The sequence below is a fragment of the Symsagittifera roscoffensis genome, chromosome 1, assembly GCF_963678635.1.
Source record: "Symsagittifera roscoffensis chromosome 1, txSymRosc1.1, whole genome shotgun sequence".
Lineage (NCBI taxonomy): Eukaryota > Metazoa > Xenacoelomorpha > Acoela > Convolutidae > Symsagittifera > Symsagittifera roscoffensis.
The window spans coordinates 61,355,262-61,426,447 of NC_087062.1; the positions used below are offsets into that span (position 1 = coordinate 61,355,262).

The 71,186-nt window shown below is 37.9% G+C and overlaps 4 protein-coding genes across 6 annotated transcripts in view; all 4 read left to right on the forward strand.

Annotated features, from left to right (window-relative positions):
• The first annotated feature begins 18,090 nt into the window (after positions 1-18,090).
• On the forward strand, positions 18,091-33,096 carry LOC134846812 (uncharacterized). 2 transcript variants are annotated; one of them, XM_063864209.1, is made up of 11 exons: positions 18,091-18,948; positions 19,014-19,265; positions 19,338-19,466; positions 20,227-20,591; positions 20,671-20,735; positions 20,827-20,949; positions 29,154-29,301; positions 29,671-29,975; positions 30,550-30,786; positions 30,998-31,149; positions 32,736-33,096. In XM_063864209.1, the coding sequence occupies exons 1-11, from the start codon at positions 18,111-18,113 to the stop codon at positions 32,846-32,848; spliced, it is 2,727 nt and encodes a 908-aa protein (XP_063720279.1). In that variant the 5' UTR covers positions 18,091-18,110; the 3' UTR covers positions 32,849-33,096. The 2 variants fall into 2 exon arrangements, with proteins under 2 accessions (XP_063720279.1, XP_063720283.1); XM_063864213.1 differs by lacking the exons at positions 19,014-19,265; positions 19,338-19,466.
• A 107-nt stretch (positions 33,097-33,203) lies between these two features.
• LOC134846823 (ankyrin repeat domain-containing protein 60-like) lies at positions 33,204-37,696 on the forward strand. Its single transcript, XM_063864222.1, has 5 exons — positions 33,204-33,440; positions 34,184-34,456; positions 35,285-35,503; positions 36,740-36,952; positions 37,163-37,696. The coding sequence occupies exons 1-5, from the start codon at positions 33,256-33,258 to the stop codon at positions 37,491-37,493; spliced, it is 1,221 nt and encodes a 406-aa protein (XP_063720292.1). The 5' UTR covers positions 33,204-33,255; the 3' UTR covers positions 37,494-37,696.
• A 98-nt stretch (positions 37,697-37,794) lies between these two features.
• LOC134846833 (centrosomal protein of 104 kDa-like) lies at positions 37,795-56,006 on the forward strand. 2 transcript variants are annotated; one of them, XM_063864230.1, is made up of 18 exons: positions 37,795-38,031; positions 38,727-38,818; positions 38,989-39,209; positions 44,123-44,194; positions 44,435-44,544; positions 45,251-45,360; positions 45,636-45,853; positions 46,109-46,331; positions 46,585-46,736; positions 46,990-47,261; positions 47,420-47,623; positions 47,807-47,882; positions 48,024-48,263; positions 48,380-48,437; positions 48,572-48,653; positions 51,348-51,595; positions 54,973-55,113; positions 55,373-56,006. In XM_063864230.1, exons 1-18 carry the CDS (start codon positions 37,919-37,921, stop codon positions 55,519-55,521), a joined length of 2,781 nt encoding a protein of 926 aa, XP_063720300.1. In that variant the 5' UTR covers positions 37,795-37,918; the 3' UTR covers positions 55,522-56,006. The 2 variants fall into 2 exon arrangements, with proteins under 2 accessions (XP_063720300.1, XP_063720307.1); XM_063864237.1 differs by lacking the exons at positions 37,795-38,031; positions 38,727-38,818; positions 38,989-39,209; positions 44,123-44,194; positions 44,435-44,544 and adding an exon at positions 44,577-44,910.
• Positions 56,007-70,785: 14,779 nt separating this feature from the next.
• LOC134839059 (myosin-2-like) overlaps positions 70,786-71,186 on the forward strand; it is a 16,572-nt gene continuing 16,171 nt past the window's right edge. Inside the window, exon 1 of the mRNA XM_063854470.1 lies at positions 70,786-71,186. This exon is cut by the window's right edge and continues 490 nt beyond it. The gene's annotated coding sequence lies outside the window, so the exon portion shown is untranslated.

Below are 71,186 nucleotides of genomic sequence, written 5' to 3' on the forward strand. Positions count from 1 at the left end.
TGTGGATTGAAACAGAATACGTTTTTGGGAAAAGTGACTGCCCTGAGGATTTTAGTAGGTCTAGCTCGGGCAGTCCGAAGGCAGATAGGTAACACAGTACTCGGTGGGTGCAATAGACGCCCACTTGAGAAAATTACTGCCTTCAAAGTTTTGTCTGTTTGGTGCAGCACCAAGCAGGGAAAGCTTTTTCTTTAAAAGACAGGTTCGACTATTGTACTGCGACCGACTAAGAGTACTAGACACATACGTTTTTTTTTATATATACATTCATATTGTGTCAATATATATATTTTTTTGTTTTTTGATTTTAAATCAACCTAAACTGTGCTTGATTGGGTAGTGAGTACACTATCTTTTAAATTGACTGATAACATCATATTGTGCTAGTTTCCAGATCTTTGGACCGATAATCGGCTAGTGTGAATAAATTTTATACAAACTGTACTCTGACAACATACAGGGATTCGTGGTCACTATTTAATAGAATCTGGTGAAATTTATCGTGTTGTGTCATTATTATTGTTAATAAAACTATAAGGTCTCTAGCAATTGAGTCAAGAGTAGGCATAGGAAAGTGACAAATAAAGAATGAGTTTAGACAAGTCAAGGATACCAAAACGAGGTAATAGCTCTAGGAAATTCATACCTGAAAAGCAAAGAAAAACGATGACCGATCTTTTTGTGGATTGGATCAAGCGAACCCGGTCCGATAAAGAGGGGACGGTTTCAGGCAGAATGGTTGAAACGAGAAGTCAAAAGACCTCAGAAGAGCGAAGAGAACTGTTAGAAGTGGAGGTCAATGCGGACCATACCATGAACGACAACCAGGGAGTAAATGGACTGGAAGGGAGAGGCAGAAGGCTGGCGAGTGAATCTACTCCGGTAGAACAAGGCCATGATTTTGCCACTTCCACCGGGACGTTGGATCGAGAGGAGATGTCGGAACTGTCCGACATCTCAACTGAAGTAACGGCGACTAGAAGATCTCCGACAGACAACACTATGATGGCAGGCGGAACGGGGAAACAAACAACGTCATCATCATTCTCAGAAAGAATGAAGAACACCTTCGGAAACATCTTTCCATTCAGCATGGGAGGAGGAGCAGGAAACGATGGGGAGTCCCAGGAGGAAGAGGATGAAGAGGAGCAAGGGGACTTTGGATCTCAAGTCAGTCTCAATAGTTCGATCCAGGAGAGTGAGGCACACGTCGGAAGAGAGACTGGAACTATGGATAAATTTGGTGTAGTGACAACGATAAGCAAAGAGGCAAACACACCAGGCCAGTCAAAAGACTTCGCGATTAGGACAAGTTCAGAGCCACAAACTGGAGAGAGTAGAACCAGAGGGCTAGGCAACGCGTTAGCGGATCCTGAAATAGATAATGATAAAACGTCAAGACAGAGAGTCAAGGCCCGGATCTCTACCAGCACGAAGCTACCTGGGACCGACAGAGTTACACCACCACATGTGACGCCACTCATGGATAACGGGGCGGCACTAGAGGAAGCCTTAAACAACATAGTGGGCAGTTTAGGAGAACAAAATGAACAGATGTCGATAAGGATGAGTGAACTGGAAAGAGCAGTTCACATTGAAAGAGAAAGTCTGCGGGAAGAAATAAACCGCAACAGACAAGAAGTTGACAGAAGCGAAAAACGCTTGAAAGAAAGAACAGACGAACATATGACGAGGAACTTGTCGCGAATGACAAGAGAGGCGGAACAGAGGGAGTTACGCTTAAGAGCCGACATGGAGAAGTTAAGAATTCAGCAAGAGCAGTCTCTTGGGTCTCTTGACACAAAGATAGACGCGATGATGGAGAGGCGAACGCAGGCTATCATGGATAGGTTGGACGGGCTACTAAGCAGCAAGAGTGGACCAAAAGAAGGAGAGCCGAACTCGGGAGGTCCCAGCAGGGAACCGAGGGTGAACTTCAATGAACATCAAAGGAGGAAGACAAATGGATCCACTAGAGGCAGGGGCAGTTCATCAGGCTATGCCACAAGGGGTAATACAGCATGGGGCCCGAACAGTAGAGCAAGTTCAACGGGGAACAGACAAACCTCGAACGAACGACCAACGCAAAGCACACATGCGACCGGGAGAAGCGATTCTGGCAACATGGGGCATACAAGCCCGAGGAGGAGTCACATGGGCCAAGCGGGAAACGCGCATGGTGATTCGGATTGTAGGGATGCACCGCACACAGAGCCTTCGACAAGGTGTGAGGACACTCAGGCGGGACACTCAAGGGATGCTACTGCAATGGCCACAGCATTTGAACCCCTGAACAGGTCTTTGGAGACATTCCTGACGCGGTTATCTAGAACCAATGAACGCAGTGAAAAGTCCAGAAGAGTCTTTAAGAAACCAAGATGCTACAAAGACGAATCTGATGGCTGTATTGATACAGGAATGCAGCGCGCTCACCAGCAACTTAGAAGGGACAGCCCTGAACAGTGTCATGGCCAAGAAACAGTATCAACGTGACACTGCTGAGAAAATCTTCGAAATCTTATTAAACCGTTTCGGATCAGGGGTGCAGGGGCACCAGGCGATGATGCGCTTCGAGAAACGGAGGCAGCGGGAAGATGAAACTATAGACAAGTTTCTCGATGATTTGGAAATGCTGAGAAGACGCAGCCAACCGGATGAGTCAAACCGAAGGATGAACCTGGCCGTAGCCTCAAAATTCATTGATGGTGTGAAAAACGATGAACTTCGTACGATGCTAGCAACGCATTACACACCACTATCAACTAATGCGCCAACACCGGAGGAGTTGAGACTCAAATCGAAAGAGTATCTATTGCTGAAACCTCCTTCGAGATCTGGATATTACAAGAACAATTATGGCAATTTTAACAACGGACCAGCGAACCAAGGGAACAATTGGTATAAACCGAGGGACGATATGGACAAGAGACGCTCTTGTGCTAATTGTAGTTCAACAGACCATCATGTGTCAGCATGCCCAGCTTATAAACAAGGCATGAAAGCAATAGGCTTTAGCCTCGAGGACGAAGATGCGTCAGAGTTGGAACATGAGGATTTCATGAGAGGAGTAATTGCGAAATTCGGCCCGAGGTGTTTCTTTTGCAACTTGGAAGGTCATTTTAAATCAGACTGTCCGCAATTCTGGGATGCAGTGGCAGACATCAAGCATCCAAGGCATGAAGAAGCTTTATCGGGAGTGAAAGCAAGCAAGGCTCGACTTTTAAACGAAGCAGAGGCACGCAGGAAGGACAAACCTCAAGAGCTGGCGGCAAAGAAAATGCAAGCGGTAACAGGAGAAGCATGTGAACCGGAACCAGCAACTGCGGCCGATGACTTCAAGATCGATTACAAGGCAGCCGCAAAGGATGCTCTAAATAGAGTACAACAGGAACTGGTGACGAAAGAAATCGAACAAAAAGTGAAACTTGAACTGGAAAATGAAAAGCTTCAGGAGCAACTGAATACCTTCGAAGCAACGGAGTTCGAGGAGACGAAAACACCAAGCAGTTTAGATATGAAACTTAAAGTGATCTCCGGTAAGAGGTTCGGCATGGCGCCGCAAGGAAAGAAGATACAGTCGATAATCTCAGTGGCTGGACACCAGGTAATAAGGAATTTGAGTGAACCATCAGAGTTCACTTTAATGCATTTGGACACATATGCAGATTATCTGAGGCAGGTGGAGCCACGCACTGAGTCGAGAGCTGTGCGAGCACTACTAACGACGGGTGGCCCTCGCATGAAGAAACTTCATGGACGCTACTTGGAGGTCTATGGGCCGTATCAAATAATGCTGAACGTGGATGGAATCAGCATCTACACCAGGACTTACATAACAACAGATGATGACCAAATGGGGCAGATCTATTTGGGTGAAGAGGAACTCAAAGTCCGCAGGATAGGCCATGACGCCATGATGGAACAAGACGCGGTACATATTGGATATGAAGCAGATGTGACAGCACACCTGCTTGACACCAACGGAACAAAAATCGGAGTCACAGGGCTTCTGGACACAGGCGCGGTGGTGAGTGTGATGCCGATAAAAACCTGGGAGAGAATGGGCTTCACGCGGGAAGATTTGATTCCTACGAATCTCCGACTAGCCGCTGCAAATCGAGGAGCTATCTACGTAGCCGGAAGAACACCGGTGACGGTCCTTCACATGGGAGGACGGAACCTTTGGATGAGCTTCTTGGTGGTAGAGAATCTGGACGACGCCGACCAATTCATCTTGGGCAGAGATTTTGTCAGGAACTTTGACGTGATGATTGACTTGAACAACGGTCTAATACGGATTAGAAACCCGGACCGAAAGTATGTTAAGAGACCAGTTAATAGGATAATAACAGATGAAAATAAGGTACCAGTTTTTTTGGATAGAAAAGAAAAGTTACAACCAGGACAAGCTGTAGTAGCGATTTTTAGAATGAGAAATTTAAATTCGTTAAGTGATAGTAAACAGGTTTGCTTAGTACCGAATCCAAATAGTCAGAGTTCGGTGATTTTAGGCCGGAGCTTCTCGGTAACGCGAAACGGACTGTGTGTCAGTGTGTTGTTGAACACACTGGACACCACGGTTTCAATCCAGCGTGGAAAGAAGCTTGGCTACGCCTTGCCGATGAGGACCGACTATGAAGAGACACAAAACTTGAAGAAATATAGTGTGAAAGACTGTCCTTATCATGCAAATAAGGATAAAATCTTAAAGAGAATTAATGAATTAAAATCTATTCATAAATTGTTTTCAATGAAATCCGAAACGGACGACGGCTTATCAAGCTGCTCGAATTTTCCGGAACGCCCCTCGTCATATGAACTAGATTCTGACAAACCGGTTTTGCCAGAAATAGAACATTTAAAAGGAAAAATAGGTGAGGGAGATTTTGAAAAATTGCGGGACCTCCTAAATCGGAACGCCGAGGTATTTTCAAAACATAAGGCGGACATCGGTTGCTGTAATTTCGTCGAACACGAAATCGAACTAGAAGAGGGTGCCGTTCCCCATAGGGAAGGCGCAAGGCGAATGACGCCACATAAATCGGAAGCGTGCCGAGCGGAAATAGAAATGTTGCTTGAATACGACATGATAGAACTCTCGAAATCACCATGGGCTTGCGGAGTAGTAATGGCGAAAAAGAAAGGGGGGCAGCTTAGATTTTGTTGCGACTTTCGTTACTTGAACGCGGTAACGATTAAAGATGCGTACCCGATACCGCGAATAGACGAGAGCCTATCTAAACTTGGTGATGCCAAGTTCTTCACCACACTGGACTTGGGTTCTGCCTTCTGGCAGGTCCCTCTGCGAAAGAAGGACAGAGAGAAAACCGGATTCGCGTGCGAATTGGGATTGTACCAGTGGAAGAGGATGCCCTTCGGCTTGTGCAATGCGACAGCAACTTTTCAAAGGCTGATGGCTCAGGCTTTGACAGGAGTGACCAAAAAGTACGGGAACCTCTTGATGTGCTACGTGGATGACGTAGTCATAGCGACACCGAGCCTAGAGGATCACATTGATCGGCTCGATGAGGTCTTCGGATGTATGAAAAGAGCAGGCTTGAAATGCAAACCATCGAAATGTGAAATCCTTAGGGATTCGATCAAGTACCTGGGAAGAATGGTGGACAGGCATGGTGTGAGGCCAGATCCGGACGCAGTGGAAGCAGTGTTGACATGGAAAGCTCCGAGAACGGACACACAGCTCATGAGCTTCCTAGGGTTTGCCAATTACTACCGAGAATTCATTAAGGGATATGCGGACAAAGTGTATCCGATGCAGAAGCTGATGCGCAACAAAGGGCAGAAGTTCGAATGGAACGATGAAGCACAAGTTGCTTTCGAGAACATAAAGCGGGAACTGTGCGAAGCGCCAGTGCTAGGCATGCCTACAGAAAAGGGCATGTATGTTCTTGACACGGACGCATCGGTGGTGGCCATCTCAGGAATCTTGCATCAAGAGCAAGAATGGAACGGAAGAACAGTTCTCCGTCCCATTGCATACGGCAGCAAGGTCCTGAGTGACACAGAGATGAAATATGGCGCACCAAAAGCAGAAATGTTTGCAGTAGTTACCTTCGTGGAGAAGTACCGTGCATACTTGGGGAGCGCTCCCTTCAAGTTACGCGTGGACAACAGAGCGTTATCCTGGTTGAAGACCTACTCGATGGATCAGAGTTATATTGGTAGATGGATAGTCAGATTGGATGGCTACCATATGATAATCGAACATAGGATGCGTGATAAACATCAGAATGCTGACAGTCTCAGCAAGAAAACTGAGTTCTATGAAAGATTGGAGCAGAAGCAGGCCAATCAGGCGGAAGTAAAGGAGGGATTCTCGTTTCTGGACAAAGAAACTTATGAAGCGCTTCCCTTAACGAGATGGTTGGATAATTCTGGACATCCAATTCCAGGGCATCCTGAGTTACCTGTAGAGAAAGCAGCTGAGATAAAGATCCTGTCCAAGGAGGATCCAGTCCCCTTAGATTTGTTGCTGCGCTCGAACCTGGTCCAGCAAGAACTCTCTCGCATGAATATAAACAGCCTCTCATTATTGGATAAAACGGTGCAAGTCACACCACAAGTAATGCGGATGCTGGGTGGATTGTTAGAAAGAGAAGTGACCAGAGATGACCCCGAGTGGACAGCAGCAGTGGCATCGCTAACAGTCAGTGAGAAAGTGAAGATCATGCCGTCCAGACAACAGCACGAGGAGAACAAGAGGGATTGTAGGACAAAAGTTCAGCAACTAGTATCCTCAATACCCCAAGAGATTTTAACCAGTACTTCTTACGGACGGAAAGAACAGGGGAGCAGCAAGCGAAAGAAAACCGTCACCTTTGTAGACCGGGAAAAAGAGGGTGAAGAGGTAGAACAAAATCTGCTGCAAGACTATTTGTCCGGGGAGAAGGATGAGGAGAGAAACCAGCAATCACAAGATCAACACCCGGGACAAGTGAATTTGTCCGGGGAGTCCGAGATAGACGAGAAAATTCCTGATGAGAAACAGGACCTAGAGAACAAAGTTTTGTACGGGGAGTTCAGATGGATGCGAAGGAAATACGGACATGATCTGGAGGAGCGTGCAGTCTCCAGCACAACACCTTCGACGGATGATAAGTCAGAAAGCTCGAGAATGGAAACCTATTCAGACAGGGATTCGACCTCGGGATCGGAACTGTCAGAATTGGCGATACACACGCTACTAGTGGAAACTCGGGCGAGAAACCTGGACAGAGAGGTGTACCAGGATCCTGACAGTGATCGCTACCTAATACCAAGCGAAAGAGTCTTTGACAACGCAGCGGATGACTTAGAAACGATAGCGGTATCGAAACGTTCGATAAGCCTGTTGCCGCAGAAAGAGGTAGTCAGGACTGATCTTCAGCCGTTTCAACAAGAAACACAACCGTTGGCGAAGATATGGTGCGTTAAGATGGAAGAAGACACACATCAGCCCAACGAGCTGAACAGTCAGATGAGAGTCATGAAGACGTACTTGAAGGCGAGATACAGACTCTCGGACCTTCTAAGGGCGCAGAGAAATGATCGCATGACAAGCAACCTAAAAAGGTGGATAGAAAACGGTGCACCTGACAAAGTTGACCTGGAAGAAGACAGCTATAGGATCCTGAGACAATACTTCATGCAGAAGGAGGGGAGATTATATCTGAACAAGGACGGGATCATGGCTTGCAGGAGAAGAGAAGAAGACAAGGTCTTATACAAATATAACGCGATAGTGTTGCCGCAACTCTATCAGACAGAACTATTATTCAGGTCGCATGATCAGATGGGCCATCAAGGGATCGACAAAGTGTATCAGAGGATCCTGAAGCGCTTTGAGTGGCCTGGGATGAAAAAGGCATGGGAGAAATGGGTGACAGCATGTCTGTCATGCCAACAGGTCAAGGATCCTAGGAAGTTGCGATTTCCTTTACAATCAATTGAATCGTCTGAATTCAACGAGGTGGTGCAGATAGATCACCAGAAGATATGCATGACAGACAGCGGTTACAACCAAGTCTTGGTCATGATAGATCACTTCACGAAGTATGCAGAGGCCGTGCCCTGCATAACTGCCTCAGCGGAAGAGACATGCGACCACCTGATCAATACGTGGATAGCAAGACACGGATGTCCAATGACGTTTCAATCGGACAATGGAACGGCTTTCGTAGGCGAGCTTACGAAAGAGCTTATGAGACGGTCACAGGTCGCTCAGGCTCACTCCACGACATACCACCCTCAGACGAATGGCTTAGTGGAAAGACAGAATAGGACGTTAGTATCGATGCTGAGAGTATACTGTTCCAGGTATATGACCGATTGGGACAGATACCTTCCACAGGTGATGGGAGCTTATAATAGCACGCAACACTCCACCACTGGAGTCAGTCCACACATGATGCTGACGGGACACGAGAAATCTTTACCCTTGACATTCTTCTACCCAGAGTATGAGGGAAAGAAAACATCCCCACAGGTCTACGTAAGGGATGTGATCAGACGCCAACAGGAGTTGAACGACTTGTGTAGACGAAACACTCAGCAGGCACAGGCAAGGCAGAGGAAAAGATTCGACAAGAAAGCAGCTGGTGCAAAGGCTTACTCGGTGGGAGACTACGTATGGGTATTTCAGAACGTTATACCACCGAAAGGGACAAAAAAGCTTCTGAAGAAGTGGAGGGGACCCTTCATGATTACAGAGGTGCACCAAGAGGGACGCTTTTATAGACTGAGTACTGGCCGAGCCGCCCACTACGAGAACATCAAGCCACACAATCCATCGACAGAAGACTGGTGTATACCTGCAGACATGGAAGAAGGGGATTATCTAATGATGGATCCTGCTTGTGAGGTCAATGAAAAAGGCACCAGGGAGAAGAACGATGGAAACGAAGTCGTAGAGGAAGGTACGGATACACCATTGGACCTGGATCCAAACGAACAGATCGAAGCGGACAATGAAACCTTGCCCTACGCAGAGGAAGATTGGCAGGATTCCGAACAGACAGAGGTTCCCAAGAACATGGAACCAGATCTTCCGTTCACGATGCAGACTCGTCAGAAAGACGGGACGAGACTAAGAAAGAAACACAATCCTTACGGTGACGACTTTGTAGTGGATAGGATAGATCTAAAGAAAATAGTGGAGGAAGTAGTGGGTTTAGAGGAAATAACAGTGTCACAGGACATTGGCATAGTCGATGACCACAACGATGAGTGGGTTGACGACTGGTCGAAACCCGAGGTGGAGTTCGACGATGAGCAACAGCAGTCAAATGAACAAGACCTGACGAACCTGCGTGTCTTAGAGTGGCTGAACGAAATGACATCAGACCCTGAAAAGACCAGCGTTACGATTCAAGACGTAGATCGCGAAAGCGCTAAATACATTAAGACCGAACGAGATGATCCTTCCTGGGCTGCCCAGGAAGGACAACTTCCCATTCCAGCTTCTAATCTTGACTTAATAACCGGTATGCGATCGACGGGGACGCCGATGGATATTTTTGTCCGGGGAGTGGGGGTAGGACTTACCCACACTGAAAACTTGATAATAAAAAAATTGAGAATAGCAAGAGAAACAGGAAACTTAGAAGCAGAAACAGGTGAAGAACCTAAGAAACCTGACATAGGCAGGGTAGTTGAGTCATATTTTAATTTACCAAATGAATATTCTAGTAACATAATACTAACAGACAGTGATTTCATACTCACAAACAGAACATGTGCGGTAGCTATCACCGCAGACATGAGTTTTAGGACGGCGTTAGCGGCAGATTTTAAGAGGGAATATAAAAACGTGGAATTCCTTTGGAAGCAAAGACCAGGGATAGGGGGCGTAGCAGCCTTAACCCCGGCGGTGTCGCAAATACCGGGAAAGTACTTATGCTTCCTGGTAACGAGGGCGACAGAGAAGCAACACGTGGACCCAGAAAATCTAGTCTTGTCTTTGACGAGGCTGAGGGACTTCCTTGTGGAAATGGACGTGAAGGAGCTTTCGCTTCCAGTGTACGATCCAAATAGAGGAAGACTGCATCCTCGGGAATTGTACGCGCTTGTACACGTGATATTCTCTGATACGAACATACAAGTATATCTACATAAGAAATATTACTTAAGTATAGGCTGAATGATGTGCGAGAGGGTGTTAGGCCAAAGGACCAAGTTGCATGTAATAGGTGATATGTGTGTTATGTTAGGTTATGTTATGTGTTAGGTTATTAAGATCATGGGTAAGTAGGGGTTAGTGACCATGAACAACTAGATGACGATCTTGGGAATAGATCCAAAGTTTGGACTGTCCAATCTTAGGTCGAATTCCAAAATTTTAGAAACCAATTGATTTTAATAAATTTTAGGATAAATATCTTTTTATCTGAACTGTCTTTAAGCAGATTTTAACGATGTATGTTAAGGTGAAATTGACAAGTGTGACATTCGTGATTTCTTTTCTAGATCCTGATTGATCATTTAATTGCTAACTTGAGTCAAAACTTGAAATCGAAATCAAATCAAACTTGGAAAGAACAGTATGGACAATTTCAACCTGGATGAATTGATGGACCTGGCAGAGGCATATGTAGGACCGATGGTAGATGCGATCTATCGTCGGCTGATCGAACGAGACTTCGCTCTGGAGGACCCAGAGGTGGTCATGTTGCTGACCGCCCTGATTAACATCTTGGGGCACGACAACCGTGGGGACCGCCCCACGGAAGTCCTGTTGATGGCAGCATATGGAGAGAGAGGAGTACTAGACCGCCCGAACATGAGAGTGATGAGGTGGAGAAACGGGGCTCTCTCAGGGAGTGACTTGGCGAATGAGCCTGGGTTGGGAAGTTCTAGGACTTACCAACCAGGTGAGATGCCAATGCCCTCTAAGCCCAAACCTGGGCTGACGAGAATGCATCGGGAGATGAACAGCGAGGCGACCTCGTCTGGTTCATCACTGAGAGTAGCTGTGCCACCAAAAGGGGCGAAAGTAACACAGAAGGTTCAGACGAACCAAACCATACAAGATCTGGACGAGATGAACGATCAGTTGAGAAGTACGAAGAAGGAGTTAGACGATATGACAAAGACCATGCTGGCGATGGAGGAAGACCGGGACATGTGGAGAAAGTTGTTTGAAGACTGCAACAAAAAGCAGGGTCAAGAGATCGAACGCTTAAGGCAGGAATACAAAGAGCGATCGGAGCAGGTGGCGTTGACGACGTCCATTGAGAAAGTGATACCTGCAAGGGATATTCCTCGTGGGCAGTCCCCGATGGAGCTCTTGACACCTCGAGAAATGAGTCAAACAACGGAGACACGGCTTCCAGCAGAGACGAACCGAGTAACAATCCCGGATCCTAGTGACACCTTGGGTGATCCCGTCGTAGAACAGACAGTGAGAAAACTGATAGAGACCGCTGGACGATTGGTCGCTAACAAGAATGCACCAGGTTCCGGGGTGACTGCACCCTATGACAAAACGAATGGTGAAATGACCAGAGTGCCTCGTCTCACAGCAGCGTATCACAAGGTGAGAGAAGAGACGAAGGATTGGGGCGATTACAAGAAGCTACCCGAAGCAATCCCTGAATTCCCTCTGATAAGAAGGATGTTGCTCGGAGCAGTCTCCGTAGTACAAACTCCTAGGTTGAGAGCATTCGAAACCAATGAAAGGAGAGTAGGGAATTTCTCGGCGACGATGGATCCATACTTCGTGGGGAGAAATGCCGCCGTGTTACAGTACACACAATTTGCGTACACGGATCAAGCGACGAGAAGGCGAATAAGCAACGCCGCTACTCCCAAGCCTGAAGGATTTGATGAGGAATGGAGACGACTAGGCTCAGCTCCAATGAGGATGAGAGGCAGGACTGAATTGCCTGAAGCCTCAGTAATCCTGACCAGTGTGAGAAAAGAGATGAAAGTTGCGGGAATATTGCAGACGAGAATTTTCCTAGCACCCTTCGGCTGCGAAGAAACCAAAGTGGTCCATGGAGAAGAGGAAGATAAATCAGCCGGTACATTGCTCATACCGAGATTCCAGGAAGAAGCTGATGATGACAAACAAGGACCATCGAACTCGAATGGGGACAAGTCAGAAGGAGATGACGGACAGGGTGGAAACCGTCAGACGGAAGAACCCATGCAACAAGATCAAGCTGGTGGGGAAGACGACAGGGCATCGACAGGAGGAACATCCAGCCTGGATTTCAATATCTTCAGTGATCTTGAGAATAATGCAGACACGTTGGAAACGACTGAGCCAGCGGATGAAGGCATCTCGACACTGGAACCTCCGTCAGCCTTTGAGGAAATGAAACGGAATTTGCCGGAGAGCAGCTCTCCTGGCAATACAAGAAATAACGATCAGAGAATCCTCATGGAATCACCTCGGAGGAGAAGAATAGAGGCCTCAGCCAGAGTACCTTTCTTGGGAACGCTACCCGAAGAAGAATGGGAAGTACATCACCGAGACCACGAGAGTAGGACGGGATGTAAGCTGGACAGAGTGGCGTTCATGGAAGAAGTCTGGACTGTGATTCAGAGCTATGGGACCCAGTCCATTCTCAAAACAGGTCTCAATCAACCCTTGATGAGAGAAGTACTTGACAAGCTTGATGAGTGTGAAGGGAGACTGAGTTATGAGTTATTGATCGACTCAGCCACTGATGAGAGTGAAGCGAATTCTCCCATCAAGATAACACCGCAGAACAATGAAGGAGAGGTGGTGTACCTGTCAAGGACCAGGAGAGGAACGATGCGATCGAAAATGGTGATTGATAAAATCAATGCGATGAAAATGAAGTTAGGCAGCAGAGTGATGCCGAAGAGGATTGGAAAGACGAAAGTGGATTCGGAAATATCGATGAAAGCTGGTAACTCAGCGAAAAGAAAACGAGTTGAGGAAGTCATGGATTTGGGGCAAGGTGATTACCAATTGTCTGGCACAGATAGATTATTAACTGATATAGCGATGGTGCCACCCATTCTCATGGCGGGGTTAAAGTCAACTGGTTATAAATCCAAAAGGAGTGACCGCACTCTGACTGGAGCGACTTTAGAAATGGAAATACTCAGTCAATGTGGAGAGAGTAAAATGAGGGACTTCAAGCCATCTCCCATGAATCATGGAAAGGGAAGTGTTGCAGGACAACTAACACCAGTGGAATACAACAGACTGACAGTGTCTGAGACAGTGTCGATAGATGAACCCACCGGTGGATACATGGAGATGTTGGAATACCGAAACTCGGCTAGAGGGCATGTAATGGCCCTGGAAGAGGAAAAAGCCATGGAGGGTTATCTGGAAACAATGTTGCAAGGCACCACCCTCAAGCAGAAGGCGTACGGAACTTTGGCGTCGTCTGACATACAGGCGGAGACGATCGAGCAGTTGGTGAGCCTTCCATGGAAAGCAGTAGTATTGAGGTATTTCGAAGAGGAAATGAGGACTACGCCAAGAATACATGCTCTCGTGGCAGTACCTTACGTAAGGACGGAATTACAACTCAGGCTCGCCTGGTGCATGATGGGACTGACTCGCGAAGAATATGATTCAGAAGAAAGGAAGAGATCAAAAGAGGAAAAAGTTTTCCTTATGACGAATCTGAGGGATCTGATAGTCCAGGAGGGAGCAGCAGTAGCGTGTGCAAAGCGGAGAGACGCTCTCTGTTTCATTCGATTCCTGATAGAGCAGATTTCAGTACCTGCATTAAGCACTTGTGTTAAAATATTGAAGGAAGGCGATGAGCGAACGAAAGCCATGTTCTTGCTAGCAATGCTGGATATGCAGCAAAGTAAACCGATGAGGGTGAACATGAAAGAACCTGAAGAATTGGAACCCATGAAAAAGATAGACGAGATCAGGAGATTCTCAAACAAGGAGTTGAGGCTCACTAAAGAGTCTATGGGAGCATTGTCGAAATCCAGTGAATACTGTGGACCGATCAAGAAGAAGTCATATAGCTATGTATCCGGGATTATAGGGATGGCATACAATCCTTTCCTGAGTGAAGACATACGTGATTGCTTCTTTGATTATGAGCAGGCGGTGTTACTAAGATTCTGGACGTCCAGAATTGTGACGACTAAGAGCGTTAACAATCCACAGGCCAAATTGGGATTGGTCTTGGAAGAAGAGGTGACTGCACCTTCAGTACCAAAATCCGACAAGAGAGTGGAATTTGGGTTGGGATTCTCAGATGAATTACTGAGAACGAGCTTGATGGCAGTGTGGGAATTGATGAAGCCATCGTGGTGTCCTAGTCCCAACGCTGACTCAATATTACGGGCGACACAGGACATACAGAGGGAACTGAATGTGGACTGTAACCTGCGTGACCTCAACATCATATATAATGTGATGATAACAGCCTCTAAGAGCAACGGAGAAGATAGAGTGGAGTTGCCTGGCTGGGGACCAGAAGACTGGGTCAAACCTGGTAGCTGTCTGGCGGAAGTCTGTGGACTAGAGGGTCACGTTTGTGGAAGTCTAGACTGTGTGAAAACCCTGGAGAAACAACACAAGCAGTTGACGGTATTGTTTGGAAATGTAGTGATGAAAGCAAGAACGGAAACGGAACTGATAGCAGATTGCCATGGAGGAACCGATGTGAATCTAGTGACAGCACTAGGATTCTACAGCATGTTTGGTTCTTTAGAGTCACTATTGAATCTAGAACAGAAACATGAGATGGTCACAGCCATCAGCGTAGAAGTATTCCCAGGAGTTCTGCAGACTGAGCAGAAGTATATAGGAAAATGGAGGGAAGCAATCGAAACGGAGATGAACATCAGACACAGCGAAACTTATTGTAGACCATCAGGAGCACGATATTTGGTGGGTTCAATGTTGGCTCCAATGTGCAAGAGCAAGTATCCTGTACATTTCGTAGCTGTGGATGTGAAGAGTACAAGAACGATTGTGGATCAAGCCTTTTCAGTGCCGAAGTGCGTGAGGTTGGCAAGAATGTCTGAAAAGTCTTACGAGTTACTGTGTAAGATTTTCTCAGCAGTTCCAGAAAGAACCAAAGAGGAGTTGGAGTCAATACTAGGAAGGAAGTTCATGGGATATGTGAGCGGGAACTTCAGTGACTTTGAAAAACAGAAACAGAGAGGATCAACTGTCACAGATTACAATGCAGTAGATGAGAATGATGAGATCCACCGAGTGATGATGGAAGTGGAGCCATTGCTGGAAGCTTCGGGAAAACGGAATTGGAGGAGCATCATGTTGACACATGACGAGTTTCCTTGCCACTGCTTGCTGCAGACCTGGTGGTATCCCAAGCGTAGTAATCTGGTGTTGATCTGGGACTCTGGAGAGCTGCTCTCCATGGGTTTACCAGATTCATCACAGCCCATAACAATAGTGATAGTGGGAGTTATGATGGCGATACGATGGCTGGAAGCTCATGTGAGAGAAAATAATAGACAGGAGGCACCGACGAGAGAACAATTGCAGAAATTAGATTGTCTAAAAGATTTAGATCTTTTTGAGACAATGTGCAAAGTTCTAAACATTCCGATGGAAGTGAAGAAGATATGGGCAAGAAAACGATTGATGCCATGGTTCAGAGCTAACATGACTGCATGGTTGTACGAGTATGCGAAAAAGCATATGTCGAAACATGGCAGAGTGTACAGTGAATATCAGCTGGACATTGGGGCAGGAGCTTTCAAGCGAGCTTTCGTGACCCATCGGAATGCAGTGACCACCGCTGTGAAAAGAATTTCCAGGACGAGCGAGCGTAGTGGAAGTGAGAGGGCAGAGATGCTGAAAGAAGATTTGGAAAGAAACGTGGCGTTGTGTCTCCACAAGAGCTTCTGTAGAAACAGAGAATCAAACGTGGATCCCCTACCTTGCTGTAAACAGAGGGTGGAAGAGCAGAAGTGTTGGAGGACGGCTTCCAACAGCGTCAGGATAGTCAATGACGTGCTACAAGACACGGAGACCGAGAGTGCAGAGTCAGCGTCACAGGAGGAGGAAATGGAGCATTGATGAATGGTCGAGAAAACAAGAGGCAACAAGAAAGAAAATTAGAAGAATTTAGAAGTTTTAGAACTTCTAAACGACGAAAAAAGAAGAGAACAAAGGGATGATGAAGAAAAGTTAAAACTCAGAATTGTTTTATGTGTGTGAAAAACTCAAGTGAGAAACCAAGCAACCAAGTTGTAATTGAAAACTGAAACATTTAAGTTGAGTTTGGAAATTGTTGCATTTATAAATTTGCATTTTGGTTTTAGTTGAAGTGGCTTTAGAGACAGTCACTTATTATTTATTTAGAGAGGCTTGAGGGAAGAGTATATTTAAATATTCCAGCCTGCATGATTGTTTTTAATCACTTAGGAAGACTGATAACTTTGTGGTGACATGAAAAACTTGAGTAACTTCTTGAGGAGGGAGGTTGTTGCATTGTTCTTTCTAACCACAAAGTTTCTTAGTTTTAATATTCAGGACAATAAACAAGCAAGATTTCCGAAGGGAAGGAGCATAGTAGGATAATTTTAGCTTGTTGGTTGGCAGGACTGTCCTGCAAGCCAACACCTTTTAAATCTAGGAGAAAAAGTTTCAATCGGGATATTGACACTGGAAGTCAGAAAATATGTTTTATCTTGAGTCATATCCTCAATGTGCAGATTAATGAAAGAATTTGAAGGCTATAGTGATGTAGTATGATGCCATTTGTATTCTGCAGTGAGTCGATGTGACGTAGGTAAAAGTAATTTCGTGCATTTTGTAAATTCTGTTCGATGACACTGTAACCACTTAGAACATTGCGCGATTCAATGAGGACATTGACCGGACTGTCCGGGGAGTATGTGACATTCGACCAGAATGGCCAAAATGCAGTCTCTGCAGAATTCGGTATTTTAGCAGCAAGCCTTCCGAATTGGCGATTTAGAACGGATAAGGACGTTATTTGAACGATTAGCCAAACGGTGAAGGCTGGAAGATTCTGGAATTCTAATTTTTAAAAATTCGAATTATGACGTCATATTTCTGAGAAACGTCAGAGACGGCCATTTTAGCTAAAATAGCAAAAAGAAACAGAACAACTTTATCTGCGATTACGAACAGTACGAAATCGAGACTAAAAGAACAACAACGAACTATCGAACAGCAGAGGACGTTCCGAGTTGCAACTATTGTGCTGTTACAATAGTTGCAAGGCCGTTGCGAGCAACGGTGAAGGGTAAAACCCAGCCTTCCGAGTTATTGTGAACTGGATATTAAGAAGCTTGATTCACCGGATTCAAGAATCCGGAAGGGTCTCGGGACGTGGACTTTTATGAACTTATATTGAATTTTAGCATCCGTCATGTCCTGACTTGAATTCAATTAAGATCTTAATTCGTTTTGACAAGAATGAGGAGCTAGAAGTAGGGGGGAAAGGGTTGATCCATCTTCGATGGAGATGATGATTTTTATCTACTGAACAAAAACAATAGTAATATGATAAGTAGTAGCCCTGTTTTTAGGAGTGACCTCGTGGTCTGGGGATACTGAGACCCAGCCATGAGCTCACTATTTTTGCATGTAATTCAGTTAATTTGAGCGTTCTGGTCGAAGCCGGAGAGCAGTAACGTTTTTGTCGACCCGATGTTAGAAAGGACCACCGAAAAGTACTGGCTTGGTAGAGACGGTGAAAAACATGCGAAGCTTTGTTTAGACGCTAGCCAGTCGTCTTAAGACTTAGTTTTGTTATCCGTCGATATGTATCTTCCGGGCGAATGTTACATTAATTTAAAAATGTTTAATTAATTTTAGAGGTTAAAAGTATTTTAATCTTAATAGTAATTTCGAGGTCAACTGTGATTGGCTAATTTTTTATCATGATGGTTTAGAACCAAATTGTATGTGATTTATTGTAAATAACATTTGTAAATTGATGTTTTATCGTCATTTAGAGTAGTTTATTGTAAAAATCCTGACGATGCACATAGTTGCGAAAACGTTTGAAATTTACTTTTTAGCAAAAATTTCTTCGAAGAAAAGTAAATTTGTGTGACTTACATTTGCCTAATAATATTAATTATCATTTCACAATTAAAATCCTCGTTTTTCAATGAATAAAATGTTTTTTATTCAGATGATGGTTTGTTGAATGATGGCATCAGATGTAGATCAAAACGAATCAAGACAGGGAAATGTTGATTCGCAAAGCGAACACGAGAAACTTAATGACGTTGCTGCCCCAATTGCCAGTCTGCCAGTTTCTTCACAATCTGGTCGAAGTATATCGTTCCTTCTTCCTGCGACTCATTTAAATCAAGGAGAAATTCCTTCTGCAGCTCATCCTTCTTTTCAAAGGATGTCACAAATGGTTATTTTGAACGACGTTGAGTCATATACAAAGCTCGGTAATACTGAGCTTGAAAAGGGGCACGTAGAAAGTGCGCTCAATGCGTTCTCGACCGCTTTCCAACGATCGGCCATGCTTGATGACAAAAGAATTCTCAAAATTTGCTGCCTCAATCTTGGTGCTCTCTACATTTCACTTCAGAAACCACAAAAAGGATTGAGTTATTTGCTGCAGGCCAGTACAATGGGCGCCTCCTCAGATCTGGAATTCGATCTTAATTTCAATTTTGGATTGGCATACGAAGCTTTAGGTCATGCACATGCAGCCATTCATCACTTTAAGATAGCAGCAAAGTTTCTTGAACAGCAAGGCTTAAAGGAAACCGAACAGCACGCTGAGATATGCTTGAAGTTGTCAAACATATTCAAAATATTATCTTCCACAGATACGGCTATCAAGTATTGCAAAAAAAGTGTTGTGGCTTATGAAAAACTGCAAAATCTAGAAAAACTTTTATTGAGTCACTTTTCACTTGCTGATTATTTAATTGAAAAACAAGACTTAAATGAAGCTCTCATGTCCTTAGATTCATGCTACCAGATATTAACAAACCAGACTCCAAAATCGATCACCCCTAGAGGTTAGAAAAGTCTACATAGACGTTTGTTTTTTTAAGGGCAATATTTATCATCATCTTTGTTATAGCCTTGTTGACGATGGTTTTGAAACTGGCAGAAAAATATATGAAAGCTAACGATGTCATCAACGCTAAACAAGTCGCTGAGCTTGGGTTGAAATTGGTGCTCTCTTCCTTAAGGAATCCTTCTCTTAGCATAGCTGCATACAAACAGTTGGCGGAGTTTCATGGCGATTCATACCTTACGCTCGCGCAATTAAATCATAAATCGCAAACAGAACAAGCGCTTCTTGATTACGATCTTGCAGCAGAAATTTTTGGTAATACTTTCGCTTTTTGCACCCAAATAAGGCATGAGTTCAGGTTTTTTAATCGATTGAAATGGTTTACAGAGCAAATTGGTTTGTCCAAAAGAGCCGCCAGTTGCTACACGAAAATGGGCGAAGTGTATTTGGAATTAAATCAAGTTCAGACTAGCTTAGCCTTCCTTGGAAAGTCTCTCGCTATTGTGCAAGGATCGGGTAAGCAATCAATTACTCATCAAAAAATATAATTTCAGCAGAGAAAGCCGGTTGCCGCGCAAGTAACAAAGAATGTTTTAAAATTTTTTTGTTGGTTAGTAGACTAGCGTCAGCTTAGTGTATTGCTACGAACCTTCTTTTTTTTCTAGCCTTACTCGCAAATAAAAGTGTTCACTTATTTGGAAATTGCATAGCATCTGTTCTCTGCTTTTTTGTGACTTGTGTTTGGCTATTGCCCATTCAGCTTCCGTGGCTGAGTTCTTAGGGTGTGAGACTCTTAATCTCTAGGTCCTCTGTTCTACTTTTTTATTGCTGCTTTTTTGTCATGTTCTGGCTAAAGTTTGCCTGCGAAGCTTCGCCTCTTTATTTTCGGATCACGAAAAAAAACCACCCTAGTGATATTTTTCCCCACTTTGTGACGATTGCTGTGATGGTGTTACGCTGGTGTATAAACTCTGTCTAGACATAATCAATCGCAATGCAGATTTCTCTGAATGGAAAAACTGTTGGTAAATAAGAAGAAAATATTGAAAAAAACCTGAACTAGTTGACTGAAATGTCTTTTTTTTGTATTACAGTTACGAGCGAATCTATATAACAGCTGTACTTATTGGCAGGTACATGATTCTATCATAATCTATCTACTGATGTGCTCAAAAACGTTGGAGCACACAAAAATATCGATTTGATTATCAATATCATAATTTTTGTTTTGTTGGGTTAATAAATCAAGAGGTTTGACTGATGACGTTGAGTTTAGTGTCTGAATGTGAGCAGCAAACGTTGGAGTTATTACACCGGGCATATCTAATGAAAGGTGACAATGATGGCAAAGCAGCGTCTGCGCTCACTTCCTGTCTAGTGGTAGCCGTAAAGAGAAGCTCCCAGCATAGACACCAGAATACACAGATCAGTGATCCTGCTGATGGGGCTAACCTGAATGAATTAGTTGAGCAGTTGAAGAGAGAAGTTGTGCGTATGGGGGCTATAAGTGAAGGAGGGAGTGTGAATCAGATGGTAAAGGAATGGACAGAGAAAGAAGGCGAAGACGAAGGGACGGCGTCAACATCACTAATTGATGATACTACAACTACGCCACTTTCTCCAGTTCTAACCCATTCTTCTGTAAGTAACATGAAAATTCAAATGAGTAATTACGAGATTCATTTGATGTTGGAACCAAAATAACTTTTCGATGTTGCAGAATGTGGACGAAAAAAGCAAAGAGCAGAAAGGGAGTAACCATAGAATGCGAGGACAACAAACCAGGTAATTGTTTGTTACTTTTTTAATACATGCTAGTGTAAATCACGAAGATCAACAAAAAACGTGACTAGTCAAAAATACATATGTTTACCAGCGGATCTACGGACCAGAAACAAAGAAGGTCAAATGTTCGACAACAGACTAGTAAGGGCAATGAGGAAAAGAAAAGTTTGGCAAACATCGCCAGCGAAGATAACAGCAGTTCCGATCCTCTTGAGTGAGTTCGGCTTTGCTTGAAAATTGATATTTTTTAAACATTAAGTCGCACATGTTTGTTCATTTTGTGGGACACGGGCAATACATTCTTTATTGGAATCTTACATTTACTTCCCACCAGTGAACAGATGCAGAAAAACTTTTCCGCAACCTGCTATAGCTCACCGAATGAAATGAACTCTTGATTTAGCGAAATTTGTGATGTCTAGGCTTTTAAGGTTCTGGGTTTTGTTTATCCCGACGTTTCTGGTTGATAAAGTGACGTTTATTCACTTGCGAGAGCGAGTGACTTGTAATGAGGTACTAGACTTTTTTTAACCCAAAAACAAATTATCTTTCAAGTCTCTAGGAAACTTTATGAATTTTTTAAAATTTTACTCAATCGAATTTGAGATGAATATTTCAATAGAAAGAGTTGGGTGCGATAATTGTTCCTGCAGAAGCAACGACGCCTCAATTTTTTTATCAGAGAAACAATAAAGGTTTTAGGCGAAGTGCAATTTTTGAAATTACATTTTCCGTGCCGCATCAGTATAGCAAATTCATTCAAAATCAAAAACTTACCGCCAGCTTTAGCTGGGTCTCTAATTGTTTTTAATCGCGGCATACGAAAATTTAGGTTCACCTATTTTTTTCAACTTATGTTTTTTCATGTTTTATCGCAAGTGGTGCGAAGCTCCGCTTCGTCTCTGTATCTTATTATTTAAGTGGTGGACGCAGTGTTTAACTGAACGGGTCGTTTTATTTTTGCCGAGCGCAATGTACAACTCTCTTGGCTCAACGGTTAAGAGAATGCCAAGAATGTTTCAATGTTTTCATCGTTTCAATAGCTTGCTTTGAACAACTTGCTTGAGAACTTCAAACTATGAAAAGAATTTAGAAATAGTGTTCATTGCTTTAATGGCTTGCTTAGAAAAACTTCTATTTTTCGCGATCCAGTTTGCTCTATGGAGCAACTTAAATTGATTCAAAGTTTCATCATTTGGATAGCTTACCTGGAGAAGGTTTTCGCGGACCGACTTGCTCTATGCAATAACTTATATCTTCTGAAGCATCATTGATTCAATATCTTGCTGCGAACAAAATGGCTTTTAGTTAACCGGTTCTCTATGGAATATTTTAACATATATTTTAAATGTTCTCGCTTGATTAGCTTTCTTAGAAAACCTTCATTTATATCGAAAGGATTATCTCCCACAATTTGCATCTTCTCCTTAATTGCCTACTGAGAAAAATTTGCAAATCGACTCGTTCTTTGAAGCAAATTTGCATATTGCGAAGTTTCTTCGCCTCAATAGCTCGCTTGAACTTTAATTTTGCGAAGAAATGCAAGCTATGAAAACTAATTTTGATGTTTTTTCAAGTTTCATTGCTTCAATAGCGTGTTTGAGTAAATTTAGCTTTGTCGCATTGCAATAAGCTTTGAGGACAAATAGAGAATAACTCAATTTGTCAATGCTCCAATAGCTTGCTTAGAAAAGTTTCTACTTTTCGCGAGCCGATTTTTTCCATGAAATAACTGAAATGTTCCAAACGTTTATCGCTCAAACTCCTTGCTTATATAGGCTTTAAACTTTACGCCAACCGTTTCTCTATAAATTAACTTAAAATTTTTCGGAGCTTTATCGATTTGATACCTTGCATCTTATTAATAGCAGCATCGACTTCTATCAATTTGAAAAAGACATTCGTAGACAATTCGGTGGTAATGTTGCTGGCATAAAGAATTTAAGCCGACAAAGTACAACTCATCACTAGTTTTGAAATGTCGCAAAAGTTGACTCTACAGGCTAAAATGACATTAGTAAATTAAGTCACTTTCCCAATGAAATAAAACAAACAGAACCTATTGATTCCGTTTTTGTTTATTGAGTTAGCTTGATAATAAATTTTTGCATTTTATCGACTAGTTTTCACAACAATGACTTGAATGATTTCACTAAATTTTACTAACTAAGAACGAATGATTAAATTGGTCCGGTCAATCGCAAATAAATAATTGAATATTTGACCGTTAGTTGTTATTTGGAATGAGACTCGGGAGGACAGACAACGGGGCCATATGCCTCACAAAACGCCTAACCTAGCTATGTGTGTGTGTTTTTTTACACGAAGAGTAAGATCGTGTATATGTTTTGTGAGTTGTTAAAAACATCAAGTTATTATCGTGCGCCCGTGATCAAAGTTTTACTTGCTAAGATAAACTAAGCGTACTCCAGCAAAATGCATGTTCACGGTCTGTTTTTTCAAGTAATTTTTTCCGAAATTTTTGGAATGTCAACTTTTGGAATGTCACTTTTTGGTATTAGAATCGTTACCTCAGATCATACACCCGTCAGCATGCAACCAACAGTTCATTTTTTAAAGTTATTTTTTAAAAATCGAACCGATTAGCTCGTCATTTTGCGTCAAAAAAAACATGTTTAAATGTATGATGAAAAGCTGTTGTTTCTGTTTTTGAGTATCTTTCAATATCCTCTGGGATCAATTTTTGATCAGATAAAAGGCTAGAAAACTTGGTTGCGCGATATAGATTTGAGAACCGATTAATTTTTTTGTACATATGGGTTCTGACAATAATTTTGTTTTCGACAGTCTCGTGGCCCTTGTCTTTTATTTACACAAGCTAAATTGTCCCGTTAAATTATGCTTCGTGGTGGTCACCAAGCGTATCATGCAGCGATTCTTCTCATTTGACAGAAATGGTCGACCTGAGAACCCACCTCTTGATGAGTAGTTATAATTACACAAGCAAAACTTGTGTGTTAGTATGAACTCTCTTTTTTATTATTTAAGTCGCAAATATTTGTGTTCATTTTGCGTAAACAGCTATTAAATGCAGCCAATGCTAAGGATAGTCACATACACTATTATATTACAAATAACACTTAAGCTTCAAGGTGTCATGGATCTGTAGCGTAGAGGTTGGTAAGGAGACCCGCAACAGAGCAAAGAAGGTTTGATTCTGCGCAGGGTCGGATGTTTTTATTGATTTTTTTGTATACTAGTTAAATTGCGTCCGCTCTTTTAATTGAGGCATGTTAGTTGGTAAATTATTTTTTTATTGCCTGCTAATGTGTCAGAAAAGGCTTGCGTCACTTAGCAATTATTAGATTCATAATTGGCGTGCATCACTTAATTACTTATCGGTCATATTTTTGCTTGGTGTATGCAAAGTGCAACTTCGCCTCTGTGTCGAACGAATGTGAATAGTTTAAAAAAGATTGAGAGAGAGATGCTGTAACTGCGCAAAGCACGATTTTAAGTAGCTCATAAAGAACGAATCTTAAGCACCTATTTTCTTTTGCAGAAGAAACAAAAATTCAAGCGAACTGTAACTACAGCAGCTTGTAGCATTCTTGGCGCAATATATCTAAGTTTTGATACAATCCTGAATTGTTTGCCGAGTCTCAGTTTCAGCGAATATTTATGCCTTCGAAAAGATAATTTTGAGTAAACTTAGATGTCAATGGAATTTTTTGAGTTGGAACACTCAAAAGTTTGTATGTATTGTCTTATTGGTGCTTACAGTTAGCCCATTTTCATGCAACCAATGGTCAATTTCATGTAACTTTTCTCTTATATCTGCCAACTGGCAACCTAAAGCATTTATGTTGGGGTCATTTGTAAATAATTTTTTTTCGGCTGTTTATGTCATGGTTAAGTCATTAATATTTATAAGGAACATCAAGGGAACTAGAATTGATCCTTGTGGGACGCCACATTTGATTGTTTTTTTTTCGGATCCGAAGAGACACCAGTAACTTCAACACGTTGACGGTCGTTGATCTTATTTTATCAGTTAGTTCAACAAATGGTTCTATTATACTTTGTTTTGATCTAAATCCAATCTTTTTTCTATACATCAAAGGGAAATTTGATTATACATTGCTCTTTTGTGTACCTTGCTCCATACAATAAGTAAAGAGATTGGCCTGTATTTGTTTTCATCCAATAGAAAATTTTGTTTATGAATGGGAATTGTTTTCGCTTGACGAAAAGTGGAAAGAATAATACTTTCAAATGAACGATTCATTAGAAACGATAGAAATAAGGCAGCAACGTTTTTGGATGCTTTCACAATTTGATTGCGAAAATTGTTGATTTCAATTTGTTTTTCTATAAAAAACATGGACCAATTTAATTCAGGTACAGAAGGCGGATATAATTTGAAATATCTGTTTTCAGGTTTTAACATTGTTGATGAAAAAATTACTGAATCCCTTTGCAAGAGTATATCCTTTTGTTTTATCCATGAGTTTTCGGCATGATTCAAGATAGGGCACTTTTGAACGAGATACAAATGCAATTTAGTAATTTATCTTGAGACACCAAAGCAATTTTCAATATATTTCAGTACAGTTTTTTTTATAATCTTTTTGACCGCTTGCACACGCTTGCGTCTACTAAGCGTTAATAAACTGAATATAGATTTTTTTAAATTAACAACTAGTTAAACAAAATCAATGAATCATTTCTGCAGCATTCAATTTTGCAGCAGCCAAACATGCTCAATTTCTTGAAATTTTAATTTTAAATTCTGGCTACGAAAGGTATCCGTGGACGGCTAAGGGACTACGCTCGAATCCGATCAGCACCTGTTTTTAATGAACCTAAAGTATTTAATATGAAAAACCGATCGGCGTATGGGTTGTCTGCTTATGGTTTGTTGGCTTTTTCTTGTGTACGGTGTTTTTGTATCTGGAAGTGATTTGTGATTTTTAATGTAGTTTGTTATTTTTACACTTGCGAATGTCTTGTCATCGGGAACCACACTTTTTTCCCTAAACAAAATTCTTTATACATTTGAATTGAAATTGATGCTGCTTTATTAGCGAACCGTTGCAACTACAAGACCTCATCGCACGTGGTCTGGAGGTTATACAGTTTCGTTTGAAACCGAAAGGTCAGGGGTTTTTTCGGGAATTCTTGATTAGTCGGGTTTTAGTTTGTCGGCTTATGTTTTGTCAGGTTAGTTGCCAGCCCTTTTTTTTGCGCTGTAGCCATTTTTCAATATAATCTTAAGCGTCATTAATTAACTCCTGTAGTTTTAATCGGCCTAAATGATATCGGCTCATGTTTTGTCGGTTTTAAATGATTTCGGCTCTTAATTTGTCCGTTTAGTGAACTTATTTTGCATCGTTATAAGAATCAAAAATGATTGTTCATGTTTTTAATAAATCAGCTCGGCTCGTAGTATAAAGGTTAAAAGTTCAAACTTTTTAGTCGCTTCAAAACTTTAGCCATGGATCTATGAGACACGTGTTTTGGCTTAGTGGACGCTCGAAAATTACCAAATGTGCTTATTACTAGCGGTTGTGTTTGTGTTTCTCTGAGATTGAATTTTTCGTATTATCAAAATAATTGTTAATTTTTCATATAAATTTCCTTTGCCATTTTTGTCTTAGGATCCATTGGCGTCTAAGCATGTGTTTTGGCTGATTGGATCGGAAAATACTGAAAGCGTGTTTTTTGCTAGTGGTTGTGCTTGTCGTCTGTTTTTTTTCTTAGATAGAATTTTTCGTATTACCAAAATAATGTCAATTTTTATGACCATTTACTTTATCATTTTTGTTTTTGGATGGATTGGCGTTTAAACACGTGTTGTTGGCTGAGTAGACGCGCGGAAGTTAGTAAAAGCGTTCTTTTGGCTTGTAGTTGTGTTTTTGTCTGTTTTTCTAAGATCGAGTTTCTGGTTTTTATAGTTTTTTCTCTTAGTTATTTCCATCTCACTGACCATCTTGTATTGTGGAATGGTACGCTTTTGTTGTATCGTTTCACCTGTCGCTTTTTTCTCAATTGGCTGAAAATGTTCAATATTTTCGATGTTTCAAGTTTACTAGTTTTTTTTTTTCGAGTATCTGTGGGCTTCATTTCTCTTTGTTCTGAGATTCTTTAATGCATTATTGAACCATCGTGGATATGGTTTCCTGCTAGGTCTTATTTTCTTGATTGGTTTAGATCTCCTAATCACCTTTTTAAAGATAGGTTGAAAACTGTCAAAGGCTTGCTCGGGATCTTTCATTTGAAGAGTATCGTTTTCATTTGCATCGAAAGATTGTTGCAATTCTTTGAAAATTACTGAGCTTTTATTTGTGTTTTCGAAAGTAGAATCCCTTAAATTATATATAAAATCTGAATGTAATTTTATTTACTATTTGATTAGGATCTGATAATGATCAGCAGTGTTTTCATGCTACATGACTTTCGTTACAGCATTCGGTCAGTTATGATGTATAAAGTGATCAACATTCGATGATGATGGTGATACTTGAGTCGGCTCAATACCAAAAACCTCAAGTCCATTGGAAACGATTCTATTTAAGTAGCTAGTAGAAAGCTGAGCTTCCTGTTGCATATTGTTATCAAAATCCCCTCGTATAGGACCTCCTCCGATGTTGAATTATTTAATGCTAAGATTTCGTCAAGCTGATAAGGAACTACAATTTTTTAGTTCTTGGTGGGTTATATAACTTTTTTTCGATGTCAGCAAAATTTAATTGTTCAAACAGAGTTTCAAGTTGCCTGAGTAATTTAACGTTTTCTTTAGCTCATATCATGACCCTCCCCTTACACTAGTTCGATTTCTTTTTAAATAATCATTAGATCCATTAATAAGATGACCATTGAAGCTATCATTATAATTTAGTTTCTTTTGAGCAAATTATATCTGGTGGTGACTCATTGCTTAGTAGAAATGCTTTCAATTTCTCCAAATGCGTCTTGTAACATGGTGTTCGAATGCGGAACTGAAAAATCTTTGAAAGCATCTGATAAGTTGGATGATATAGAGCTATCGATAGGTGCCATTTGACTTTTCAGCGCGAAAAGTACCTTGTGACGTTATGCCTGGGGTTGGCAATATTGCAATTAATTGCTGGTTGAATTGGTTTCAGTGCTGCAATGATTTAAGGAGCAATTGAATTTACAATTTCATTTACAATAGATTGAGGTTCTTCCTTTTCGTCATTGGAGAAATATTTGTCTTCCGTTTTGTTCACCGAATGTGGAAGTTGGAAACTGCCTCTTGATTCTTCTCAAGTTGAGATTTTTGGCGTTTCCTTGTCATCATCTGCTCAGTTTAATTAGCAAAAATCTTTTGGTTTTCTTGTTTTAGCAGATGTGCCAGTTACTGCATATAATTCAGATTTAGTTTTAATTTTTTCGGGGTTTGCTGCGGATTGTCAGGGTATTTGGCATAAACATTTTGTTTGTGAGTATTCTATGGGCTATGGTTGGCTATCGCTTCTGATCTGATGCTCTGTGCGATGGGATAAGCGGTCTTCGATGAACACTGGTTGTACTTTATTGCTCCTGAATTTTTTGAGGCATGATCTTAAACTCCAAACAACGTGACGACCTGCGTGTTATATGAACTTAACAATCGCTTGTGCGTTGTTCCAGGTTTCAAAGGATGACAGGCAGCAATATGTTGTCCGGGGATGTTAACCCACATGTAGTTACTCATTATTTGCAGGATATCGCCCATTGTGTCGAATACATCTTAGATTTCGATAGGATTTTGTATAATTCGGCACAAAGTCTGATTGATCCGCCCTCAAGTTTTTGATCTCCTTGCCAACGATATTGAATAAAAAGAGAAAGTCCTTGTTTTTCTGAAATAATTTGTTTAATTCTTCTCATTAGACAACGGCCAGTTGTTCTAGAAAAGGATCATCATCACAGATGGGTTGATTATCATTCATTATCTCAAACTATTTAATGAGTTTATCACAACTGAAAATTGATTTTGTTTATTTATTTGGTTTTAAAATTACTAGAGTCGGCTTTGGTTAAGATTGGATCAGGTTTTTTCGGCTTTAAATGGTTCCGGCGTACGTTATCTTGGCTTAGTTGCATCATTTTGCATTTTTATGCGTGTGCTAAGGGGCAAACTTCGGTTCAACTTGATTGTCTGCCGAAGAATTGTCTTCCGAGTAAATGCTAATCTAACGAACGCAATCGTCTTCTTCGAGAAAACGTATGAAAAAGTTCCACTGTTTTCAAACATTTTACTGACAATAGTTTTTGTCTCCTTTTCTGTAGACTAGCGAATCGTGCTTTGTTTTTGGTGTGCTTCGCTTCAGTGTCACTCCAATTGAAATTAAAAGAGTAGGATACTTCAACATAGGATAATTCAATTGGTTGTTCTATTTCTTTTTTTTTGGCTCTTACCTTTCTTTGGCTATGTTTTGTATGTTTTAGCGACGTGAATAGGAGGCGAAGAGTGTCTGACAATGCAAGTTATATTGCGAAGGGACTGGCAGTAGAAATTCACGACCCTGCAGAAACCAGTGGGTCTGGGTTGAAATTGAGCAAAAAGAAAACGGACCACGATCGAACACTCACTGACGTTAGATCATTCAGACTTTTTTAAAAACAATACAGGTCTAGTTTTGTTCAGTGACACTTTTTTCTCTGATTGGTGGTTAGTTTCATTTTAAAAGTTTCGAACAAACTGTTATCAAAGTTCCAAGAGGTTTAATGTGATTTTTTTATTGACACTTTTCCAACTCTCTCTTGGCTGCTATGGCTGAAAGTGTGGTGAAGCGTTTGATTTGGGTTTTTTCGTACAATTTGAGATACCATAACGATTTTTTTTTGGGTTCGAAATTGTTTTCCCGAGTCCGGCTAAGTCACCCGGCATCAAAAACAGCCCATGCCACTGTACATGTTAAGTTGGAACTTTTTGGTTGAATTGTAAAAATAAGCTGCTTTTCAGTCAAGCGAGGAGGTTTCGTCGACTCCTACTCCCAAAAACGACACGCTGTGGGGAACTGAGCTGTACAGAAAGCTAGAGCAAAGACTGCAGAACATGCAAAGATCTTCAGACAACTCCTCTGATTCGTCAAGTGAGAGCGGATACAAAGGAAAGAGTACACAATACGGATCCAACGAAGTTACGAAAAGTCCAGCCAAGCTCCAAAATAGTTCAAAGTTGTCCCGGAGAAAAACTCGGACCCTCACTGACACAAAGTTCGCGAATGACTCCATAGTATACGAGCACACTGCTCAGCTGGATAGCAGGTGAGCTAGAATTGCACCCTGCATATTTTTTTCTCGCACTAATGATGCAGATTTAGAACAGAGTGTCTGAATGTTAGGCACTTTTTGAATAATGAAGGGAACACTGACATCCTACTAAGCTTTGGAAACGTATTGTATTATGCTATAGCACAGTGTATCATTAAAAAAAATTGGGATGGATTTTTTTATTCCCCAATCTTCTGCCATAAATTATTCTCTGAGCTGCAAAAATAATCAGACCAGGTTTTTTCGATACAGTGATTAAGAGTCGATGAACGTGGCGATTTTTTTCAGCAAAAGTTAAATATATTAAAGTTCAATTCATTTCTCTGTTAAAAGGAAGGCAAATTCCATCATCGAAGTGTAAAAGTCACAAAAAACGTAATCGACTTCTAATTGTAATCGACTTCGTGATCGACTTCTAACGTAAAGTTGAGATTTTTTTTCAAGAAACAAGTCAATTTTTTTTATTTCATTGCGTGCATTGGCTCTTTTCCAACGGTCTTTTGGCTATGTTTTGGCTTGAAAGGGTTTTGGTTCGGAAATTTTGTTTATTATGAGTGAATATTTTTAGGGGCAAAACTAGCAGCAGAGCTGGGAGTGCGGACCGAAATAATTTCAAAATACGGTCAATCGAGCCAGGTGGAACATCCTCATTCATGTCATTGAGTCGCAGTCTGAAAAGCACTAGACCAAAACTGCCTCTTCTGGCTACTGTGGGGGAACATGAGAACACTGTTGAGCCTGTTGTCAAATTGGGCAGAGATACAGTTGAAGTTGAAGATACCAGGAGGGGTCAAGGGAGTTCAAGGTTAGTGTGGAATCGAGTTCATTGAAGAAGATATTTTCCATCTGAGTATGAATTCCATTTGTGTGTTTCAGAATTACAAATTAAGATGGCGAATTTTAGCAAGCGTTTTGTTACGAGAAAAGTATTAGCAATTTATAAAAGAAGAGGAGTTAAAGTTTAAAAATGATGAGTTCAATTAGTATTCTATAAAATGTATTTGTTATTTGTGAAGGTGCAGACCATTTGGGGGAGACGAGAGTCTAGTGGAGCATAGCTCGACAGATATGAGCTTGATGCAGGGTACTAGTAGAATGATGGAGTCCACATTAGATGCTAACTCGAAATCAATCCGATCCAAACGTTCAATTCTGCCACAATTCAAGGGTGAGTGTTCGGGTTTTTACACGAGCAAAGCGAAGTGTGATAGTACGATGCAACTTTTTTTTCCAACCTAAGTCGCAAATACATTTGGTGGCACTTTTGAATTGGTGGGCTACATTTTAATCCCAAGTGCTCTGACATCTGATTAGTAAAAAGCTTACCCAGTTGATGGTTTGTAAATTCATCAATGGAACCGGAAAAAAGCTATTTGTTTCGTACAACAGTATAATAGATAAAATCTCATTTCAGAAATTTTTTAACTCAATTTTTGAAATCCATTATTCATACGCAATTTGGTTTAATGCGTTCTAATTTATTACATACAAAGTTAGTTTGGGTTACTTTGGTTTATTATATTCCAGGTTATTCCATGCAAATGTTTTGCGTTTTAAAGCTTCTGAATCTTTGCCGCTTTCTCGCTCGTGTTTGCGATGCTGCGGCTTCGCCTCTGTGTTCATTTATGTTTGATCCGACCACGAAGTCGGAGGTCTTCAAGTATTTTTAAGTGTAAAACAACAAAGTGATTTTCACTTATATAAAGTGTTCATGAGTTTTCTTTTTTTTCTAATTTGATTTTCGTTCACGCTCAAGTTTTATTTTGCGCGCGGTGTGAAATATGATTTCTTTTCATTTGCGAGAGCAAGTGACTTGTTATCTAATATTAAACTTTTTTCTCGTAACTAACGTTTTTTGCATGCGACAGGTATTGGGCTCGAACCCCGGCCGGACTTTGTTTTATTTTCCTTTATGTTTTATATGGAACCTCGAAACCTTTCAGCCCCTTCCCATTTGGTTTAAAGCTGAAGCACGCGCCTTAGGAACGAACGGTCGGCGGTTCGAGTCCCGGCCGGGCCTTATATTTTAAAGGCGTGGAATTAATTTCTTTTGGAAACTTCAATCGTCGAACTATCATTTGTGTGCTTATTTTTTGCGAGCTTATTTCCTAAGTTAAAAGTTGAGTAAACTCCACTATCGAATAGCATAAATGCAAAATTCACAAAAAAACCTGAACGTCTTCTTGCTACGAAAGTGGTTTTATTTTCAGATTTCTCAGCAGAATGAAAAACCTTTGGTTCCAAGTCAAAATGGGTTAATATTATCAAAAAAGGTCAATCATAACTTGTTCTTGAAATTCAAATTGCATTAGGGTGATCGGTTTTCTTGGAGATTCAAAAGATGAGATTTTTTAAGAAAACAAGGCAACTTTTTTTTTCTTGCGTTCATTGACTCCTTTCCAAATGTCTGCTGGCTATGGATATCATTTTTTCTATTTCGTACTCGCACAAAGAAAACCACACAGATTTCAAAAAAATTCATAAAAACTTCTTTATTTGCTTGCCGAGGAATGGCTTGAATTTTAATGTTTTCGCTATTGTTTTGAAATTTCGTTGAATGAAACCAAAAAATATTTCATCTACATTATATGCAGCTCACATTTCGATCCGTTCTGCATAAGCAGATTTTTTGTGCAATTTTGGTTTGAAAATTTTGCATCAACATCAAGCAACGAACTTGATTTTAGTGGTCTCAATTCTACAACCATGTGATTTCAGAGAAGAGACACTAACCACTTTGCCTTGGCTATTTAGGTTCTGTGAAGGTCCAGCGTACCCAAAGCAATTCGTCTCCCTCGTCTGATCCGAAAATAAATAAGCCTTCCAGAACTCCCAACCGGGCATCCGCTGCGTGCTCTCTCATGTGAGAATAGAAAGATGTTTCCTAATCAAAGTTGTTCAGTTCTTTTGCCAGTCACTGACTGGTGTGGTCTGCAGCTTAGTCGTACCCAGATTTCCATGTGAATTTACTTGTATATAAGATGTCAATGTTGTTTATTAGAAATCAATGCCAATGTGTAAATAATAATTTTGAAAAATCCGTTTGAATTGTAAATAAGTAGAATGATCTTATCGTGTTTGTTTCGAAAAATTCAGCGTTTTCTCTTTTCGAATTGTAATTTGATATAAATCTTCCTTTTCTGAAATTATGCACGTATCCTTTGCTTGAAAGATAAGTTTTGAGATAATTTCACGAATCATCCGTGGTGCATTTTCAGAAAAGTTATGAATATCGGTGATCATTAATGATACTATTCATGACTTAAACCGAAATATGGTGACGAACAAGGTGGGCAAGCAAGGGGCCGTGGGACAAGTTCCTAAGCGGCTGTTCCATTTGAATGTGCAATTGTTCACGGGCGAGAAGTTCCGAGTAGAGGGCTGCTATGGGCGAATGTTGGTTAGAGAGTTGAAGGAGAAACTAGAATTAAGCATGGGAATTCCAGCACATATCATCAGGTCAGTTACAAAATTAAAAGTTATGGCAAATGAAAAATCGATATTAAGGTCTCGTTTAGCCACCAGTCAGTTCTACTGATGATAGAGAGGCTTCAGTTAGTAAAAGCAGTAACAGTAAAGTGAACAAGTTTTGTTTTTACAGAATAGGGGTGCCGAAGACTAGCGAGTTCAGAAATTTTGAGTGATAAATTTGAACTCTTCCCTTTCAATTTGGTTTTATACCGACAACGATTGCACAATCACTTTAAATATTGATACAGAGCTTGGACCTTATGTCATTAACCTGTCTAGGCAATGCCATAAATCTGCTGCTCTATGCTTATTCAAACTTAGATATTTTTTTCCCATGTTTTATTTGTTTTCAGATATATATATAGTTTTCCTTTTCTTTGAAGATCTTCAATTTCGTATTTCATTTGATAAAACGGGCAGTGCTCTGTAACCCAAAAAGGTTCGTCCCCTAACTGTTTCTGGTGCTTCATGTTTAAGTTCTCGTTATATGCATATTTACCATTAACAATGAGAAATAAATTCTTTCTTTCCATTATCGGCCCTATATTTTGCCGGGTTTCTGAAATTAAACAGGGTTCTAAATTTTAATGAGCCATGTCTTGCTGAACGCGGACGTTTGTTAGCGTTGAAGTTGCTTGGATACAGATGACTGATTAATGAAGTCTTGAAACATCTCGTGTATTTGTGATTTAATCAGCTGGCTGATAAAGCTTTTATTGATGATGGTTAAGATTGTTCTACCTGGACGGAGCTGATCTGATTGACGACGAGATGCTTAAATACGTGGACATAATCCCAGGAGCTCTGTTGAAGGCAACAGTGTGGAACCAGTGGCTTAGTTTAGTAGAGGCTGCAGTAGAAGGGGATGTGTTCCGCACTCTGCGCCAGGGGGTGACTAAAGACTCCAAGTACAACGATGCCAACAGTGCAAACATGTTGTCTAGAGCCAGATTCAATTGGCTACAGGAGAGGGCAGGAGTTGCTCTCTTCATCGCCAGTCATAGGTGTCGTATGTTTATTTGATACTCCAACGTTGCCAACAACTGCCATAGCTCATGAATTGTTTCATTTAATCGTTTATGAATGGACATTTCTCATCACCTTCGAGCTCAACAGGAGGGTACTAAACATTTTGTAATAATAGCATGAGAGGATTATTTGCTGCTCTTGGCGTTTCAGAAAACCCCAAAATAAACAAGGATAGCCGGTTGCTGTGCAAGTAGCACAGAATCTTCCGACCATAAATAAAACTACAAAAAAGTTTTTTCAAATTGCGCCGTCTTTCGTTTTTGGTGTGATGAGAGAATCTAAACGAAAGCCTAGAAATTCGATAGCTGAAAAAATAAGTGACATTCTAGTACAGTTTTTCACATAAAATTAATATCAAATTTTTATTAATCAAAAAGTTTCGAAAATTTTATCAATTATTTTGCTGGTTTTTTTTGGTTCGTTTTCAAAGGCGCTAAAAGAATTCTCGATAAAAAGTTTCACTTGAGCAAAACTTAGTAAAGGCCTATTATTAGCCTACTCGCTCGCTGTATTTGCTTGAATTTAGACGAAAGTCGAAAAATTTCAACCAGTTTTTCTCGATACTAGGAAATTTTTTTAAAATCGTTCGAGTCACGACTGAAAGGGCTATATCGCTCGATCCATTCCGTTTATTATTTCTGGTACCTATTTTGCGTGGAAAACTAAAGCATATCCGAATTTTTTTTTCCTCTGAATGGTCGGAACAAAAACGTATGATGTCAAAGGGGCCTAAAATTTATGAGCAGCGTTTGAATAAATTGTAAATGAACAATGCTAGAAATGGCACAATGATATGGTTGTAGGGGACACGAACAGTTAGTTACGAGGCTTTTGATGAGTGGCTCCAACGTGTCTGCTCAAACCCCCGGCGGGAGGACTGCACTGCACGCCTGTGGGGCCCAGGGTAATGTGAAGAGTCTCCTCACTCTGTTGCAGTATGGGGCAGATACTTCCGTAAGCGACAACAGCGGCCAGACTGCACTCACTTTAGCTGCCTCTATGGGACAGAGACAATGCGAGAGGTGAATATTTGAAATCTTCACTTAAAGCTGTTTCTTTGTCACTGAACAATGCGACGAAATTTACTTAGATCGTTTTCATTAATTTTTTTTTGGGGGGGGGGGGGAATCTTGCTTACTTTTTCACACAAGTTTGATTTTTCTCGATTTGGTTTTTTTTACGTTTAATTCAAATTCATTTGCTAAAAGAAAGGCAAAATACGCATTCCAATAACGAAAGTGCATATAGCGCTAAAAACTCGATTTTTCTGTTTCAAAAAAGGATTTCAATTTTTAATATCTTGGTGATTTTTTTTCAGGAAAAGTCATAAAATTTGTTAACGCTCAAATTTGATTTTTCGCGGTTTACTTTTGATTTGTTTATCTGTTCACTTCATTTCCTTATTTAATAGGAAGGCAAACTCCACTACCGAACAGCCAAAAAGGAAAGGTAACGAAAAACGTGATCGACTTCTTGTTTCGAAAAAAAATTAATTTTCAGATTTCCCAGCGAAATAAAATTTCATCTATTGATCCAGTTTTCTCAAATTGGGTTAATTTTATCAAAAAGCATCAATCATAAATTGTTCGCGAAATTCAAAGAGCATTAAGGGCAAATATTTTCTCTTAAAAATTCGAATGTTGAATTTTTTTCAAAAAGCAAGTCAGTTTTTTTTCTGTTTCCTTGCGTTCATTACTCTTTTTCAACTGTCAGTTGGCTATATTTAGATGTCCCAGCGGAATAAAAAACTTATCCTTTTGATCCATTTTTCTCAAATTGGATTTGTTTCACGAAAAAGTATTTTGATAATAAAATAATCTTGAAGTTCAACAATTTGAATTGATAACTGTTGATTATAACTCGAAAGTTGAGGTTTTTTTAAGTCTCATCGATTTCATTGGAACTTTTCTAACTGTAATTTATAATTATAAGAGTTCATAAGGGTTCAAATATCATTTTTTTTGCTGCATTGACTTTTTCCAACTGTCTGTTTGCTATGTTTTTGAAATTCATTACATGAAAATTCGATTTTTTTTGTCTTTTCGTTGCCAGAGTGACTTGAAACAAAGGATCGAATAAAAAAAGTGATTGAAATTTGTCAATTTTTTTTTTGCTTATAACCGCTTCGGGAGCATTTTAAAACCGCTGTGGAGAAAATCTAAGTTCTCTGTAGGGACCCCAAAGCAGTTTTTACCAAATCAAAGCTTGCACCATTTCTAAAAAATATGTATTGACCTAATGAAGAATGGCTGCTCTAGGTATCTGTTCATGCATGAGTGGCAGCAGAGAGCGAAGAAGAGTAGAAGGTGGGTGGACAAGAGACCTCTGATGGCACACCAGATGTATGACAGCCACGTGCAAACATGGTACACTGGCACTCAGAGTAGACTGTACACTGCAGAAATACTCCCTCCCGAAGAGTTCTCTGGCACTCGACTCAGTGCACCCAAGAGGACGCCTGTTGCACCTAGGTGAAGTACAAGACACCCATAATTTATTATGTTTTTGAAACTGTAATCTTGCCACCCATCAATTCGTTGTTAATATCGAAAAATACGGTGATGTTATTCATCTGCAGTAATGTGGTTATTTGGTTGTTTTGTAAATGCTCTTGTTGCAGGTAGCATTTGATATTCAGAAAGAGTTTAATCTTTCTTCATATTTATAACGAGCAATTTCAGATCTTTCACAGCGCCTGAGAAGGCCATGAGACACTCGAGAAGCCGCACCATATCACAAGAGGGAGAGAGACGCAACCTATCCCGCGGAGGCGCCATGCAGAGTAGCAACCACCAGCTGAACCAAAATGATGCCAATGCTGTACAAACACAAAACGGGAGACCATCGGAACCTTACCTGCCTAGGAGCTGCAATAGAGCCTTTTCAAGACAAATGTCAGCCGCAGCTAAGATACGCACAAATCCGAGCTGGGTATCACATAAATCAGGAGACAACTGGATTTCGAGAAGACCCGAGAGCATTTTGCAGCAATTAGGAGTCGGCATGCAGTGACTCTCAGAAATCTTTCCTGTCTGAAAAATTTTCAGGAAGCGCCAACAGAGTTCAATCATAAGTCTGTAAATAAAAATCATGCTTTTAAAATCTGTAAATTGTAAATAACTGAATATTCTGTTAATGAAATTTGTGTATAGATTAGAACCAAGTGTGCCTTCTGTTCAGTTGTTGATCCATCTTTTGTCGTCATTGAAATTATTGTTTCCTATCGTAATATTTGCTCAAGTAGCCGAAATGCGAATAAGAGGAAATTTAACTTGCGTGTAAAATTGACGAGTGCTCGATTGTTTTCAGAGTCTGATGTCAATTGAATCATTTGAAGACGGTATATCAATAATCTTATAAATCGTGAAAACATTTGTGACACTGTTTTAATCCTTCGCGGACAACAGTAACGGAAGAGGCGTGTGCTCGTTGAAACAATGCCACACAAGGTCAAGTTCAAGCTGCTCCATGTGAGTGGACATGACGAGGGAGTGAATCCGCTAGAGCTGGAGGTACACAATCCAGTCATCCAGGGATGGATATCGGCCAGGTCAGTTACTCGCTCTCGCTAAGTGTTGAAAAGTCTCTAATAGGTCGTGCAATCTTTAATCACTGCATCATAGTTAGGTGAAGAAAGAAAAAATTAGCTGGCACCGATTTAGCCCTGTTGCAAAACTGTCCCAGCAACCCGGTGATTGGCGCGCGTCGAGAATAGCTAGTATCAGGAGCGGATCAAGGATTTTCTCGAGGGGGAGCGGTTTCTCCAAAAAGAGACGTTTTAGGCACTTTTTGGAAACTTTTGACCAAAAAAATGCGTTTTTTGGGCGCGCGCTCCCCCCTCAAAATTAGTATATTAGTGTATCTGCCGAAAATGGATATCTCAAAATAGTACAAAAGGGGACCCTTAGGGTCGGCAGGGGGTCAAATCACAGAAGAAGAAAGCGTCGCCCCCCCCCCCCCCCTTAATCCGCTGTGGTGGCTACTATGCAGAAAGTATCATTTTGTTTGTTGAGATTGAATTATCTGCGCCATACAATTTGAATTAACCGATTGGGACAAAATCTGCAATTTTTCGAATAAATAGGATGAAATCTTTAGGTATGATGAATTGAACCGCATTTGTCAGCTTTCTCAGTGGACAAAATCTGTTCGTCTGGGAAAAAACGAAGGCGTAAAACTCCATGAAACTGTGAATTTTTCTGAGGCAGACTGGCAGGATGTGCCTTAATTTTTGCATTTGTGTAGATTCTGCCTCTTCCCCCAAGAGCTTGTGTTCAAAATGGAGAAAAGAACAAGAGTGCGCAAACTACAGATACTTGCACACCAATACCTTATACGTAAGTAGTGTGGTATGAGTGTAGTTAATGATAGTGTTTTGGTGCCTTATTGAGATACATTTTAGATACATTTTTCCTCGTTTTTTTTCTGGTTTCCTCATAGAAGTGAGCTCTTTCTGTGGCTAAGAAAAGATGACATACGAATTTTGAATTGTGATCTGTGTCGTTAGCCTCAAAGGTGGAATTGTTCATCGGAGAGGGTCCCACTTTTGATACTAGTGTGACTAACAACGTGCGCTATTCTCGCCTGGGATACATTGCATTGAGTGACAATGAAAAGACGGGGTTCAAAGCCAGGGAGCTAAAAAGTGTGCATGTGGATGCGATAGGAGTCTACCTCAAGATAGTGGTGTACAAAAACCACGTCAATAGATACAACCTCTACAACCAGGTGACATTATTGGTTTGAAGTTCGAATTATTTAGTGAGCACATATAACTAGCAAGCATCAGTCATAAGATACTCACAGGGATCGAGCTCACGGGCCTTAAGGCCCCTCGAGGAGACGTCCCATAAGGTAGACTTTACAGAATAAGTTGAGGAGAAAGAAAAGGCAGGAATTAGATCACTTGGTCAAATATCAGGTGAAGGAGTTCAAAATAATCGGTGACAAAATTACGCTTGGTGTTTTGTAAATATGAGTTCAATTGAGATTTTGACATATCTTTAAAGTTTTCTGGAAAAAGACTATTAGCCGAAAAAAAATGGTAAAACTTTAGCACTTTAACGCTAACCGATTGTAATAAGCAGTTAGATCTAACAGATCTTGATCGTAACATTCTCAAGCTATGGTGTTTGTCTACAGTTATTTAGTTGATTAAAATCCAAAAACTTTAATGGCGATTTACCAAGTATTTGATAAATAACTTCTTTAAAACAGTATCTAGAAACAAGTCAAAAACGGTATCAATATTATGATTATGATTATTATTATGATTCAAACATCACCTCGCATTAAGTTTTTTCAAGTGTCCTTAAACAAAGCGAAGTCAAATATTTAGGTCTTGTGTATTTTTGTGATGATGTCTTAAAAGTTGTTCAATTAAATTTAAAAGTTTGATAATTTGCCGCAAAAAAAGTACGTTTCCTTTTTGTTAAGTTTAAATTGTTAGTTCTATTTTTCCTGGAAAACACATTTTGATACAATCAAAATCAAAAAATTATAATTGAGTTTTTGCAAACAATTGATTGTACTACCAATGTGTTTTATGTGCATGTGTTTTTATTTAGAGTAATGAACGCAGTGAAGACTTTTATATTGGTCTTGGTGGTTGTTATTAATTTTTTTTTCAGGAAAAAGTCTTGAAATGCTCTAATAACTACAGATGTGCTTTCATACATATTAATGAAACTGTTAATGCACTTTTTGACTACAAATGAAATTCATCTGCTGAAAGTTACGTAAATAGCACTCTCCAACTACGAACGTGGAAATGGCGCGAAAAAACGTGAACGATTTCTAGTTTCGAAAGTGGAATTTAATTTTAAGATTTTCAGCGCAATAAAACATTTACCTATTGATCTAGTTTTCTCAAATTGGGTTAGTTTTATCAAAAAAGCGCCAACCATTAATTGTTCTGGAAATTCGAAAGGTCTTAAAGGGCATCTATTTTTTTCTATGAAATTCGAAAGTTGACATTTTTGCAGTAAAGTCATTGTTGTTTTTCCTGTTACTTCCGTTCATTACTCTTTTCCGACTGTTAGTTAGCTATGTTTGTTACGACTTTCGAAGAAAATGAAGGAATATGTGGTCGGGTGGTTTCTTTCTCCAGGCAAATATCGGCCTTTTAACTATCCATTTTAGACTGATTTTTTTTATAATTCGAAAATATTTTCGAATGCATGGTTTCTGATTATAGCTTCAAATTCAGTCAACCATGCGACAAATTTATTGAAGATGTAAAACACTTGCTTGAGAGGGGAAAAGACCTTGGTTCGAATCCGATCGTGACCTGTTTTTGCAAGCTTGATTTTATGTGCTTTTTCGGCCTATCGTGCATCTGCCTATTTTGTCGGCTTCATGCCCGTAGCCCACTTTTTTTCCAAGTTTTAGCTTTCTTTACCCTTGCAATAAGCAAGGGTATTGCAATTGGGTTCTTAAAATTTTTTTCCGTAAACGACTTTGTCCACAGGACTCATCTGGACTCATGGTACCTTGGTTCATGTTGAATTCAAAGTTCTTTGTGTCTCCTGCACACTTGGCCTGGAGGTAACGAATTTGTCTGGGAAGCCAAAGATCTCGGGTTTGAATCTGAATAAGACGTGTTATTTAACGGTAAATATTCCGGCTCAAAAAAATTTCGGCGTATTATTTGTCTGTTTGTTTTCTCGGCTTAGTTGCCAGATCTAACAATGTTTTTTTTTGCTGTAAACATTTTTCTCTGTAGCTGCTTGAAGTTTTTCAGCATTTTAAAAATCAGGCCAAATTGAATTATGTTTTTTATGCTGGTATTCATTTTTAATACTGGTGTTCAAAATCCCGACGAATCGAAATTTGCTTCAACTCGATTTTTCAATTTTTTTAAAATTTTTTTTTTTATCGGGTTAATAACTTTCGGCTTTATTTATATCGACCTAGTGGCCTCTTATTGTGTCGTTCAGAGATCGAAAATAGTTCGCGTGGTTGGGCTCTGAGGGGACGTGGGATATAAAGTTTTTTAAATTAGTTTAAACTGTTTTGAATTTTTTTTTCGGCATGAAAGGTTTCTGCTCAGGTTTTTTTGGCTTCGTTACCGCAAAGTAATTATAATTTCAAATTCAACAAACCATCAGGCTAATCTGGCGTAGAGGTGACACAACTGCTTGAGACAACTTTTTTTTCTATACAAAAACGATATTATGAGTTTTATTTTTCAATTGTTTCCGTTTGATTTTAATCAAATATGTATCGCAAGTGGTGATAAGCTCAGCTTCGCCTCTTTGTCCAAGTGGCTCAAACACCCATGCATGAGACGAAAGCACAGGAGTTCTTTTCCTGTTAGGAACTCTTTCTTTGCAAATTGAAAACTTTGTCTATTTAAGGTTTTTCTGTCTGCTTATTTTTGCTGTTAGTTCCCACAGAGAGTTTTTTGAAATTTCGATTTCGTTCTAGCATACGGAAAGCTCTTTACGCTAGCGTTAGCAAGCGTTATCAAACTGGAATGTAGACTTTTTTTGGGTTAACAACTTTTTTTACCCGAAATCTCTTGTATTTTGATTCAAAATGAATTCAAACTTCTATGCGTTCCCGGCCAATTTAGCCTGGAGGTATCGAATATGCCTGGGACTGCAAGGTCCTGAGTTCGAATCAGACCAGGACCTGTTTTTTTTTCAAACAGGAAAGATTCTGTTTCAAATAAAATTTGGCCCATTGTTTTATTTTTCGTTTTTTCGAAAACTACCCCTCTTATCTGATTTTTTGGTTTCAATGAATTGAATGGTTTTGGAAAAGCTCCATGTGTGATGAGGGCTACGCCCAATTTGTAGCCCTCAGAATAGTCAAATTTTTGTTGTTTTGACCGTTTTGTAACTTTTTGGATATTCTCGAAAATACCCGGCCATATCTGAGATTTTGGGTTCAATTCAAAGAACGTGTTGTTGGAAGCTCATTTGCTTATGCTACTACGCTCAAATTTTTCTGACATCAAAAGTTATGCAACTCATAAAAGTCATAATTTGGATTTTTTGACCGTCCAAATCTGAGGGTTTGCGTTCAGAAATATCAGGTTGAGTGAATCCCTTCTGAATAAGCGGCTACGCCCAACTTTTCACACAAAAAGCTATGATTCTCGGAATATCAAATTTTTGATTCGTTGACAGTTTTTTAAACTGCTCTCGCCTACTATCCTGCCAAATCTTATATCATAGGTTTAATCGAAACAACAGGTTTTTGAAAGCCTACCTTTATAACTGGCTATGCCCAGTTTGTTTAAGAAAAATGTACGGCCTTCAAACAAGCCTAAGTTCTGAAACTTCATGACTTACGCGAAAATTATTATGCCATTTCTCAGGTTGTATTCAATCGATAAATCCGGTTGTGGGAATCTTCTCTGCTGCCTTCTCTTTGCAGGAAAATATCTTTGGTTTTGGAAATCGTTTTGACCGTTTTTTTAGACACTTTTTGAATTTTCTTAAAATTTACGCAATCAAATCTGAGATGAAAAGTTCAAGTGAAAGAACCGGTTACGATAATGGTTCCTGCATTTTTTTAAGAGAACTGTTATATCCTTCGGAAAATTGATTATCTCAAAATTTTTTACTCTTACTTTTTTTTTTAGTAAAGAAACTCCCTGGGCAATTTCTTTTTTGGTCAAATTCCAATTTTTGAAATCACATTTTTCGTGCCGCAGGTAATTACCTGCACCATTTTAATGGTGCAGGTAATTTTTTCCGGATATTTTGGGCTATTTTGCAATCTTTTTGCCAACGATTTTTTGAAGTTTTCAATTTTTTTTTCATTTCAATCATAGTCATTCATTTTTGAATCGCAAAAATACTATATGCCATAATTTTTATGTTACTGGGAGCGAAATATATCATTTTGTTTTTAATGTGTCGGGTGGGGGATGCTTTTTAAGAAAAGTCTCAAATTTTTTTTAAACTTTCATTTTTTAAGCGAGTCAAAAAGGCAGTCGGAACATTCAGGGCTTCGCCCTGATACGAGCAGTTTTTTTGGTTTTAGGAATGTGGCTTTATTGGTTGCTGGTGTTTAGAATATAGCAAGAGCAATGTAAAATTTTTGACTCTAAATCTGTAGGGTGTAGTTTGATTTCCTCAGGACAGATTCTTAGCTCAATCACTTAACTTTGAAATTTCCTGAGACTGAGAGCTCCTTTTTGACGTTATTTTTGCTTTTGAAATACAGGTTTGCGTCTGTATCAAAAATTTGTCAATCATAAAATATTCTTAGATTTCAAAGAGCCAGAAGGCTATTTTTGTTACAATTCGAACTCAGAATGAGAAATACTAATGGAAACGTAATTTGATACTTCTTGAGTTCATTGACGCCTTTCCAACTGTCTGTTGGCTATTTCTATGTCTTTCAAATTTGCATAGAATGAGTTGAACAAACCACGAAATTCAGTTCTATCATTATTTTGAAGAAATGATTTTGACGCAACTATAGTTTTCCATGTCGGAAAAAAGTCGCTTTACCGCGTAGTTCTTGACTGAGTTGAATTGTAACTAATGAATACTTAGTTCTTCTTTTGTGTTCATTTATCAGATAGCTTGAGAAATTTTTGATTGAAATGATGGCGCGGGAAGAGTCAGAACAGTTTTTTATGCTGATTTTCATCAAGTTGAATATGTCTGCTTGTATTTCAGGTGGGTTTGGTCGCCATCAACGTCATTGGTGACTACGTGCCCAAGAAGAAAGCAGGCGATCCAAACAACCCTGTAAGTACCAGTGACCTTGCATCTGATTTTGATTTAGCCACTAGTCAGAAATAGAACCGAAGCTTGAATAATTGGTTTAAAGAAAACCTAAAATCGCGCTAGAAAACAACCACCCAACGCCATAGTAAGTTCCAACCCTTAGACTGCTCAGAACAAAAAGAAATTTTTTAATGGAGTATTCTTACCCCAGTGCTTTTCAAAATTTACATAAAAAATGCGTATGATGTGATATCCTGCTAGGCGACGCAGGCTATCATAGACAGCTACATTCCTGGCTTCTCCTTCGACACCAGCAAGCAGGGGTTCAATCCCCGTGAGGACCCCCTCACTCTCGGAGCCATCAACAACAGGTCCACCCCTAACCACCTATCCCTCACCATTTCCTTGCTATTCCAATCTGTATTCTATTCTATTCCGTGTGACTTGCTTTTGTGTGCAGAAAGCTAATCAAAATCTGTCAATTCCACCACGTCGTTCTTGTTTTTTTTCTCTGTTCTCAAGTTGTGAGGAAGTTGTGCGAATATAAGGTTTTTTCAGACTCTATTTTTAAGAAAAACCTGCTAAAATAATGAAGTCCACGACAACGAAACTTTCAAACTGATTACTATTCTCATACCTACTGTGATGTGAATGAATTTGAGTCGTGTGTTTGGATTGCAGACGTTTAGTTGGAGATATCAGTTTGAAAGGTATCTGGAGCAACAGCCGAACTTGCTGTGAGTTGCAGTTGCATCGTAGGCGCAATAGAAAAACAAGAGCAAAATAGTTAATTCTCAAATTAAATCAACATGCATGGCAGCACATCAGTTCGAGATACTGGATCACCTGTTGATAATGATTAATTTGATCAATCGTAGAGCAATTATGTAAGAGTTGCATCAGACATTACGAATATACTCAGATCAATATATTTTTTATTACGTCGCGTGATCATCGATCATCTATCTTCTGCTCACCTCTTTTCTCTTTAGATCCAGTTTGAATTTCCTTTTTAACATAGCTGAATAGCTTTTTTATTATCATTTGGTTTAAAATACACTAACTCTCCGTTTCTAGGCCCGACTACGTGTCTCCTCTGGATGACCTGGCCTTTGACATGTATCAGGATCCAGAGGTTGCCCGCATTATCCGAAAACTAGACAAGAGAAAGACGCAGGCCATATCCGGTTAGTGAGTCAGTCCTATTGAAAATCCCAGTACGTGAAAGTTATGCGTTCATTATTTACAGAACGTTTTTTAGAAGCTTCATGAGCAAAAATCTGCGCATTTAGAGCTGGAAAAAAATGAAAATTAAGTGTTACTAGGAGGAATATCCACAGCACTAAAGATACCTGTTAAACTCATAGCAGATAGAATCGAGTTCAAAAATGGACTGCATTGTTAAAATTAACTAATTAACCTTTCATTTGGCGGTCTTTAATTATCTAGTCTTTTTTTGCAGAGGAGCGTTTTGACCTGGCGAAGAAGATCAAGCAAGCTATAGTGGATCTTCAGAAGGTGGGAGAGAGACTGGGCAAGTATGAGGTGGAGAAGCGGAGAGCACTGGAGGGGGAGGACTTCGATTTAGCACAGCAAAAGAAGCAGCAGATGGAAGAGTACAGGGCTCACATTCAGCAGCAGCTGGAGTACCACTCCCTACTAGACTATGAATCACAAGGGGTCAGTCTATATCGATGCCTCACAAACTGTATGATACTTTTAACAAAGAGGAGGGAGTTCTGGAGCAGAATTATTTGGGCACGTTTTGTGGCTCACAGTTGTGGGAAACTTTTTTTGTCGATTCTCGTTTAAATTCAGTTTAATTGCAAAGCAGTCATATGTTACAGAAAGAGATAAAAATACTTCTGTAAATTTTGATCATTTTCAACTCGTCTAAAATCCTAAATCGTGGAATTTTTTTTTAAAAAACTTTAGAAAACACGTCAGAGTCAGCCGCTTCCGCCTGCAAAACTGAGGACTCCTACGCCTCCCCTCAGACCGCAACTGAAACCACTCAGTCCCCCACCTGTGCCGGCAGCTGCCAAAGCTCAGACTCCTCCGATGCCCTCTCCCATTCCAAGTCCAGTTCCATCGCCCAGTCCTGAACCAGTTCCAACTGCACGCGCTCCTGAAGTTCACGATGAAAGACCCCTGCCGGGTAAAAAATTTCCTATTCAAAACTTTATTAAATATCAATATCATAGAGTTATAGTTCTTTGAACATTATAGTCTTAAGCAGTATATTTTTTTCACTGAATACCTTTAAAATTATTTAATTTGCATTGTCGCTAAAAAGCAGCATATCATCATTTACATTTTAGCATCCTGTTTTAGTTTTCGATTAGCTTGTTTTTGGGCTGATTTCTCTAAAAAGAGACTCAAATTACACTGTAGACTATTTTATATTCCAGTACGCAGGTCGCCGAGTCCTCCTCTGATACCAGAAGACGTGGGTGGTATCCTGGACGAAAGTGAAGGAAGTGGGGATCAGGAGCCGGAACCTCTGAGCGAGAAGCACGTCAGGGAGGCACAGGCCGTCATAGATGTCTTCGGCCTCAAAATGGTATGTTAGAGAACGAACAATTGAAAGACGGTCAATCACTCTCATAGGTAATTGGTAACAGATATGTCTGCAAGCCAGCGATATGAATTAAATCGATTATAGAGTTATCTCCTCTGTCACATATAGTCTTCTGTCACATCGTGTAATGTATTCCATTAAGCTTTAAAAAGTTTTAAAATTTTATTTAGCCTTGAAGCTTAAAAGGCTGGTATATAAAGGTGCATGGTATGAACCCTGGTGCGGTATTGTTTAGGTGACAGGTGCGTACAGCAAACAATGGTCGTACAGAGAGGACGCACTGCTTGCAGTGTACAAGATTCTAGAGGAGACGCCCACTTGGGAGTCAGAGCAGCGCTCAGGTGTGGGCGAGGAAGAGGGTAGGATTCAGAGGAGCAACATGTTGAAAAACGCCATCTTTCTCTGTAGAAGAGCAATTCTGGATAAAGTGATGGCAGTGTTCAATGCGTCCCTGAAGCTCCTAAAGATGATTTTAGTCGAGTACATTCCCAAACACTCTATAGACAGGTGAGAGTTAGATCTCAACTAGCAGATATCTGTTGTATAAGTCCGTAATTCTGTAGTGGTTTAAATTGTCCTATAATCCACATCAGCCATTCACTGCAAAGTGTAATACTAAATTGGAACTTATCGCAAGAATTGCTCTTAACCTTTGTGAAATTTAGGGCTGACACTATCTATGCGGTGGAGAAGACACTACCTAACTTAGTGAGCAGGACAGGTGAGACAAGTCAGCGACAGCGAGTAGCAGCCAAGGACTTCATCAATGACATGGCACTGATGAGGGAAGTGAAGCCACTGCAGATAGTGCCCCACTACTGCTCCCTGCCCATAGAGAAGAGTGTACCGACTAGACTGGCCGTCAGTAGGTAAGTCAAAATAAACTATAATTCCTATCCACAGGAAGATTCAATAGCACAGAGGTTCAAGAATGAGTTCACAATCAATTGTTGAAAACGTTTTCATTAGGCTAACTTGGTTGTATACGTGATGGTTTTTTTTCAATGTTCGTCAACTTTTGTTTCAATTATATGGCGTGTTGTGCGTTTAAGGTGCGAAGTAGTAGAAAAGTTGGTCAGAGATCTTGGTATGACTCGAAGTGGATTCAATGTGGACAACGTCATGAATGTAAGACATTGTTTTGATGTTTTTGAAAACTAACTGATTCATACAGAAAATTTAAAACTATGCCTACAAGTTTTTGCTAACTGGATGCCAAAAGTGGATGTTTTTGCCTTATTTTTAACTTCTTGTCTGTTTTGTTCTTAGTTCTGTGCGGCTGCCCTTGAGCACAACGCAAAAGAGGTGAGGGAAGTGGCTACTAGAATAATTCTGGATGTGTACCAGTTTAAGGGAGACCCAGTGCGCTCCTTTCTACCTCCGGACAATGACAACACTCGCAAGAATGTGCTATACAAACAGATATTTGAGGGGTTCGATCGCATAGATGCAACAGGCGGCGGAGGAGGAGCAGGAACTGCGCGTTCTCAACCTGGACCCAATAGCAAGGTAACTAGTCTCACAGCAGCATTCGCCGTTTCTTATGGCAAAAATAGTGGTAATGCAGGGGCGATATTGATCTTATTAAGTTACCGAAGTCTTGATTAGGTTTGGTTTTGTTTCAGCCCAATACAGGTAGAAGTGCCAAACAGCCAGCTGAGAAACCGTATGCCGACCAGCTAGGTATAGCAAGATAGTTCCGTTTCATTGTTCTTTGTTCTCCAGGCTAACTGTTATCGGTTTAGCTTAGTTGATTGTTGTTTCCAGCAGCGGTGTTGACCATGCTTTCAATTAATGATTGATTGTGTTGTATTTAGAAGTAGTGAGTACTTCGAAGAGTGTGCGGAGTAAAGCTACCCCGAGTGAAGCGGCAGACGACATGTCAGTAGTACTGGACAAGTGAGTATCAATTTTTTCACTGATGCTTACACTTGCGATCAGCTTTGTGTATTATTACGAACCTTCTTTTTTTTCTAACCTAACTCGCAAATAAAATTGTTCATCAAAAGTTTTCAATTTTTTGGAAATTTCACTGTAACATTGGAAATCGCATTGCATTTGCTGTACTTCATTTGTGGCTAGTGTTTGGTGCCTATAAGGCTGAGTGGTTAGTGTGTGAGACTCTTAATCTCTTGGTCTCTAATCTCACAGGTTGCCGATTTTTTTTTACTACTTCGAGGCTTATTTCTAGTTTTAATTATTGCACTTTATAGAGCTGCTTTTTGTCGTGGTCTCGCAAGTGTTAGCGAAGCGAAGCTTTGACTCTGTTTTGAGAATTGCAATTGCAAACAGGTTTATCCATTCACGGTGTCTGCTGGAATTGCTAGTTCAAAATTGCTAATTTATCATAAAGAAGTTGGATTGATATACTCGCTTTCTAAACGAAATTATTTATTGAGAGTAATGAACTTAGTGAGTAATCTTATATAGGTCGCGATTATTTTGTTTCGTTTTTTTTAAGGAAAAGTCTAGTTCTTATTAGTTATTAGATTCTTTTTTTCATCATAAGCAAAAAAAAATTTTTTAAAAACATAATTGAGGAGGCTTTGTGAAATAATACCTAAATTGCGACATTTGGTACCGAACATTTTTTCTTTTGAAGTATCAATCAAATTATCAAGCTTTCTTTGAAAATGAAATCTTAACCATACATGAGCTTACTATTGTTTTGTTTCTATTTAGCTCATCAAACGCAACCAAAGGTTTTCTGAATTGTTTTCGATGCGCAAACATATTCTTTTCTATCATAAACAAGCCAACAATTCTTTAATGTATATATGTTTCCCGTTCATGCCAAATCGACAGGTGCTCTTTGGTTTTGAAATACAAGTTGCACTAATTAGGTTTATCAAATTGGAATCTCTTAAAATCAATTCCAAATTGATAAGCCTTATTAGTTTAATTTTGTATTTCAAAACCAAAGTTGTAAGAGTCGATTAACCTAGTGCAGACTCCTAAATAGGTCGTGATGATTTTTTTTCAAAAGGTTCAAAATGCTCTAATAACAAAAGAAGTGCATTCAAACTTATTAATGCACATATGAATACCCTGAAGTATATATCTACTTTTTTTAGTTCAACTAAAGTTCTTTTTGCTATAAGGTAGGCAAATTGCTTTGCAGTTATGAAAGCTGAAATGTTTTTGTTGTTAGATTTTCCAGTACTCTCAAATTGTGTTAATTTTATTTTAAAAAAGCGCCAATCATGAATGGCTCTTGAAATTCAAAGTGTTTTAAGGCTATATCATTTTGTTTGAAATTCGTAAGTTTTTTTTTGTGTTTCTTTGCGTTCATTGACTCTTTTCCAACTGTCTGTTTTTTTCAGGAAAAAGTCTTGTTCACGCTCATTTTTGATTTTTTGTGCTTGGACTTTTGATTTTCTACAAGGAAGGCAAACACCACTTTTGAACAGCAAAAATGTAAAGGTCACGAAAAATGTGATCGACGTGACGTGTCGAAAATGGAACTTGATTGTCAGATTTCCCTGCGAAATAAAATTTTTACCTATTGATTCAGTTTTCTCAAATGGGGTTAATTTTATCAAAAAGCACCAATTATAAATTGTGCTGAATTTGAAAGAGCTTTAAGGGCATATGTTTTTCTTTAAAATTTGAAAGCTGAAGTTTTTTCGAAAAGAAAGTCCGTTTTTTCTTTCCTGGATATATTTGGATTTCCCGGCGGAATAAAAAAACTTATCCTTTTAATTCAATTTTCTCAAATTGGGTTAGTTTCATGAAAAATATTCCATTATAAATACTCTTGAAGTTCATCAACAATTTAAATTGATAATTTTTGCTTGTAACTTGAAAGTTGGTCTCATTGACTTTTTTAGGTCCTTCGAATTCATTGGAACTTTTCTAAATGTAATATATGATTTTTAAGAGTATTGAATGTAGTGAGTACTCTTATATATATAGGTCTTGCTGTTTTTTGTTTTAGGAAAAAGTCTTAGAATTTGTTCACGCTCAATTTTGGTTTTTCATGGTTTGACTTGCGATTTCTTTTTAAATACAGTGTATTTCTATTGTTAAAAGAAAGGTAAACTCGTGATCGACTTCTAATTTGGAAAATGGAAATTGATTATCAGATTTCCCAGCGAAATAAAAGTATTACATATTGATCCAGTTTTCTCAAATTGGGTTAATTTTAACATAAAATTGTCCATGATAAATTGTTCTGCAAATTCAAAGAGCTTCGAGGTCATCTATTTTTTTCTTCGGAATTCAAAGTTGAAGATTTTTGAAAAAACAAATCGGATTTTTTTTCAGTTTTCTTGCGTTCAGTACTTTTTTCCAACTGTCAGTTGGCTGTTTATTATATATCTTAAGGGCGTATGTATGTACAGGTAATGAAAGTTCATTGCACCGTATTTTTTATCTTTGCAAAAAGTCAATTTATTTGGCATGAGATTCTGGAGTCTCTAGCGGCTAAATGAGATTTTCTGCCTGAAATTTCTTGAAAGTGTTTGAAATACTCTTGAAACTCATCTTGGCATAGCCCATTGGTTGTGTTAATGTTGATACTCTTTGGAGTTGACCTCGAAGTATGATCAAGGGATAGTTTGGACCAGTGGTTATTTGATTGATTTGCTGTAGCATGTGCATCTTCTGTGGGGAGAGAAATGAAGCGTTCAATGAAGAGGGTCTGGACCTGCACTACTGGAAGGAGTGTGGGATGTTGAGGCGCTGTCAGAACTGCAAGCAAGTTGTTGAGATTGCGCACCTCACCGCTCACCTGGTCACAGAATGTGAGGCTAAAGACTCGTTCTCCAAATGTCCGAGATGTACTGAGGCTATTCCAAACGCAGACTACGACTTGCACGTCAAATCTAAAACCTGCAATGGTAAGTCAGCTGTTCTTGCTCACTAGTCCGCTGTAGGCATTTGAAAAACATCCTAACACCACCTATCTGCACTGTAATTGATATAGTGAGGAAGTGCACTTATCTTGAGTTTGGTCTTCTAAACGGTCGTCAATTCGGTTAGCTGAGTTAACTGAAGAGTTCGATTTTCGTTTGCTCAAAAATCTAAAAAGTAGTTTTGAAGAAAGATCTTGATACAGTTGATCATACTAGTCTTGGAAAAGTTAGCTCGGCATTTGGCATTTAGTTCCAAGTACATAGTTGGTTCGAAATTTAATGCTCAGAAAGAAGTGTAATGCTCAGAAAATGTAATCTCTGATTGGCTACCAGTAAATTGAAGGGTTCCACAAGAGCCCTTTTTAAGCACCTTGTTTCTTTAGTCTGTAGACAAATGACACGCATCGTGCTGCAATATATTCTAATGTTTTTCTTTTTGATGATATCAATGAGTATATGTGTACTGTTCATTTTGTATATTATAATGTTTCATCCGCTTTATTGGTTGGTGGTATTTGAAAATCAGCTATGGCATATGGCGCATTGCCAAACCAGTAGGCGGCATACTTTTTCTATTTTTCAAAACCTCTTTTTTCATATTAATATTTTTAAAGAGTAATGAACGTGATGAAGACTCTTATATAGGTCTTGGTGATTTTTCCCAGTAAACTCTAAAATGCTCTAATAACTACAGATGTGCATTCACACATATTAATGCGTTTAAGAATTCAATTAGGTATATATGCACTTTTTGAGTTCAATTGAAATTCATCTACTGAAAGTCACATAAATAGCGCTTTCCAAATACGAAAGTGGAAATGGTGCAAAAAAACGTGAACAATTTCTAGTTTCGAAAGTGGAATTTAATTTAAAGATTTCCAGCTGAATAAAAACTTTGTTATTGATACAGGTTTCTCAAGTTGGGTTAATGTTAACAAAAGGCGCCAATCATAAATTTTTCTAGAAAGTCAAAGAGCTTAAAGTGCGTCTTTTTTTCTTTGAAATTCGAAAGTTAAGATTTATTTCAACAGTCGTTTTTTTTTTCTGTTTACTTGTGTTCATTACTCTTTTCCAACTGTCAGTTGACTATATTTTGGAATTTCTAAGCTCCCTTTTGCCATTTTTATATTTCGCTTTTTTGTCAATACTTTTTATTTTTTGAAGTATATACTTGTATTTTTGGCTCTAGAGCTTTTCCCCGTTTTTTCTTGTTTTAGCGGAGTGTAACTTCATCTGTGCTAATTTTTAGATGTGTACTGTTCATTTTGTGTATTATTATGTTTCATCTGCTTTATTAGTTGGTGGTATTTAAAAATCAGCTAGGGCATATGGCGTATTGCCAAAGCAGTAGGCGGCATATCTTTTCTATTTTTCAAAACCTCTTTTTTCATTTTAATATTTTTAAAGAGTAATAAACGTGATGAAGACTCTTATATAGGTCTTGGTGATTTTTTCCCCAGTAAACTCTAAAATGCTCTAATAACTACAGATGTGCATTCATACATATTAATGAGTTTATGAATTCAATTAGGTATATATGCACTTTTTGAGTTCAATTGAAATTCATCTGCTGAAAGTCACGTAAATAGCGCTTTCCAAATAGGAAAGTGGAAATGGTACAAAAAAAACGTGAACAATTTCTAGTTTCGAAAGTGGAACTTAATTTAATGATTTCCAGCTGAATTAAAAACTTTATCTATTGATACAGGTTTCTCAAGTTGTTTTAATGTTATCAAAAAGCGCCAATCATAAATTTTTCTACAAAATCAAAGAGCTTAAAGTTTACTCTGTTTACTTGTGTTCATTACTCTTTTCCAACTGTAAGTTGGCTATACTTAGGAATTTCTAAGCTCCCTTTTGCCATTTTTACGTTTCGCTTTTTTGTCAATACTTGTTATTAAGTATATACCTGTCTTTTTGGCTCTAGAGCTTTTCCCCGTTTTTTCTTGTATTAGCGGAGTGTAACTTCATCTGTGCTAATTTTGAGATTGGCTCAGATCAAATAAGTTGTCATTAAGCTTGCGATTAGCAATCGTTATCAAATCTGAACACAACTTTTTTCTGACAATTTGTTAGAGTCGAGAAACACAGCGAAGACTTTTATATAGGTCGTGATGTGTTTTTTTTGTTCTTTAGGAAGTTTGATTTTTCGCGGTTTGACTTTGATTTCTTTTAAATTCAGTTCATTTTCTCTGTTAAAATGAAGGCAAACTCCACTATCGTACAGCAAAAGTGTAAAGGTTACGAAAAACGTGATCGATTTCCCAGCGGTATTTCCTTGCGTACATTGAATGTTTCCAGCTGTTTGTTTGTTGGTTGGAATCATTTGATAGCTTGATTTCATATAAATTCAAATTTTTTTAGCTTCTCAGGCGCATGTGTTCTAAAGATACGCCGCCTGGGTTAGAAAAAGTACTAGGTTCGAATCTGGGCAAAACCAGGTTTTTAAACGGTAAATTTTCCGTTTCAAGAAAAATATTGGCCTTTAGTTTACCTGCGTATGTTTGGTCGACTTAGTAGCCCCCTTACAGATTTTTTTTACTCGAAGCAATTTTTATTCATATGGAAGGTGTTTTTAATTTTTTTTCTGTAAGTTGTAATTTCCCTGAATCTAATTTTTTGTGATTTGTTTGCCTTTATCATTTCTATTTATATTTCATGGGCTTCGTGACCTAATTTTGCGATTAGGTCCGAGGTTCAAATTTTTATATACGTTTTTACACAAGTAAAGCTTGTGTTATAGTATGAACTATTTATTAACCTAAGTCGCAAATATTGTTGCGACGCAAATTTTGTTGAGACCAAATGTGTTCATTTTGATCGCTAACCAGCTATTAAGTACAGTCAATGCTAAGGATATTAACACAGACTATTATATTACAAATAGCACTTTAGCTTCCTGGTATATTGGATCTGTAGCGTAGAGGTAAGGAAGGAGAACCGCAACAAAATAGGAGGTTTCGAACCTGGGCAGGGTCGGATGTTTTAAATGGACTTTTTTTGTAACTAGTTGAAATGCGTCCGCTCTATAAATTGAGGCATGTTACTTAGTAAATTTCTTTTTTTTTTTCAAATTGATTGCTACTGCGTCATATTTGGCTTGCGTCACTTAGTAATTATGTAGACTCATAATTGGCGTGCGTCAATTAATAAATTTTGTAGACTCAAAGTTTTACTCATTCAGTTTTTTCCAGTAGCGATATCGGTCATACTTTTGCTTGTGTATGCGAAGTGCAACTTCGCCTCTGTGTTATATACGTTTTAAAGTAGAAAGTGGAATATAAGGGTGTAACAGCCGAAGTAAATTCAGTTACTGAAACCATAATTTTGTTGCTAATTTACACCTGCGTTGTGTTTTGCAGCAGCCAAACCGGATAAGCAGGCCAACCACTGTCCCCTGTGCCACATTAACTTCGCCCCTGGAGAGGAGGGCTGGAAGATGCACCTGATGGGCAAAGAAGGATGCAAGGAGAACCCTCGCAGAATACCCGCTCTCAACAGAGGTAGGGTAGCTTTTTCAACGCACATGACTGTTGGGCTTAGTAAAGGTAACTTCTGATGGCTGTAACTCCTGATGGCTATTTTAAGGTTGATCCGAGGTGATTGATAAGGTATGACTGCAAGCTTTCGAAAAGTTGGCTTGAAAGTAGTAAGGGAAAAAACGGCAAGGAAGACATGTAACATTATCAGTGCATTATGCATTGATGTTTTTTGCTATTAGATTTTAACTTAAGAAATAGTTAAATAGTGTTTTTTTTGCAGCCAAAAATTCGTCTTCTCCCAAAAAGGGCGCGACACAGAGTGGCCCAGGGGCGCGAGGGCTCAATGCAGGTGGTGCCGGAAGTGTATCTAGTAGACAGCTCGCACCTCCCTCTCAGAGGTCTCCGCGGAAGACGACTCCGCGCAAATAGTACTCGCTCATAACTGTACAGTCTCGCCTTCAATGCCACATATCACCACATGAGAAGCAACAGACTGAACTATTCTTTTAATATATTGTGATCAAATTAGTAGATTGGGTTGCCTGACGAAATACCCCCTGTGAAAATTTATACCATCTATTTTGACTAGAATAGGTTTGGAAATTGGCAAAATGGATGAATGAACACTCGTTTGATTCCAATCCACAAATGTCAGCTTTAATAAAAAATTACACTAAAACTACAAAAATTACTGATTGGCAATGATCGGATTCGATGTTTGTTAACAATGTCCATTACGATAGTTTTTTCTTGGAATATTTTGTCATGGCAACAATAGATGTGTTACGTTTCAATTAACTAAAATGGTTTATCAGAGACTTAACATGATCCGAAAATAGAACTGTTGTGAATGTCAGTTTGCAAATTATCCGTCGGTAGCTTTTTGAGTTCAGTTTATTTTTATGAAGTGTCAATGAACGTAGAAGGGACAAGTATAAAGTGCGTGTTTTGCCATTAGCTTGCAAACGTAGTGTATTAGTGCGAACCTTCTCTTTTTTTCTAACCCAACTCGCAAATAAAAGTTTTCATTAAAAGTGTTCACTTATCTGGTGGCATTTTTGCTATAATCATGATCTGTAGCATCAGAAGTTTTTGCTATAATCATGATCTGTAGCGTGAGACGTAAAATCTCTAGTTCGCAGATCGAATCCGAGACGTAGCCGAAATTTTACTAATTCGAGGCCTATTTCTACTTTTTGTTATCGATATATCTATTTATTATCTATTATATATTTAAATGCGGGCTTGACTATCTCGCATGCTTAAACTTTTTCAACGTATTATTTTTGCGTGTTAAACGAAATAATGTTTTCACTCTTAAGCTATTGTATATTGCAATGCTTAAGAAGTTTTCTTAAGAGTAGTGAACGTAGTGAAGACTTGTATAGGTCTTGGTGATTTTTTTGAGGAATGCTATTAACTACAGATTTGCATTCATACATATTCATGCATTTATGAATGCACGTAGATATATATGCTTTTTTTGAGTTCAAATGAATTTTGTCTGCTTAACTACGTGATTAGAATTCTCTAGATTGTTCACTTCTAGTGAACAATAGAAATTGTTCACTAAATGTGAAAAGTTTCTAGTTTCGAAAATGGAATTTAAATTTAAGATTTCCGGCGGAATAAAATTTTTACACATTGATTCAGGTTTCAAGTTAGTTATTAATGTTATCACAAAAGCGCCAATCATAAATTGTTTTAGAATTTCAAAGAGCTTAAACGTCATCTATTTTTTTCTTGAAATTTTTTTAACAAAGTCAGTGTTTTTTTTTTGTTTAACCTGCGTTCCTTTCTCTGTTCCAACTATGTAGGATATGTTTTTGATTTTCAAGTGTTTTGTAAGGTTTGAAACTAGCAACTCAATAGTAGGATGATGTCAGGGTTTCCCCAAGCGTGGCGAATTGGGCATCCAATCAATCTATTATGTATTTAAATGCAGGCTTCACTATCTTGCCATGTTTAAGCTTTTTCAATGTATTCTTTCTGCACATTAAACGAAAGAATTTTTTCATCTTTAAGCTATCGTGTATTGCAATGTTTTTTTTCGATTTTCCAGCTTCAATTCGTTTAATTCACCAAATTTGAAATTAGCAACTTAATAGTAGGATGCCGTCAGTGTTTCCCCAGGGGTGGCGAAGTGTGCATCCAAGTATGAGTACCCATTTTTTTAGTTTACGAGATACGAAGATTCTTGGTTCTTTTTTGAAAATGTTCTGAAAGCTTAAATTAAAAAAGTTCACAAAGTGCTGCCATGGTACTCTCATGGGTTGCAAAGTTTCCTCCAAAATTGACTGCTCAATTTTTTTCAGTTAACAAGATAAGACGATTTTCAGAAAAAAATAAATTGTAAAATTTTACAAACTTTTGAAATTCCCAAAACTTATAGTCAAGTAGTGTCGAGGTACTCTCTAGGGTTGTAGATCTTGCCTCTAAAGGTTATTGCTCAAATATGTTTTAACAAAAAAAAACATTAATTTAAAAAAAATTTAACAACATGAAATTCTCATTCCTATGGATAGGTATTGTCGGATAACTTTCAAGGGTTCCATATTTGGCCTCGAAATATAACTGCTTAAAGCCTTTTGGTCTCTGAAAAAAAGTTTTTTTAATGATTATTCAATTTGCTCTCAAAGATCTTAGATTTGAAAACAAAACATTTACAAATCATAAAGTTCTCTACCCTATGGTGGATGTCTTCTGGGTGCTCCAAGGTGCTGCAAATCCCGTCTATACTGAGAACTTGTCAAATGTTTTTTAATTTTCGAGATATGACGATTTTTTATGATTTATTAGAAATTAAGATTTAAAAAAGTTCAGAAAAGTTCTAAACTCACAAACTTTCTAGTCAAGGTGCTGTCGAGGTACTACCAGGTGTTGCAGATCTTGGCTTCAAGGGTGACAGCTCAAATGTTTTCGGTGCCCAGGATATGACGTTTTATATGATTTTTCAAACCAGATAACCAAATTTTCTTACAATTGGACTTTCACAGCCCGTTAGCTAGGTACTGCCAGGGTAGTCTTAGGTTTTGCAAATCTTGCCTCCAGCTGTGATTGCTAGCTTTTAAGTTTTCGAAGTCTGATGTTTTTTCAATATTTTTCAAACAAACCTTGAATTTAAAAAAGTTCTCAACCTTATGTTTTCTCAGGGTGGTACACACAGAGATTGCAGAACTTTCCTCCAAGGATGTTTTTTCCATTAATCTTCTTCCTGATTTTTGTTGTTTCTTATATTTTTTCAAAAATGTTCAAAAACTTAGATCTAATTAAACTTCACAAAATGAAGTACTCAACACTATGGAGAGCGATTATCTCAAGTTATTTTCAGGATGTTTGTTATACGGCAATTATAACTCATGAACACCTTTTACTTTCTTAGATGTGAAGTTCTTACCTTTTTAGACATTTTTCCAAAGTGTTTTTCAAATGCTCTTTAAAATTTAATATTTCCTCTTAGGTGGAGTGATGTCACGTTTTTTGCAGCGGATGCGGCCTCTCATCCCATTTTATTGCCCAATTTTGTTATGTTTTCGTTATTGACGTTTTTTTTTTATTTCAAAAATGTTTATCGAATTTAAAATTATATTTTAAAAAAGTCCGATATTTCAATATAACTTATGAATCCAATTTTTGAATTTGACGATATCAAAAATGAAGCCAATTCATTAGTTTTTTAAACATGGAAAGTGCGTTTGTATGCACTTGGCCATTTTAGGGTTTTGAGTTATAAAAAAAAAAACGAAGATCCGAAACCCATTAGTTTTGGAGTTTTGACCATTTCAGTTTCAAAAACCTCCAAATTAAAATTTATTTATCATTGAGTTTGTGGAATCAAAACTTTATTGAATTGACTCGTCTATTGCGACGTTTGGATCTTTTTCGTTGTTGTTCGCATATATTTTATAGATAAAGAATTTTCACGTTCAATATCTGTTTGTAGCACCGGAGGTGCACTACGCTGTACTTGCACTTTATAGAACTACTTTTTGTTCGTGTGTTCGCTAGTTTCTGCAAAGCGCAGCTTCGCGCGAGCTTTATGAGTCATATGCGTACCTAATTTTGTACTACTTAGATTCGTCTGAAAAATATGAATTATGTTGCTGGTTTCACGATAACTTTTTTTTGCAGATTTCCCAGCAAAAACAAATAAACTATTGATCCATTTTCCTCATATTGCGTTAGGTTTATTGCTAAAGTGTCAATCCTAAATTATTCTACAAATTCAAGGAGCTTTAAGACCATTGTTTTTTCTTCAAAACTCTAAAATTTAAATCTTTTCAAAAAAAAACAAGTCAGTTTTTTTCCTGTTTACTTGCGTTCAGTGACTCTTTCACAACTGTCTGTTGACTATAAGCATAATCAGGATTCATCCAAAAATTAGTTAGCAAAGTGTGTGTGAGCTTTAAATTTAAAAAGAAGAGCTTTCAATTCAATAGTTATAATGTTCACAATATCGACTGGAACACAAAAAAAATATTCATTGCTCCTTTTTACGCTTGCGATTAGAAAGCGTTATCAAATCGGAATGTAGACTTTATCAAATCGGAATGTAGACTTTGTTCAGGTTAACAACTTTTTAACAAAGTCAGTTGAATCAATTGCCTTATGCTGCTGAGATGCTCAAATTTATGAAATTTTAAATAAAACTACTTCATCTAGGTAGTAAATAGGTGCAGTTCGTTTTGGTAAATAATTATTCATTCTATTATTTTTCTTGAAAAAGTTTCATTTTTTTTTCGGATTCATGGTTTTGGGCCTAGTTTCTGTCGGCTCAATTTCCGTTTTTTTAAATGGCATTTTTTGGTACTTATTTTCATCCGCTTGCTTTGTAAACTATGGAATTTATTTGAGTTTAAGTTTTTCTTACTATGATTGAAAATTCGGAAATTTGTCATTTTACCAAATTTGATTTCAAATAATTTTCATTTCTTAAAAACTTTTTTTCAATTAAACTTTTTTGGCTGAAATGGTATCAAATTAGTCAATTTATATTGCTTAGTTTCGATGCCTAGTCTCTGTTCGACAAAATCAAATTTTTTGAAAAGGTATGGAAGTGGGGTTTTTTAAGACGCTATCAATTTTTTTTTCATTTTTTGCCAATTTCTTAGATGAATAGAAACCACTCTTTCGATTTTCAAAGGTATGAATAAAAAAATCCTGCTAATCTGTAAGCCTGCATAATCTTCTAATCTCTGTTTACTTTTTCCAACAGTCTGCTGCCAAAAAGTCGGCGAGGGAGCATTTGACTCAAAATTAATCTCCCAAGTAATCTGCCCTGAATAATCGACTATGCTCAATTTTTTTAACACAAAAGTTATGACCCTCAAAAAAGTTAATATTGGGTTTTTGTACCTTTTTTCAACTATTTGACTTTTCTCGAAATCTCCTTTCCCATATCTTGAGTTCTTGCCTTCAATCAAAGCAACAGGTTGTGTGATTTTCTTCTGCATAAGCGGTGTTTCCCTAATAGTTTTTAAGCACAAAAGATATGGCCCTCGAAAAAGCTAATACTTGGTATTTGTACCGTTTTTTTGAATGTTTTTTTTTCTCGAAAACTAACCGGCCGGTTAGTTCTTAGGTTAAGTGTTCAGTCAAGAAACCTGATTGTGGAAATGTTCTCTACTTGCAAAAAATGTTAATGGATTTCGAAATGTCAAGTTTTTGAAAGTTTGGTCGTTTGCAGTTTTTTGGCTTTTCTTAGAAACTACCCTTTAAAATCTGAGATGCAGGGTACAATCGAAGGAACCGCTTGCGATAATTTTCATACAGAAGTGGCGACTCCTCAATTTTTTGTTAAAAAAAATGTGATATCTCGGGGAAGATTTTTGAAATTATCCATTTTGATTCGCTACAATAAACAACAATATCAAAAGCCACTTCTAGCTTTAGTTGAGCCCCTAGTAATCTTTCCTTGAGGCTTACGAACATTTTGATTCAGCTAGTTTTTTTTCTTTTCAATTTTTTCATTTTTTATCGTTTTCTTATTTTTTATGTTCGTGTTTTATCGCAAGTGGTTTTTCAACTGAACAATCACTAAAAAGCTTTGAAATTCAGAGCAAGGTGATGGATTTTTCCTTAGACTCAAAATCTAAATGTAAAAAAAAGCTACCACTTAACTACTTTTTCAATTAAAATGTATAAAGCACAATTGCATACTTCATATTTTTGTTCTTTTTCCTTTGGTTCCTTGAAAGTTTTTCCTTTTTGTGTCGGCTTCGTTTAATTGAAAAAATCTACCTAAAAAATTTGGCAAAGAAAAAACTCGCAATCTAAGAAAGCTCTAATTGTTTGAAAGAAATTTTCGAAGAAAACGGAAAGTTTTTGACAAAAAACATCAAACCCCATCGAAGATCTTGACTCCCTTAAATCAAAAATAAATAGATATTTTACCTCCGATCATTTTTGCAAATTTCTCGGTGTTTGAAAATGGCCAATTGGCAAAGCTCTAAATTAATTTATGCGCGTTTAAAAATTATTGTTTCATTATCATGAAAGTTTAATGCGAACTATTTTTTGTTTGACAATATCCAGCTCAAAGCAATCGCTCAAAATTAAATTGAGGCTAGCTAATTGGTCGTATTAGTTTTGTGCGATTCACGTTTCTACATTTGGTCTTTAATTTGTCAAAAATTCATAGTTTTTCAATATTTGATTTTCTTAAAGGGCAGTCGGAACATTGCAATGCTCCTAATGAATTCATCATGATATAAGCATACGGACCTATGCAGTGCGCTGATTTAACTTAACCGGACAAAACGAACAACATTTGAAAATCAAACTCGTTTTTTCAATCTGGAGTACAAAAGTTGGTAAGAGTTTCACCAAGACTAATATGGTGCAATGTTTTCTCCGAAATTTTCATCCAAAATTTTACCCCAAATTTTTTTAAATTAATCAAGAGTTACGCTTAAACTACTTTGTTAATTGATGATAAAATTATATCAAAAGAAGCCTCTTACATAGCTCAGCAAAGTTTTAGCAGGTTAAATCTCCAAAAACTTGTAGAAAAATGTTTGTGCTTGATAGTTAAGAAATGTGATTTTACTTTTTAAAACCCCAAAATCTATGCTTAAAAAAATTTTAAATAGTTTGCGCAAATTTTTGGAGATTTAACTCGACAAAAACCTTTTTGGACCGTGTAAGAGGCTTTTTTTATATAAATTTACCATAAATAAGGTGGTGCTTTTTTCCAAACTTCTCATTTTAAATTTGGTGAAATTCTAAACACATTTTTGTCTCTTGACTTAGAACTGGAATATTATTTTTTGCTTGATGTCAGTCAGTTTGTTAAACTAAACTGACTGACATCTACAGCCGAACACCAAAGAGTCAAAAGCAACGTCAAAAAAAATAGGTTTTTTGCCCATTAAAATTTTTTGCCCTCAAGCAGAAGCTTCACTTTGCTCTGAAAAATATTGCTATTTCATGATAAATCCATGGTCATTTTCTTACAGATTAGAGCGATAACGTACCCACGGGTAAAACTCCTAGTTAGCGAAATCGTCCGGTTCTCTTACAAGGCGTTTACTTTCGCGTCGGTGATTACTTGAAAAAACTGAATTTTATTTCCTTGACCAAGATATGAATACGACATGTTTAACTTCTGCAAATTATATAATGAAATATTTGCTCCAAAGTTCACAGAAAAAAAGTTGCTTTCGATTGTAAAGTAAGCGGTTTATTGAATTTCTCACGAGTTAAAATATCTAATTTGGCACTTTTTGTACTCTGAAGGCAAAACTTAATTTCCTGTATTTTTTAAAACGGGTTGCTTTTTCAGTAATTAACAAGAGATGAAAAGGATTCTATTGTGGTCTCTGCTTAGAAAACTGACCCGACTGCCTTTGCGTAACAAAATTGATCATTAGTCCTAAAACATTGAAGCTCTATCATATGATAGTCGGTCTCATTTTCAAATCTACTTTCAAGTCCTTGTTAATTTGAACTATTTTTTTTTCATTTGTTTTAACTCATTGTTCAACTCTTTTAGTGTAAAAAAGAAACGCATTCAAAGTTTTCGGACTTGAGAAAATTTGAAAAAATATTTGAAAAAGCTTTTAATGAACCTAACTGTCTTTGTCTTGTCATTTTTGGGGCCTTTGAGAAATACCAATGGTAAACCAACTGAATAAACGTTTCGGGATAAAATGCACAGAAAGACATACTAAAAGATTTTTTTGTTCCCAATTTCAAAGAAAGTGAAAAATTATTTTTGCTTGTTGTGGTTGTTTTTCTCCAGACCAATTTCGAGTTTTAAACTTGCCATTTTGGACTGGATTTGTTTATATTATCTACAATACTCAGTTTTTCAGCTCTGAAATTTTTTTTTGTTATGGTCTTTTTTGTAAAGTTATAGGGGTATGAAATTTGCTAATTTAGCCAATTTGGGCAATGAAAGTTGCTAATTTGGTCAAATTCTACTTTCAAGTCCTTGTAAATGATAATTAATTTTTTTTTCATCTGTTTTAATTCGTAGTTCAATTGATTTAGAGTAAAATGCATTCGCATTCAAAGTTTTCCGACTAAATAAATAAATTTGAAAAATGCTTGAAAAAACTTTTAATGAATTTAATTGTTTTTTTTCTTGTCATTTTTTGGAACCAATAAAAATTACAAATGTTAAACTAACTAAATAACATTCTCCAGGACAAAATATACGAAAAGACATGTTAAAAGATTTGTTTTTGTTCCGATTTTCAAAAGAGGTGACAAAATTTTTTTGCTCATTGTAGTTGTTTTTCTCCAGATCTTTTTAAAAATTTCAGCTAACAATTTTGGACTGAATTTATATTTTTTTAAAAGTACTCATGTTTTCAGCTCTGAAAGATATTTTGCTAGCTAGCTAAAGTTATGAGGGTATAAAAGTTGCTAAGTTGGCCAATTCGGGATAATTAACTATATATATCGTAAGCTCTTCAAATCGTTACAAATTAAATTGAGGCGAACAAATGGCTCTGGTTAATGTGTTACCAGACTCAACAAATGTCAGTTTGTATTTTCATCGCATGAGGTGGGGGACTAATAAACACTTGTATTTTTGCATAAAGACAAGTGTTTGAACTTTGTGGCCTCTTATCTCATTGTTTGAGGACTGGAAAAATTTTTTGTGTGCGTGTGTGTTCTTGGGCGAAAAATGTTTTAAGCTTTTCATTTTAGCTTTGAGTTTTTTGTGATTTTTTTTTGGCATGAAAGGTTTCTGCTCAGGTATTTCTGGCTTTGTTACCGATTGGTAAATAGAAACTGAAACTCAATCAACTGTCCGCGGCATCTGGCATAGAAGTAACACAACTGCTTGAAAACACAACTGCTGGCATAGAAGTAACACACATGCTAACTGTTCGAATCTGGATGTAGACTTGTTATTTTTGCAAAATAGAGTTTTGTTATTTTCCGGACTATCGCACATTCAATTATTTTCGTCATTTTAGTTTGCAAAGCCCAATTTTTTTGAAGGTTCAGCTTCTTCCAAATTGCTGTAACTCACAAGCTGAAGTAACAATAAATTTGACTCCATGTAACAATATTGACTAGAGACTGAAGCAGATCAAAATAAGTAAGATTTCCAAAAGTGGAATAGTGAATCTTAGACTTTTTGCTGGAACAAATTGGGTAGCTTTGTGTAATAGTTACTATTTTGGTTCGTTTGGTGAATCACCAGATAAAATCTTGAAGTAACTTTTTTAAAATTCTGTTCATTTGCAAGCGCGAAGCGTAGTTTCTTTTACACCAGCTCAGCGTAGTGTCTAAATAATAAGTTAAGGTTTGTTTCTACTTCAAATCGTAAATTTCTAAAGCTGGTTAAAAACCAATGGAAAGACCGTCTACTCCCTTGTATGCCGTAAATTTTGCTAGACTCTTTTTACCGAATAACACGGCATTCGAAACTTGCAGTTGGGGGAATTTTTGACTCATTTCTTGAATATATGTTTTTTCATTTTCTCAAAAACTACCCCATGAAATCTGAAATTATCAAAAATCTTAAAAAAGAACAAGTCATTGGAACCTCAACTGCATAAACTGCTACGCCATGTTTTTGTAGAAAAGAAATTATGAACTTCGAAATACATATTTTCTTCGAAAATATATTTTTTTGTCGAAATCTACCTTGCTGTACAGGGAAACAGAGATCAAAGTTTCAATCGCATGACACGGTGCTGGGAATCCTCCTTGCATAATTGAAAACGGCTCCGCCTTGTTTTTGTGGAAAAGCTACAGATATATAATTTGTCTAATTTTGAAGTTTTAACCCTTTTGGAAAATATCGACTTTTGCCCATTCTGCCAAACCTGAGATTCAGAGTTCAATGGAAAAAAGTGGCAGCCTTTCTGTCTGCATAAGCAGCCACGCACTTATTCTTTGTAGAAAAATAGATTTGACTTAGGAAAAGTCTACTGGTTGAAATTTTGACCATTTTTCAAAAACTTTTGTTGGAAACTACCCTGCCAAACCTGTGAGTAAGGGTTGAGATGAAACATTTAGGTGCGTGAAAACTGTCTGCTGTAGTTTTTGCTATGCAGTATAGGAAAACAATTTGGTTTTAGAAAAGATTTGGATTTTTTGTTGTTTTTCTGGAAAACTACGGTGCTAAATTTGAGATTAAGGTTGAAACCAAAGAACAAGTGTGTGATCAACCACAGCATCAACGGTTCTACTAAATTTGTCAAGCAACTATTAATGGAGGTTAAACGTGAAATATTTGATTATTCAACTAGTTTTTGAATTTATGGCCATAGAAAGTGTCAAAAATTGAGGTTTTGCTCGTTTTTTGGAAACTTTTTGACTTTTTCAAAAAGTACTTTGCCAAATTTGTTATTAAGTGTACAATTTAAAAAATAGTTCGTGCAGATGTCTTGATCTAGCTGAATTGCCCTAATTTTGAATAAAAAACTTTTGCACAATAAAATGAAGTTTTTTGAAGACCTACTTGTTTTTTTGGGAAACTTGACTTTCCTCAAAAGCCACGACTTTAAATCTGATAATAGTGATTCAATCAAAACAACAGATTGCAGATTGTGCAAATTTTCTCTGCACAAGAAGTGTTGTTCTACTTTTTGAAGTAAAACACTTATGGCTTTAGAAAATGCCCAGTTTTTGAAATGTTGCTTGTTTTTTGAAAAGATGGTTCTGAAAATGTAACCCACCGCTCAAAGGAAAATAAAAGGAATCCGTTCAATAAAAGGAAAACGTGCTATGAATTTTCGTTTTTCAAACGACTAGGCCCCATTATTTTAGAAAAACAACTTTGAACCTAAAATGTTATTTTTCCGCAATAGTGAAAGTTCTGGTTTACTTGAGAATTACCGTGCCAATTGCTTAATGGAATCTGCAATCAACTGTGGCAAGGAATCTACAATGGACCTGATAACCATCCAATGAGGGGAATTTTGACCAACTTTGTGGTCGTCGCTCAACTTCTCCAAAATGTCAATTTTGAGGTTAAGAAAACAATCAAACGGAGATTGTTTACTGATTCCCTCGCTAAAACTTTTTCAGTAATTTTGATAACCAATCAGCCAAGAACTTTTCATTTTTTGACATTTTTAAGAGTACGCATAATGTTTTGCATCAAATCAATTAAAACTATCAATGCATTAAATCCAGCTGTGACTGGACCCCTGGTCTGTTTTTTTTTGGTGCATTAACATCATATCTTAATTGATTTTTTTGGTGGCTGCTGTCTGAAAACTGTAACGTATCAGGGCGCAGACACTAGGAAGAGTGATTCCTAATATCGAGGTCGAGGTTTCAATACCGGAACCTAGCATAGTTTTGTCTCATAGTTTTTTCTTTTTTTAGTGTTCGATCTTATAATATCTACTTTTTGTATTTTTTTTGCTTGTGTTTGCGAAGTGCAGTTTCGTTTCTGTGTATAATTTAGGGTTCACGCTCTTCTCTGTATGTCCATAATTTTTACGTTTTATTTATTTGATGATCAAAATAAATGAATATGTTGAAATTGTTCTAAATATACTTTCTGATTGATTAAGGAGTGATAATATTTGGTTCTTCCATTTCTGCTGGTTTTTTATACACAAACTCAACCAGTTTTGCTGAAAAAACATATGTTTGAGTAAACTATTTTGAAAGTATAGTTTACAAAAATGGATTCAAGAACTTCTTATAAAATCATCAATTGTGTGGATCCGAGTGAAGGAAGAGGCAGTAATTTTTAGAAATTGAAAGAAAACTTTCATAAATTTGTGATTTTCTCAAGAATAAAGGACAAAAACTAGAATTTTCAAACAATTTTGAGGCATCAATTTGAAGCCCACGAGTTCTTTAGTTTCTTGGGATCAAATGTTGTATCATGTTTTTGTTCTTCAAGCTCTACAACACTAACGAGTGGTACAAGTCCATCCAATGGTATCCGGTTGGTTTGTAAAATGCTTTATTTGAATCATCAAGCCCAACCTATGGAGTTTGAGTGTATGCTTTAGCAACAATTTATTGGTCATTTGTAGTAAGCATTCCATTTTCCACCTTAGATACGGGGGTAATTTGAGAATATTATGAGGAGTACTTTACTGGAAGTCAATGGATTATGATAGTAACCAGAACAGGGTAGAATTTAAGAAAACACACTTGTTATAGAGAAACCAAATTAATTAGGATTTGCTTTTTGGATATGAGTATGTTGTCGATGTATGAGAGTTTTTGAATGATCGTTTGAAACCACATTTTTGTGATGATAAAATCAAAAACATTACTTGACACAGACACAGCCATTGTCACTGTAGATAGCCAGGATGTCATTCAAGAATTAAAATATCTAGGCGGATATGTTTGACTTTTAAATCCTAATAAAAATCATGATTTATTTAGCTATAAAATGAAACACCAGACTTAGTTTAATTAGATGAAATTTTTGCATTGCGAATAAAAGATTTTGCTTTTAAATGTGAAACAAAGACTCAGCTAAAATAAAGATTGAGTAAAACTCAATCAAAATATAATACTTTTGAGAAATTCTATAGTCCTTTTCTTGGAAAAGAATATGAAAAACACGTCTTAAAGAAAAAAAAGAATATCAAATGTTTTTTTTCTACAAAAGCAGAATTTTAAAGAATAAAAAGATTATTGAATGTGTAAACAAAATACTCGAAATGAAAAAATTATCAACTTTTGACATTAGAAAAAAGTATGTAAATAAAGAACTTTGAAGACTTTCTTTATTCAATTTCAAATTAAAGATGTACAGATGAAAATATGAATCTTTTTTCTAAATTTTCATACAAAACCTATAGTAAAAAAGAACTGAAAACTGATTTTAAATAGAAAAAATTTTTATAATAAACGGAAATGAGAAGTTTACAAAAATTTAAATTTCAATTTTACATTTTGTCACCATAATGTTATCAAACTGTCTAGAAGTGTCACCATATTTTCGTCAAGTTTTTTTCTTTTCAAATACCGATTTGTACAATAGTTCAATATTTATCATAAAAGTCGCATTTTGCAATATTGTCTCAGAAGAAAATCGTATTGTGCTGGGCGATGCAAACGCGCAATTCTCACATCGGTGCTCTTAGATAACAGAGAACCGAAGGGGGCTACTTGAAGCGCCAAATTACTGAATTGTTTTTTACCACTTCAACCCACTATAAAATTATCACAAAACTTATAATAGATAATCATCAGAGTCATTATCTAACATGCCACTGGCAGCTTCTTCAAATGTTTTTAATTTTGCTCGGCAAACAATTTCTGAACTGAGCAAACAATTTATAAGCCCTTTATCAAAAATATCCATTTATCGACTAAAAAAAGTTTTATAAACTTTACGAAATGGACTGGAAAAGTTGTAAGAGAGAATTCAAAGATGGCCTTACAACTTACTAAGAATTCTGTACAACTTATTGTTAATGCCTTTGATATTTGGTGATACAATTCTCACAGCATTCAGTAACCATATTCATACAGGCCGACATCGTGTCTTTGTACCTGCATATAAAAATCAAAAAAGAAATAAATACCTAAGCAAATAGCAAATTAAAAATTTGAATCCGTTTGATCTACTCCTTAACGATCGCAATAGGGAAATCATGTTCATGATGGCCAAACAAAACGAAAAACAAAGAGGGTTTTCCTCAAGATTTTTTGTCATCACACGTAAGCAAACAAGTTCTGAAATTGATTTTTTTCCGGTTGAAACTGAAATGTCTGCTTCGAAATTGGCCATCGTAAAAGTCAAAGGTGTGACTTTTTGACTGTTTTTGAAATTGTTTTTCACGAAAACTACCCTCTCAAATCTGAATTTATGTGTTCAGTCCAAATAACAAACAGTGTAGATTTTTTCTGCGAAACCAGTCACGCCCAGAATTTTGACACATAGCTATGGTTCTCAGAAAAGTCATTTTTTAAATTGTTGATCAATTTTTGGAACTTTTTTGGATTTCACGATAATTATTCTGCTATATCTGATATCAATGGCTTAACCAAATTCAGGAATTGTCAAAAATCTACCTGCATAAGCGGTTACGCTCATTTTTCCCAATAAAAAACATTTGGCCTTCAGAAAAGTCAAACTTTTTCATTTTTTGCGAAAATTACGCTGCCAAATGTCAGGTTAAGAGTGCTATTGAGACAGTCGGTATTGGAACTTTTCAACGCTTAATTGGCCACAACTTTATTTTCCTTAGAAAAATGTATATGAGTTTCGGAAAATCATTTTTTGAATTTTTGATCGTTGTTGAGAAAATTTCTCTTTAACTATTCTATCTGACCTGAGATGAAAGCTTCAACCAAGAGAACCGTTTGTGAGAGTAAGTGTTTTCCTGAGAATCGACGACTCCTTTATCAGAAGAAAATGAGAATCACCATAAAAAATTTCGCTTTCTGGAATATTTTGACTAAACAATTGGGCAGAAATTGGGCGGGTCGGCCGAAAATGGATGTCGCAAAATCGTACTTAATGGTACAAAATAGTCTTTTTATGATGTTGCAAGATAAATTTTTTAAAAACAAATGATCGTTAAGTGCAGGCATCAAAAGGACCCTGTAGTTTTCGTGTTGAACTCAATCACCATATCTGTTATTTTGATCAGAAGTGATCAGGAACGAAAACGTTTTTAGTTTTTTAATAGTTTTTTGTTAAGGAGTGTTTCTTATGATACTTGAATGATAACTCATTCATCTATTAAAGCAGATGAAACCTTAAATTGAAGAATGATCATAGGAGAAAGACGAATTTTTGAAAGGTAAAGAGCGGTATACGCGGGAAAGATTTTTTTCTGAGCCGCGATTATGATTTGGTTGATGTTTTTCTTCCAATCGTTCAGTTGAACAGGAAGCGACAGACCATCTATACGTGTAGGTGTGCTACTTTAACTTGCGTTTTTACTCCCCAATATGAAAGCGTTTGGGCAAAAAATTGTATATCTTATGTTGCTCCCGCACTCACGCATGCTGAACGAACGGTTTGTGGTTTAGTTTCCTGTTCAAATTTTTTATCCCTGTAATTTCATAGCTCCGTCATCAACGTATGCTGCTTTATGCTTAGATGGTTAATATTCGCTGTAAACATAAACACCTTATTTGGATCAGCTTTTCTGTAGCGAATCCATTAAAAGCATAAATAAAACTACCTTCAAAAGAAGGAAACATTTTTAATTGCTCGAAATAAACACATCGTTTCCGTTTCTTTTATTTTTGTTATTAGTTTTTATTTGTAGTTATTTAAAATACTACCGTTAAGACATGTTATTCAACACCAATTTTTAAACAGTTAAAAACCAGTTACCTTCCCATTCATTATGGTAAGAAGACTACTGCGTATCACGGAGCGACCGCCAAAGGGATAAATAAACGTCGTTGTGAATTATCTCCAAGAAGCAACAGTATGCTTTTTTTCTTCTAATTCCAAATATATCAACCCTCTTCCGTCATAGCATTCTTTTGTTGCCATTGTTGTTTTCTCAATAAAAGCCGCCAAGAACATTAAGTTAATTGCCTCAAATGCATTACTGAATTGGATTGACTACCAAGTTAGCTACTTTTTCATTTTCAAATTCTCTGCAAATCTCAGAATTCGGTTCACTTATGTTCTTTTTTAAACAACATTCGAGAGGAAAATTTATCAACAATTTGCCATT

Excerpts from the sequence above, each read along its gene's own strand:
- LOC134846812 (XM_063864209.1), top strand. The coding sequence starts at position 18,111 with ATGATGGCATCAGATGTAGATCAAAACGAATCAAGACAGGGAAATGTT. Across the intron at positions 19,467-20,226 it reads CGCTATTGTGCAAGGATCGG|TGTCTGAATGTGAGCAGCAA; the intron begins GTAAGCAATCAA and ends CGTTGAGTTTAG. Across the intron at positions 31,150-32,735 it reads AATTCTGCCACAATTCAAGG|GTTCTGTGAAGGTCCAGCGT; the intron begins GTGAGTGTTCGG and ends TTGGCTATTTAG.
- LOC134846823 (XM_063864222.1), top strand. The coding sequence starts at position 33,256 with ATGGTGACGAACAAGGTGGGCAAGCAAGGGGCCGTGGGACAAGTTCCT. Across the intron at positions 33,441-34,183 it reads ATTCCAGCACATATCATCAG|ATTGTTCTACCTGGACGGAG; the intron begins GTCAGTTACAAA and ends ATGATGGTTAAG. Across the intron at positions 35,504-36,739 it reads GGACAGAGACAATGCGAGAG|GTATCTGTTCATGCATGAGT; the intron begins GTGAATATTTGA and ends TGGCTGCTCTAG.
- LOC134846833 (XM_063864230.1), top strand. The coding sequence starts at position 37,919 with ATGCCACACAAGGTCAAGTTCAAGCTGCTCCATGTGAGTGGACATGAC. Across the intron at positions 39,210-44,122 it reads GATACAACCTCTACAACCAG|GTGGGTTTGGTCGCCATCAA; the intron begins GTGACATTATTG and ends CTTGTATTTCAG. Across the intron at positions 44,195-44,434 it reads CAGGCGATCCAAACAACCCT|GCGACGCAGGCTATCATAGA; the intron begins GTAAGTACCAGT and ends ATATCCTGCTAG.